Here is a 71,492-nt window from a genome sequence, read left to right as displayed (position 1 = left end):
TTTTCAGCTCGTAAGACGCCTCTCGCGCGCAGGCTTTATTATTTTCAGCTCGTAAGACGCCTCTCGCGCGCAGGCTTTATTATTCTCATCTCGTAAGACGCCACTCGCGCGCAGGCTTCATTGCTCAGCTTGTTAGACGCCTCTCGCGCGCATGCTTTATTACCCAGCTTGTAAGACGCCTCTCGCGCGCAGGCTTTATTTCTCAGCTCGTAAGACGCCTCTCGCGCGCAAGCTTTATTATCCTTATAACTCGACACCACCATTATCTTAAGGATCACAACGCGTCACCATCATGGAGAAAATCTCCCAGACTCAAGACAATAAAGATAAGGCCGAATAAAAGGGAAAAAACCGCCCTAACACCTTATAAAGTCCAACGCTCCACCTAATCGCTTGCGCGCCCAGGAGCAACGCTGGACTTGGGGGGGCTTGTAGGGGTATGGTATTAAACCCGGTTTACAATCCTAAATTTATTATATTTGGTTTGTTTTATTATATGGGCTAATACATTTGTTATTGGGCTGAGGAGGTTTGTGGAGGTAGCCCTAATTGGGCTAGGCCCATTAGGGTATCATGATGGTGGCCATGAGACTCTATATAAGGAGGTCTTCACCTCCTTATCATGGGGTCATGCTCAGTAGGTGCCACCACCAGTTTTTGTGTCTGTGAACAAGAGATCTTCAAGATCATCTTAGCGGTCACCTCCACACCCCCAAAACGCCACTGCAGATCGCGAGCAGCCGGAGGAGAGGATCAGCAGACCAGGATGCGGTTCATTCATCTCGAAATCCGTGGAAGCTCCGTCATGGGTCAGGTCAGATTCCATTTCGTGCTTCGACAGCAGCTTTTACTAGGTTGTTATGACGGTGGAGGTAATAAAGACACAAAAAAGAAAAACTATAGAAAAAGACATTAGAATCAGTTGATATGTGCCCCCCTCTCATTAATGTCTAAACAAACCCTCCATTCTACACTCGTGTTTATTGTTTTAAGACATTAACATGGCTACATGGCACCCAAAACACCCATAACGCTAAACGGCAAGGCACAACCTAAGACCATGTGTAGTGGATGGATCCCCTACGGTGGCGTTATGTGTCATGTGGTGTCATATATATGGATTTTATGGTTAAAATGAGTGTAGTAGATGGAAACCCAACAATTATTACATTATTTTATTATAATTTATAAAAAAACAAATAAAAACCCACAAACTAAAACCAACTCTTCCCTCGACCCAACATTGTGTGAGAAGCGCCTCCTCCATGATGCTCATAGCACCCGGGGACGGTGTTCCTAATGCTATAGGACGGCATGAGACTGAAAAACACCCCCCAACTACATGTGGTTTAATATAAACTCTTTAAAATCGAATTAAAATCAATGAGGTAAGACGTGATTACAAAGTAAAGTTTCCGATCTAATGTGAAGCCATGGCATTTCCGTAATTCCACCAACCCACAATGCCTTAATTCAAACCAAAAGAAAACTTGTACCTGCAATCTCTTTTCATTTTCAACTTTCTCTCTCTAGAAACAAACAAACAAACACCATCTCTCTCTCTCTCTCTCTCTAAACACGCATACTAGGTAGAGATGGTGGGCCAGCAATCGTTGATCTACAGTTTCGTGGCGAGAGGCAGCGTTATCCTCTCGGAGTACACCGAGTTCACCGGCAACTTCACCTCCATCGCCGCTCAGTGCCTCCAGAAGCTTCCTGCTTCCAACAACAAGTTCACCTACAACTGCGATGGCCACACCTTTAACTATCTCGTTGAAGGAGGCTTCAGTAAGTCCGATCTCCTTCTGCTTTTCTACTTTTGATTGATCGGATCGTGTTTTACGTCAGTTGATGCTTTATTATTATTATTATTATTATTATTATTATTATTATTTGAAATGTTGATAGATTTGATTGATTTAAACTATTTATCTCAGATTAGCTGATGGTGCGTGACTAGTTTGACTTAGCATTATTTGTCGTTTCTGTTTGTTTGTTAGCGATTTGTGCTATTGCATCGTGGATTTAGGTTTTATTTGATGAACTTGATGCTTTTGACTCTTTATGTATTTGTTTGATGTAGAGATGAGCATTTTTAACGAATACCGGTAATCGTGTACTATCATGTTTTAGGTTTTTGTATTTTCAATGCTACCGGTACAGTATTTGGTATATGGTTTCACTTGTTTTCGGTATTTGTACTTTTTCGGTAGGGTACCGATTCGGTAATGTTATGGTATCAATCTCACCCTTAGTTTGGTGTTGATGTGGTGCGAATGATCTCAGCGATTCAGTTATTATCTTATATTTGATAATTGATATTAGTTGAATACCTAATAGTTTTTTTAGCAAACTCAGAAGATATATTTTCATTTATATGTTTTATGCAATGTTAAATTGTGGATATGTGTTCGTTATGTACCGAAAAAATCAGTACTGTATTCGGTGTATTGTTTCACTCATTTTCGGTACCGGTATTGTACTGATCTCATCACTAGTTTTGTATTGATGTGGTGCGAATGACCTCAGCGATTCGGTTCTCTTATATTTGATATTAGTTGAATGCCCAATAGTTGTTTAGCAAACTCAGAAGATTGATCTTCATCTTAATGATTAATGTGATTGCAACGTAGATTTAGTTTTTTATTGATGAACTTGATGCCTTTGGTTCTCTATGTGTTTGTTTGGTGTTGATGTGGTGCAATGACCTCAGCAAATTAGTTTATCTTATATTTGATATTAGTTGATCACCTAATGGTTGTTTAGCAAACTCAGAAGATAGATCTATTTTATTTGAAGTTGAATTGTGGATATATGCTAGTTATGATGTAATGTGTGAACTTGAAGCAGTTTTAAATGCCAGGCTAGTCTTTGAGGTAGACGACTACTGATAGGGGTGCAAATGAGCCTGAGCTCGGCTTGTTTCGACTTATGAAAGCTCGGCTCGGGTTCAGCTCATTTATTTTTTATTAATTAAGTTATATATGATTTCAATTGTTATTTTTATATAGTTAATTAATAGGCTCGTTTAGGCTTGCGAGCTAGCTCAGGCTCGGGTTTGTTTATTAAATAAGGCTACTCTAAGGCTCTGACTCGTTTAAAATTGGCTTAATTCGAGCTTTAACGAGCTGATCTTGAGTAGCTCATGGGCTGGCTGTGCTCATTTGCATCTCTACTACAGTGGTTTATCATTTCTGTATATTCTCTAATTTCTAATATATGTGCATAGTTTATGTTAAGTTTGGATCTGAAATAGTTATAAATCCAACTTCCTAACTTTCTATGGTTTTTATCTTAGTGCATCATATCACTAAGTTTCTCACATTATGGCAGCTTGCAATCAATAAAATGTTAGGGTTTTTAGATTTACATTTTCGGCTTTTACACCATTTAGTGAATTAACTCTTGCAAAATCTTTTTCATTTTCGATCTTTTTGCCATTGCCTGGTTTATAGGGTCTGGTTGTGACATGTGTTTACTTGGTAGCTACTGTTTGAAGCATACTGTTACACCTGTTACATTTATGCTACAGATGTTATTGTTTAGAATTTTAGTTTATACTCCATATAATATCCTACTTGGTAGAGTTTTTGGAACATTTGATGTGTAACATGACTAACTCTATCTTTAACTTGTTAATTGAAGCATACTGTGTTGTGGCGGTTGAATCTGTTGGTAGACAAGTTCCAATAGCTTTTCTTGAGCGAGTCAAGGAAGACTTCACTAAGAAATATGGTGGTGGGAAAGCTGCAACGGCTACAGCCAATAGTCTGAGCAAAGAATTTGGGTAATATTATTGTTCATTGTAGTTTCTGTTTTAAAAACATTTATAGTCTATATAAATCTTGACTAACGTTTACTTGCACACGTTATACCAGTCCCAAGCTAAAGGAGCAGATGCAGTACTGTGTCGACCATCCAGAAGAGATCAGCAAGCTTGCGAAGGTCAAAGCCCAAGTTTCAGAAGTCAAGGGTGTGATGATGGAAAATATTGAAAAGGTAATTTTTTTTGTGGTTCTGGAATCTGTAGGGTTATTATTATTACTATTACTGTTATTATTTTTACTTTTTTGTAATTTTGGGATTGGTAGGTTCTTGACCGTGGAGAGAAGATAGAGCTTCTGGTGGATAAAACCGAGAATCTTCGTTCTCAGGTCGGTGCATCCGTTTACTGTTTCTCTTTTTGCATCATACTTTAAAACTGATTATTACACTAGTAAATTTTGGTGTTTATTTGTGGGTTAACGAGCTGCGGGTTTTGTTTGTTTAGGACTTAATTAAACAGAAAAATATATTTATATAGTAGTTCAAAAGATTCTGGGCCATACCGCTATATACAGTCTTGGAAAATGACAAGCCAAACCAGCTTGATTGGGTGGGTTGGCCAGTCTTCCGGTTTAAACCAAAGTTCTTTTTTTTTTCTTCAAATCATTGCTTTGTAATAATGGTTTCACAATGATAAAGATGATTGAGGATTAAGACACATATATACATAATTACTTATTCGAAAAATGAAAAATAATTTAATGAATATAAAAGGCTAAACGGCTGGTTCCGAGTTCTAAACCGCCCAAATATGCCAAAACAGAGCCCCAGAAATTTCAAACTGCCTGACTTCCTTCGGTTTGGGCGATTTAAGTTGGTTTCAACGATATATAAACACACCTAATAAGAAGCAATACCAATACATTAAGACGTATGAACTTTATATTCTATACATATAAGTGAAAAACTTGACCCGTTTACTTATGTATGGGTTGATTTGAATTAACGGGTTAAAAAACTATGTTGCAGGCACAAGATTTTAGGACACAAGGTACACAAATGAGGAGGAAAATGTGGTTGCAAAACATGAAGATAAAACTGATAGTTCTTGGAATTATCATCGCTTTGATTCTCATTATCGTCCTATCGGCTTGTGGAGGCTTTAACTGTGGCAAGTGAGTAAGTGACCGACAACTTTGCTTCCAAGATTTAGGTTGGTATAAAAATCTCTATTCGTGTCGTCTCGTGTTTATTTGATTGCCAATGATTTTCTTTTGTGATTTCTTTTTTGGGGTGACACGGGTCTATGTTTTGTGACAAAGAAGATTTATATTGCGCTTATAGCGGTTGTATAGTTTGTACCTTAAGTATCATTCGACATTGACATATTATTAGGAAACAATTTAATTGTGGGTTTGTGGGCTTTATTTACTCTCAAGACTGTTGCTTGCAGTGTTCTTTGAGGTTATTTGATTTTGTTGTATGGGAATATTGATTTATGAATAGACCAAATGGAATCCGAATAGCCCTCAACCAACCATATGCAGTTGGGTGTTCATATGACCTCTTTTCACTCTTTTCCCACATTCCCAGCTATCCATGTACGAGTCGCGACCATTTGAGTAGTTTGTCCCTCATCGCCATATAGTAATTATATTTAGTCATATCAACGTTTTCTTAATTTCTTTTCATACATAGTGCGACATGATTTGTGATTTTCCCTTAAAAAGTTAAAACACCATTTCAACATGTTATACTACACTTATGAAAGAAATTTCTCTCACTTTTTGCAAACTATAAGACAATATGTAGTGGGGTGGCATCACTACTATATCCCCCACATAATCCACATTTCATCCGTCAAACCATTTCATAATCCTTAAACATAGGCTTCTCAACCAATCAATAATATAAAAAAGATTCAATAACTAAATTGTTATGCGTTTATATGAAAAGCTTAGTGAGAGCTTGAATGCCTGTATTTAGTGATGTGTGACAGCATAGTTACTGGCGGAGCCACATACTATCCATTGGGTTCGGCCAAATCTTGGCCTTTTTCGGTTTTATATATAACTTATTTTATTGACTTAACGAGCGAATACATTTTTTTTGGTGAGTGAACCCACTATCATTTGTAAAAGATATTCGAACCTATTTATTATGAAAAAAATTAGTTTAAAGCTTTTTTAGTAATGAATATTTTTTTTATAAAATATAAAAAAGCTTTAAAAAACTATAAAAGTTAGTAACAAACATTATAAATGGAACAATATACTTGGAACTCAAAAATTAACTCAAGTATATCTTAAAAAATAATCAATAATCACTAAACAATATCTCTTTTTCCTAGAAACTTATAGGACCAAAGTGATCCATGTAGATTATATTAAAATAACCAAAATTATTCATAGAAAGGATAAATAAGCTCAACCCGCTTAACATTTTTAAACATAATGCCTAAATTAAAAAAACAAAAATAATGGCCATTGCCTCGGTGACTGATCAATATGTTTCTATCGGCCAGATGACCATCGCCTCATCGGTGCCTTATAGTTTCGAGGTAATGTTGGTTCCGAAAATCCTATTACAAAGGGCATTATTCGTGATTATCAATTGGTAAAGTTATCTTAAAAATTGTCCTAAAGAATAGCCGAATAACGTCTCCGCCAATTTAAAAAGAGTTCATTAATCTTTTTGCAATTTTTTGAAGAACTTGGTGATGGCGTATTTTCTATATTAGTTAACGAGTCTAGTGATGTTTCTAAAAAGAAAGAAATGGCTTTAATGTCGGCATATGTGTATAAATCAAGACTTGTTAAAGAACGGTGTATTGGTTTAGTTCATGTCATGGATACGTTGGGTTTATCTTTTAAACATGTTAATGAATGATTTGATCGATATAATTTGTGTTTGATTAATGACAAACTTGAGTCAATATAATTTTAGTTTGACTATAATTTATGATAATGATATTCCATTTTATATGTCTGGCCGAATGACTAACCCATTCCATCCGGGCTCAAAAACTTTTAACACCAGAAAAAAAAAATCAAACATAAAAAATTCCAACTCCGCCACCGAAAATTGTTTTCACTTCCTAATTGAACTAATACTCCTAGTTTAATAGGATACGTACTTGATTCAAGGATTAAATCCCGAAAGTAAATCTAGTAAGCAAAAATGGTAAACCATCACAATCACAAACAAAAGTTAAAAATATATATATAAAAAAAGATAGAAATAAACTCCAAGGAATTAAAAGCCATTGAATGAGCCAATTCTCGATTTCTCCGGCAATCACCACAACCACTATCCTCAATATCCCAAATCCATTTATATAATTCACCAAATTCTCCAATCAATCTTTAATAATAACAATAATCATTATCCAAACAAAATGGAAGATGACCCAAACACTCTCAATTTCTTCAATTACCTGAGCTCCGACTTAACCGGATTAATATTATCCCACCTCCCACTCCGATCACTCATCCGCTGCTCCGCCGTCTGCAAACTCTGGAACCAAATCACCACCACCACTCAAACCACCACCACCACCCCATGGTTCTTCCTCTACGGCCGTAACAACATCTTCCTCAAAAAAAACCAAGCTTTCGCCTTCGACCCACGTTCCAACGACTGGATCAAACTCCCGCCATATCTCTTTCCCGCCTCGGTTTCTCAGGAGTCGTCCTTTGTTGGCTCCGGCGGGTTCTTGTTTAACACCGCCGCGAATAATTTCAGCTTTTCGCCGATTTTGAAACCCTCGTGGCGCGAAACCACGCCGTTGAGGTTTTCAAGGTTGAATCCGCTTGTGGGTGTGATTAATAATAATAATTCGAAAGTGGGTTTGGGTTTGCCGGAGATTATTGTGGTTGGTGGTGTGAGATTCATTGGTGGGTTGGTGGATATTGAGGATAATTTGGCGGTGGAGATTTATAGCCCGGATTTGGATATTTGGGATCTCTGTCCGCCGTTGCCGGTCGATTTCCGGTCAGGTAATATTAGAGCATATTATTATAAATAATTATATATTTTCTTTCGGAGATAGTGTGCATGGATCGGTTTGGTTTGGTTTTAGGCTAAAGCTGAACCGAAAACCAAAATGTTGGTTTTGAATTTTTTAAAACTGTTTGGATTCGTTCGTTTTGGTTTGGTTTGTTCCGGTGAATTGAATCCACTTAACGGTTTTGGGCTAAAACCGAACCAAAGAACGAAATGTCAGTTATTGATTTTGAAAAGTGTCCGGTTTCGGTTTTTATGGTTTTGCCATTTGGGCTTTAAAGTTTTGGCCCGAAAAAATATGTTGGCCAAAAATAATGAACATTTGCCTTTCTTTTTTCTTGTTAGTTGATAATTAATTGATTATTATACATATAGGCTAACATATTTGAGTTAAACCGTATATTAAACTATTATAAAAAAATAAAATGAAATAAAAATCTCTCTGTCTGGTTTTTTCGGTTTTAGTTAAACGCAAAACCGAATTCGAACTGAAAGTTTGCTTTTTCAATAATATAAAACCAAACTGTTGATTTTTGCTTCAATTCGGTTATTTCAGTTTGGTTTTCCGGTTTCGTATCGGTTCTTTCAGTTACTTGCACGCCCCTATTTCCTTGGATTTATCTCTATTTTATACCTATACACACAGTTGATTAATAATATATAACATCTTATAGTTTTCATTACTCTACAGATAACTCATCGCAATCATTATCATCCGCTTTACACAAATCCAAATTCTACGTTTTTGGAATCTATTCATGTTTCATATCATCGTTCGATTTGAACAATCGAGCTTGGAGCGAGGTTCAAACGCTCCGGCCACCGGGGATTATTATTGCGTTCTTAATATCCTGCCAGAACCAGCTAATGTTGGCCGGAATATGCAATGGTGTTTGTGGACCGTCGTTTAATATCTGGAGAATCGATGACACAACGTTAGAGTTTAGCGAAGTTGCGATAATGCCTAGTGAATTGTTAAATTGGTTGTTTGATAGTGATGAAGATGATAGGTTTGCAAGCTTGAAATGTGTCGGATTTGGAGATTTCGTGTTTGTGTTTAATGAAGAGCATCGCCGGAATTATCCTGCTTGTAGTTGTGAAGTTAAGTTGGATTCCGGCGTGTGTAGGTGGAGGAGGGTGCCAGAGTTGCCGGAGCCGGTGAATAGGTTTCATAAAGTTATTGGTTTTTGTTCAACTGTTTCGTTTAATAGGAAGGTAGATGCTGAGAGTGCATAAATTGTAATGTGTTTTATAAGTACTTTGTAAATACAATCGTTTTCTATAACTTGTAATTTTTAGTGAAAAAAACGTTTTTCATGTCATGTAATATGTTAGTTTTCTTAAAATCAAAATACTATAGCAATACTCTATTTAAATTAAACAGAATAAAATTAACTATTAGGTATTAGAAATTTCAGATTTCGGACTTTGAACACTCAGATATTGGACTTTAAACACTCTATTAGAAATTTCAGATATCGGACTTAAAACTAAAATACTATAGACCCGCATCTTAGTTATTTTTTTATATATCAGGGTGTAGGGGGCATACTCGATAATGTGGCACTGCTAATATTAGTTGTAAGCTTGAGTTGTGATCGCGTGTTAGTCACATAAGGATGCTAGTACTTCATACTTGAATTGCATGCGTATACTAGATAATCGTTCAAGTTTTTTATATTCCTTTAAACAGCACATATCAATTATCGTTGTGAGCTATTCGGAGGCATAGTAGTATACGAACGTAAAATTGTGGTTGGTGAATATATAATGTTAATTCGGGGTCTATAAACGTGTCGTCAGATAGAATGTTATATATTATTACATGCATTGAGCTCATACACGATCAAGATATGTGTATGAGCATTTTAATAAAGTTGTTTGTTTATTTAATCACGAGCAACCGCTGATATGTGTTTTAGCATGTATCTCAGGTGATCGCTAGGAGACGCTTCGTGAAAACTCTATAAGGTTCTTATAAGAATACTTGATGAAGATGATAATTTGTATCCTAAGCATCTGTTTCTTTTGAAACGTGAATGCATATGCAACCGATGTTATAATGATATAAAAGTTTTAATTTCCGCTACTTAGTCTGTATCAGTTGATGATCACGTTTAGCCTTGTTTTGGGCGAGGTGCGAATGTGCGATACAATGTCTAATAAGCTAAAGTTGTTACTTATTAATCCACCTTTTTTTTAGTTCTTATACCATATTTAAGATTTTAATTTTGAATTTGATGATCAAACAAAATGTTTTCTTTATTATTGGAAGTAAGATCTTGTACAATGATCAACAAAACACCTAAAACAAGTGTTTTTAAAAAACTGAAAGATAAACATTTGTCTTACAAAACATGTTCTGAACATAAGATTTAAACATTAAACAGTCTTCATCCTTAAAATCAGTTAATCTTCAAATGTTTCAATTGTTCCCCTTACTGCAGTCAGAGCTCCAAGACCACAACTGTTACAAAACATCAAGAAACAAAAACATAATTAAACTCAGCACATGAGTGGACAGTGGTTGACTTTTTAAACTGAATTCAATCATTGAATAGTAATTAAGTATAAAAAACTAATATCATTTTTAATAATAATTGTATGATTAAGAAACTTACAATCTGAATCTGTTGTGATCCAGCTTCCTGATCTCAGAGTTACAATGCTCGAATTGACATCCGGATTCGGATGAATTTCAAACTTAACACGTTGGTCGTTGTTCTTATGCGTAGAAGCAACCGATAATGCAGAAGAAAACGTCGAACAACTTTCTACTTCCCATCTGAAACTAATCTTAGGAGAATCATTACTCATTTGATCATCATCTCGTATGGATTTCAGTGTCGCTTTGTTTCTAAATTGTGAAACCTGATATTTAAATATGTGATACAGTTAAAACAATAGTTACATGTATTTCTATTGTTCTGCAGTTCTCTACTTAAAACTGGTTCTGCATTGAACACGTTTTTTAAATATAAAAGTAAAAGTTGGACCAAGTAAACACGAACCTTTCGAGCAATGTACTTCCCACCCTTTTCAGATTTTGCCGCGGCAGCCCATCGCAACAACTCTTTCATTCTAGAAATGGTATTTGTTATGTCTCCTTTTTTATTTATCGTATCAACGTTCGTGTTTTTTGAGGATGAAGATGACGTGGTTGGTTCGTTAACGGGCAAAACTTTGTTTCCCACACGAACCGTTACATCATCTTTCTTTGGAGTAGCACCGAACTTAAGCCCTCGAGTGATGTCTTCTTTCGTCATCTTCATCGAGCTAATTACACAAGACGGAATTCGTTCAAGTACTACACCTTGAACATGGCTTTGAGAGTTGATTTAGGTGGTGGTGGTTCAAGTGCCACGTTGAAGAACCAATGTGTAGTATCTGTTCATGTGTGTTTGTGCTTTAATAAAGAAGTAAGAACATGGTGTCCTCAATGATTTTGATTAGAATATGATTAGAGATAAGTTCAAATTATGCTAAATTTGTTGTTTTGTTTTTAGACAGAATTACAAATTTTGTCCTTTAAAATAAGACGAATTACGGTTCGTGTCTTTTTCTAAGTTTCCTTGCAGGCGGTGTACTTTAAACTTTTTTTTTCTACACGTTATGTCCTTTACGCTAACTGGGTTAGAAAAACTCAGTTAAATGCGCTCACGTGAGGCGCATGTGAGGGCATTTTTGTCTTTTCACCTGTACCTGCAAACACCATCATCAATCACCATCATCAATCTCACCAACCAATTCTCCATCACAGGCTAAGAAAAATCCACCCTAAACACCCCCGCCGGACTCACCACCACCACCACCGGAATCAATAGCCATGAGTGGTGGCTGGAAAACCGACTGTAGCCGCTGCTGTACACCCCCTAAACACCCCCGCCGTAGATGCTGCCGTACTGGCGGCCGGAAAACCGACTGTGACCACCATCGTAGGATTCAGATCTTAACCCAACCCTCAATCACTAGTTTAACAACCTAGCTTCCGGTGGGGTCCAGATTTTGAACCAACTGTTCATCACCTCTAGTACATGGAATGGTTGTTGGTTTATTGAATTTATGTGTTTATAAGCAGCTAGGGTCTGATGGTTACTAGCAGTGGCCGGTGGAGAAGCGGATTTGGGGGTAGGTGAACAGTGACCGCACCGGCGACGACAGTGGTCTTGGTGGGTTTTTTCAATCTTCTTGTGTGGACTTTGTTACCTTCTCACCATTTACTCTTCCCTTTGTTTAATTTACCAGCATCTAACAACCCGGAGCCATACAATCTCGCCGGAAAAAAAGCCCCAAATTTCAAACCCTAGTTCCGATTAAGCGGAACCCTAGTGACAAATCTACAGAATTCACAACCTTTAACAGAAAAAAACAAAATCAAACAACAAAAACCATTGTGATTTGTTTGGAAATTTGTTGTCTTGAATCCAAAAGGGTTTATTTTCTTGAATCTAAACCATAGAAATTTGTTTGGAAATTAACGCCAAATAAAGAGAAGGGGAAGAAAGAGGAGTTGATTTATTATGTAGGGAGGTGGCGGCGGTGTAACTCTGCAGTTGATGATGGAGATTTGGTTGGTAATGGTGGTGGTAGAGAAGATGGAGGTGGTGATGGAAGAGAGAGAGGATGGAGTTTTATTTTAAAGTATTTTAAAGCTTGTATGCGAAATCCTCGGATGTGTGGCCGGAATTGGAAGGGGCGACGGTGGTGGAGCCGTGAAGTGAGAAAAAGGGGGCCGGCGATGGGGTGTGGCATGTGGTATCAATGCAGCAAGATCTATACAGAACAATATATGCAAGAACAAAAATGAAGAAGAAAGAAGAAGAAGAAGTTGCAGGTACAGGTGAAAAGACAAAAATGCCCTCACATGCGCCTCACGTGAGGGCATTTAACTGAGTTTTTCTAACCCAGTTAGCGTAAAGGACATAACGTGTAGAAAAAAAAAGTTTAAAGTACACCGCCTGCAAGGAAACTTAAAAAAGGACACGAACCGTAATTCGTCTTATTTTAAAGGACAAAATTTGTAATTCTGTCTTGTTTTTATTATATTATCCTTTATCAAAGACTGTTAATAATTTGGTATTTTCATTTTATAAGGGTATGGTATATATGGTATAAGGATATGTGAGAATATAATCATACCATCTTATTTACTTAACTTGATCCTAAAATAATATCATGTGTGAAGATAATTAAAATCTAGAGATAAAGACACAATTATAGTCCTTAACGGAATATTCTGGTGGTTAAGGTTTGTGTCTCATAATCAAAAAGTCGAGAGCTCAAATTCTACGGAATACAGATTATGATGTATTTATCCCAAGAAATCTAGCAATTGTCGTTCAAATACAAAAAGTTGTGATTGATTTATAGCCGAGTTATAATATTTTATGTAAAGATGTCATATAAGTTATAAATACATGATTTGTCCATCTTTTATTTAATGTTGTAATTTTTGTTTATGTTTTATGTAAATTATTGTAAATATTTACTATAACTTAAATAAAAAGCTAAGTCCCCTTGATAAAACACGATAGTTTCATCATGTTAGCTTTTATCCGTGTAGTGTTTACGTCATATGACTTTTTTCGTTTTAATCAGGCTCAATTAGACATAAGATTTGCACTATATCCATACATAAACCTAAAACTAGTAAAACGGGTATTCGAGAAAAACATCTCATCCTTGACTCAATCCATCAATACCATAAACACGTAACACTTTATGTTAATTAACTCTCAACTTTCATATTAAATAAGTAATTAATATAATAATAATAATAAGGAGCTAAGTGGGACATGTTGGTCAAATGGACAGCACAAAGGAGATCTAGCTGTGGCTGTCTGTGTGTGCGTGATGCCAAGGACCAAGATTCCTCACCATTATTATACCTTCGTTTAGTCATTCATACCTCTTATTAGATATTTCAACCTTTTTTCATAAAATCTTACAATTTTCACAAATATTTTCGTGTGTCATATTTTCTTCATATATGTATGCAATTTCTTTTATGTGATATGTAAATTCATAAAAAATTCAAATGTATTTATGTCCGTAGATATAAAAACTTAATGTGATGCTTTGGAGGAGAGATGATATGATGCGGGGGAGAAAGGGAATGATGTGAAATAGAGTCGGTTTATGGAAGATCGTCCTCAAACAGCCTTTTGCGAGTCAATGGAGAAGAGGAAAAGAGATAGGAGATAAAGCGTTTTGATTGGTTTTGAGGGTTCTGCTAGCTAGGAACAATTTTGTTCGCTATGGACAGTTGTCTACATGGTTGTGTTTTCTAAACCTATTATATTATGGGTTCTAATGTATATATACTGATATATAAAATAACCATACTTGTTTAATGTTAATAATAAACTTTTACATCGGGACAATTACAGACTAACGGCAGATAGACGGGCAACAAGCTACGCCGCTACCCCCTAGCGGGACATAACCATACTTGTTTAATGTTTATCTAATGCAGCGGGACAATTACAGACTAACGGCAGATAGACGGGACAATAAACTTTTACATCGGGACATAACCATACTTGTTTAATGTTTATCTTTTAATTTTGGGTTATTCTGAAAAAAATTATGTGAATCTTTAACTTACTTTTATAAAAATTTTAAGCTTTGGTTCACATATTTTAAATTGTAGTTACAAATACATATACTTGAATAACATGGAGAACGGTGTTTTTAAATAAGCAAGCGAGTGATGAATCTAAAGGAGATGGTTAAGAGGAACAACGAGGCAAGGATGTGGGAAATGTGTTTGTGATTGATTCCTTTACGAGACAACCATGTGGTCGCTTTTCTATTTGTTTCTTTTACTTTGTATAATATTAGTGGTATATTATATTATTGATTGATGTATAATAGTTTAGTTAAGTTTGAAGTAGTTCTTGTTTAAAGAAGGTAATTCTTGAAATGAAATGAAAACAACATGAAAATAAACATGTTTTGAGTTAGCTAACAAGTCAGTGTGAACATGACCCATTAATGACTTAGCTTGAACTGACCAATATATGTTTAAGTTCATACTTAGATTTAGTGATAAAAGTATTAAAATATAAGGTTATATCTTGATTTTTTTTCTCTCTCTTTCTCTCTAATTAAATACAAAAAAAGGACACTAATTACAAAAAAATATCATGTGACACTTGATTTATTGGATGATTTATACACTCTTACTAAGCCACTATGTAATGGATAGTATATAGGTAGACTCGAACACAACCCGATTTTAAGTGTGCTGACACGAACACAACACAAGAAAAAATATATATATATGAGTTGTGTTTGGCACCTATATTCAACCCATCAAAGTTATATAACCTAACATGATTGACAACTCTAGTTTTAATGGTGTACGAATTATGATAGATATCCATGTTTAAAATATTATTGTTTTATAACTTCAAAAAGTATAATTCACAAAATAATACAAATATGTTTGGTTAGATGAAATGTAATCAAACAAAATAAAGTGAGAGTAAGTATAACTATTTGAAAAATTAGTGTTGGTTTATGCTTTAGGTTTGTATAATTGTACATCATTCCTACATTTTCTGTTTGGATTCTATCTTTTAAGTATAAAAACATACAAAGGTCTTATAAGTGGTGTTTGTTTAATAACATCTAGGGATGAAAATGGGTATAGATTTTTAAACTCAACCCGTTTCGTGTATTTGGATAATCAACATATTATCGATTGCAACTCTGTATAACATGTCTAAAGGTCAAAATCAAGGTCCTAACTAAGAACCATAGAATAAAAACAAATTGTATCTGGTTTAACTAATTAAGATCTTATTACCACATCTTAAGCTTAATATAAAATCAAAATCAAAATCAAAATCAAAACCAAAACGAGATACGATTCTTGTTAGTATTCCGGGCATTACACCTCGTATAAATATCAAAACTGAACAGGCCGGGCTTTGTTTTGGTTTGAAACTTAAAGTTTAAGGCCAAAAAGGAAAATAAAAATGTGACACTCACCCCGGTCACTGCAGTATTTTCGCTTAATATGGTAAGTTTCGTGATTTTGTGATTTTGTTGGAAATTTTTTTTTAGATATTTCCCTGAGATATTGGGTTCGTCACTTCGGTTACCACTGTGACTAATTAAGCCCAACTTTCGCCACTACTCTTGTCAACTGAATGGTTAAAGGGCAGAATGTTAAACTATACTTGGAACTTGGAAGTGGTATGCATGTTTGGCAGTTTGGGCCTTTTGGGCATATAAGAAAAGATGTTTCCAGGACAAAAGACACTGAGGTGCAATATTAAAGATAAAATTGCAGATTCACATGGGTCCTTCAAATTTATTTATTTATTTGGAATTATTACTCTAGAAATACAAAATTTAATAAACTTACCAACATGTTACACATGGAAATATTCTTCTCTCTTCATATCTGGATTCAGATTTTTGAGTATGTGGTTTATTATGCACCACATCTTTACTTCACATCAATGTATTCATAACGTACCGGTAATTAGACCGGCTGTTTTATTGGCCGGTCGGTTGGATCGGTCAAATTCGTTTAGAAAACCGAATAATGTCATCAATAATTAGAAGTTTAAAGTATGCACCTACAAACTTAAATCAATATACGGAATTAATTACTTGGTATTGTTGTCATGGGCTTATTGGTGCTTCTCGTAATCCATTTTAGTGAGTTTATTTTTTGGGCTCTGGACCTGGCCCATGTCTTCGTTTGCCATTAGTGTGTCAGTTTGTTTTCTTAGTTATCTATTTTCAGTTATGTATTTGTACGAGTCTTTGTGTTGACCTAGTTTATAGGAGAACATGGAGATTGGTGGTAGAAGTTATGAGTTAGTGGAGTCAGTTAACTTTTGTATTGCTATTTAATAGCTTTGATGTTGAATGAATGAAGCACCAGAAATTGTGAGTCTATTGTATGATACCTCTTTACAAGTGGTATCAGAGCGCAAACACTGGGAGAGAGAGAGAGAGAGATCAAAGTGAAAGACAAGAGAACTCGCTTCCATGGTTGAAGAGAAGACAGGTTTTCAAGCCCCAACGGTTTCAAAATTTGATGGTGACTATGACCATTGGAGCATGGTGATGAAAACGATGTTGAGATCAAAAGAGTACTGGACGGTGATTGAACCAGGGTTTAGGGAACCCGAAGAAGGAGAACAAGTCAATGCTGCTCAGCGCACACAACTAGAGTCGATGAGATTGAAAGATTTGAAGGCCAAGAATTACTTGTTTCAATCAATTGACAAGCAAATTCTAAAGACAGTGACAAAAAAGGAGACTGCAAAACAGATTTGGGATGCCATGAAGAGCAAATATCAAGGGAACGCTAGGGTTAAACGGGCTCAACTGCAGAGACTACGTAAGGTGTTCGAAACACTTGAGATGAGGGAAGGAGAAGGTATCACCGAATACCTTGGTCGTGTGATGACCACAGCCAACGAAATGAAGAATTTTGGAGAAGATATGACGGACGTGAAGATAGTGGAGAAGGTATTGAGGTCGCTCACTGAAAGCTATAACTTCGTTGTTTGTTCAATAGAAGAATCAAGAGACATTGACGATCTTTCGGTAGACGAATTACAAAGCTCCCTCCTCGTCCATGAACAAAAACTGTCACGAAAAACTCCCGATGATCAAGTGCAGAAAACAGAACTTGATTCATTCGGTGGACGTGGACGTAGACGTGGACGAGGGAGGGGCTACTTCAACAGAGGACGGGGACATGGCCGTGGTAGATCAAGACCGGCGTATGATAAGGCATCGGTGGAGTGTTATCGTTGCCATCAATTAGGACACTTCGCCTACGAGTGTACCAAAGATGAGAAAGCAGCAAATTATGCCGAGTTTGACGAAGGAGAAAATTTATTATTAATGACACATGCTGTTGCACATGAAGAGCAGAGATCCGGAATTTGGTTTCTCGACTCGGCATGCTCCACTCATATGACTGGAGCCCGTGAATGGTTTGTGAGGTTGGATGAGAACTTCTCTCACACCGTGAAGTTAGGAAATGACTTACGTCTTAATGTGAAAGGAATTGGTGATGTAAAGTTGGAAGTTGATGGAATGACCCAAGTTATCACTAAGGTATACTATGTTCCAGAACTCACTGCAAGTCTTATCAGCCTTGGTCAACTACAAGAGAAGGATGTTACTGTGGTCATAAAACGAGGTGAATACAAACTCTACCATCCTCAAAAGGGTACGATTATCACTTCAAAAATGACGAAAAATAGAATGTTTCTTGTGAAAGCAACCATGAAGCTAGATGTGGAGAGATGTTACAAAACAGAAAAGGAGAATCTATAGCAACTTTGGCACAGGAGGTTGGGCCATGTGAATAACAAGAGTTTGAGGACGATGCAATTCAATCATATGGTAGACGGAATGCCCTCGATCGCCGAATCAAACAAAGTTTGTGAAGTATGTAGCCTGGGAAAACAGAAAAGAGAAGATATGCCAAAGAAAAGCTCATAGAGGGCCTCTCAAAGACTTGAACTTATTCACACTGATTTGTGTGGACCCATTCATCCAATCTCTCCAAGTGGGAAAAGGTATGTTATGGTTCTTATAGATGATTTTTCAAGAAAAGGTTGGGTGTACTTTCTTGAAAAGAAAAATGAAAGTTTGGAACATTTTAAGAAATTCAAGCTAATGGTTGAAAATGAAACTGAACAAAAGATAAAGTGTTTGAGGAGTGACCGTGGGGGAGAATTCACCTCGAAACAATTTCATGATTTTTGTGAGTCTCATGGGATAAAATGGCAACTCACATCTGCATACACACCCCAACAAAATGGGGTGGCGGAACGTCGTAACCGAACCTTAATGGATATGGTTAGGTGTTTATTAATTGAGAAGAGTATGCCTAGCTATTTTTGGACTGAGGCCACTAGTTGGGCATGCCACATCTTAAATAGATGTGCTACTACTTCTCTGATTAACATTGTTCCTAAAGAGAGGTGGTCTGGGAGAAAACCCAATGTTAATTATTTAAAAAATTTTGGGTGCATTGGTTATGTAAAAATTCCCTCTTAATTAAGAACCAAGTTGGATAATAAGAGCAAAAATTGTGTTTTCTTGGGAATTAGTAAAGAATCAAAAGCTTTTCGTATGTATGATCCAAGAGACAAGAAAATCATAGTGAGCAAGGATGTTCTTTTTGAAGAAAGTGAAATTTGGAATTGGGGGGTTGAGGTGACTGGTCAACATGACTTTATTGTCCCTGATGGTGATGGGTCAGATAATGAAGAAAGTGTGCATGAAGAGGTACAAAGTGATGGGACTGATCATACTTTACAAAATAGTCCTATCTCTCAAAATAATAATACAAGTGGCAACACAAATGAAGAGAGTGAAGAAGTTGGTTGTGATATAGCCCAACCAAATACTCCACAACCCTTTGATTATCAAAATAACACTACAATTCAAGGTGAAAGGGCAGAAACTTCAAGAAGAAATACCAAAGTGCCTGGGTGGATGAATGATTACGTGAGTGGGGAAGGAATGTTTGAAGATGAAGTGGACCTTGCCATGTTCAGTTCACTCGAAGACCCATCTGTGTTCGAAGAAGCTGTGAAAGAAAGACAATGGGTGGCTGCCATGGAAACTGAAATGAAATCTATAATGGAAAATGAAACGTGGGAGCTTGTGGATCCTCCCGAAGGAGTGAAGCCTATCAGGGTAAAGTGGGTGTATAAAACCAAGTTCAATGAGAAAGGTGAAGTGGATAAACACAAGGCTAGGTTGGTGGTGAAGGGATATTCTCAAAAGAAAGGCGTTGATTACGACGAAATCTATGCTCCGGTGGCTTGTTGGGATACCGTAAGAAGTATCTTAGCATTGGCAGCACAAAAAGGTTGGGTGATCTATCAGTTAGATGTTAAATGTGCCTTTCTAAATGGTGAATTGAAGGAAACCGTTTACGTACAACAGCCACAAGGTTTCGTGAAGAAAGGGGAAGAACACAAGGTGTGCAAACTGAAAGAGCTCTATATGGTTTGAAACAAGCACCCCGGGCTTGATTCAATCGCATAGAAAGTTATTTTTTGAAGGCCGGATTCACTAAAAGTCAGTATGACCACACACTTTTCATCAAGAAGATGGAAAAAGGGGTGGTAATTGTTAGTCTATACGTTGATGACATGATTTATACGGGAAATAATGAAGCGTTGTGTGAAGAATTCAAGAATTCCATGATGAATGAGTTTGAAATGACAAACTTGGGAAAGATGAAATATTTTCTCGGGGTTGAAGTACATCAGAATAAGAATGGGATTAGTGTATGTCAACAGAAGTATGCAAAAGACATACTGAACAGGTTCAATATGTGGAACATTAACGAAGTGAAAAATCCCATTGTTCCTGGAACAAATGTGACCAAAGAAGGAGTAGGAAGGAAGGTAGATGGGTCTGAGTACAAGAGTTTGGTAGGGAGTTTAATGTATCTCACCGTCACAAGGCCTGATTTGATGTACTCGGTGAGCTTTATATCCCAGTTTATGTGTGAACCTCATGAAGAACATCTCTTGCTAGCAAAAAGGATATTAAGGTATGTGAAGGAGACTTTCAATTTTGGTTTGTTTTATAAAGGTTCAAAGGGAGGAGGATTGCAGGTATTCACTGATAGTGACTATGCTAGAGATATTGAAGATAGAAAGAGTACATCGGGTTATGCATGCATGTTAAGTAATGCGGCAATATGTTGGAGTTCCAAGAAGCAAGACATTGTCACTCTTTCATCAACGGAGGCTGAGTATGTGGCTGCAACAATCTATGCTTGTCACTGTTTATGGTTGAAAGGTCTACTAGAAGAAATCAGTGGAGAACCAATGGGAACTATCGACATTCTGTGTGACAACAGCTCAACCATTAAACTTACAAAAAATCCTGTGATGCTTAGGAGAACTAAACACATTGACGTTCGTTATCATTATTTGAGAAATCTGGTGAATGAAGGTAAAATTCAATTGAAGTTTTGTTCCACTGTGAATCAAGTGGCAGACTTGATGACCAAACCTGTTAAGCTGGAAGTGTTTGAAAAGATGCGCAGGCTGCTGGGAGTTCAAGAAATTGAAGATTAAACTGAAGTGGGAGCCCAACTTCAGTTTAGGGAAGGATATGTTATGGGCTTATTGGTGCTTCTCGTAATCCATTTCAGTGAGTTTATTTTTTGGGCTCTAGACCTGGCCCATGTCTTCGTTTGAGTCCATTAGTTTGTCAGTTTGTTTTCTTAGTTATCTATTTTCAGTTATGTATTTGTACGAGTCTTTGTGTTGACCTAGTTTATAGGAGAACATGGAGATTGGTGGTAGAAGTTATGAGTTAGTGGAGTCAGTTAACTTTTGTATTGCTATTTAATAGCTTTGATGTTGAATGAATGAAGTACCAGAAATTGTGAGTCTATTGTATGATACCTCTTTACATTTGTGATGTGGATTTGCACCGCGAACAAAATATGAAGCATCAATACACAGTGTATGGAGCCTCAAGAGTGAAGTAATAATGAATCAGTATGATTTTCGAATGAAGATAAAAAGGAAATGAAAAGAAACAACTTGAAACCTTGACCTTGTATGGTTCGCTTGTTCAACTAGTAACTGGCCAATTCAAATGGACTTCACTGAACTGGTTATGTAGCCGTTAGGCGGTTGGTTTAGTTCTGAAAACAGTGCATCACACACAGAAAAAAAAACAGGATATATAATGTCATGTGTTGTACAAATCACTTATTTTTTGAACATGATTAATACACTATTATGGTAAAAAGTACAGTAGTATATAATTAATTTCACTTTCAAAAATAGTTAATTAGATAGTCTGGTGGTTAAAGGACAAATCTTTGAACATAACAACTTTAAATTTTAAACTAAACAAGTTCTCAAATGTTGCATCTAAGTCAACAATTACATCGTCATCTTTTGCCATTTGCTCATCTTCTTGTTAGTCAGCTCCACCACCAAAAGACCTGCAAAATGGTAACAATCTTATAATAATCAGTTTGAGAGCTGCATATATAAAATTTGCATATCTGTGAATTTGAGAAAACGTAAACAACTTTGGTTAAAATCCCAAGCACCACTAAATAAGCACATAGTTTATTAAAATGCTATGCCACGAAGATAGAAGTGTGGATATGTAGAGCAAAATGATGCCATAAATATTATGTAATGAGGATTGTGATTACCAATGAGATTATGAATGGTACATATGTATAACCATTGTCACCGGTACAATATCAATAATTGAACCAAAAGTTCATTGATCCGTGGCTACCCTTTGCAGCTGACATCTTCATATGAACCTGAAAGAAATCACATAACATTTAAACAGATTAAGTGGAAGGTAACACTTTTAACCCAGATTCACATAGTTAATTCTTTCTAATACAGATCCATACCCTAACCATGAAAGAAATTCAACACAAACATATACAAATAATAAAGAAAACCGCCAATATTACCTGTACTACCAAGCCGAAAGCTGCATCAAATGTGGTTCTCAATTCGAAAATCAATCTAAGACCCTTGTATTGTTCGTCTGATATCAATGAGTTTTGTATTTGGAGCACATAGAACGGAGAATGACGCCGGCAAGGGAAGATGAGTACCAAATTTGATGGCCGGCGAGACAAATTGTATAAGGTTTGTTTGCTCTGGATAATATGTCTTGGGAGTAGGCAAATCGAGAACACGTGTGTGGCTATTAACTTATCTTGAACAAAGCTTAGAATAAGTGTGTGGCTGTAAGTTGATTATTTCATGAACAGTAAATACTGTGAATGATCGGGAAAATGATTTTTAATATATATATATAATAAACAGAATCACGGCCAGATGTTACATTGGTTCAAATAATTTATACATTTGACTGCCAATAATCAACATATATGGAAAAAGAACCTAACATTTGCAAACCACATGATAAACCATTAGGTCATATGTAATGGGCTACAATTTAGACGATAAATGACGAGAAGGCGCGAACACCCCCCCTCCCCCCGGCGATTTTTGGACGAAAAAGGCCGGGGGCGGGGTTCTTTTATCGCCTGGATGGTTTGAATAATAATAATATTATTATATTATAATAACCGTTGCAAATGGTCAATGTAAAAAAATTTAATTAATTAAAACAATATATATATATATATAAACATACACCTTCTTCTCCATTTCATGCACAATTCATATCCAAATTCTTCAAAAAATCTAGCAAAATGAATCCTACAAACAACCCGAACCAACCGAAACCCGTGAAACTCACCGCTATCATGACAGAAATGATCAAAAAACACGAAAAGTTTGTCAAGGAACTCAACGATACCATGAGAGAAACCAACAAACAACACGAAAAGTTTGCCGCTATGATGGGGTTGCGGGAAATGGGTAAAGAATACGAATCCCTCAAAGCGGCCGGGTCACACGAAGAGGACGCATTGTTGCAACGACGACGAGTCGAATAAATGCGCGAATATTATAGATATTAGTATTTTTTTTTTTTAGTTATGTTTTTTTAGTTATGTATTTTTTTGTATTTCTTTTTTAATTATAATGCATTTTTATTTAATTATTTAAATAAATTGGTTTTTATTTGATTAGTTTAATTATAAAAAGAAAATAATAAAAAAAAGGATATTGTAAGCCCAATTTGTAGCCCCTATACCATTACAACCCAAAAACAAATTCGTTCATATTTGCAGCCCCTTCACTACGCATAGCTTTTTGCCATTCTGGCCGCTGGCTGCATTGAAACAATGTTGGACTGATCCATGCAAGTTGTTGGATCTGACGTGTGTGTTGGTCATTTGGTCTCAACTACAAGTGGCAACCATTTAATGGGCCGGGCCTCTTCAAATTATGGTAATTTATCTCTACGGTCAAACTACTTACAGAGTTACAGTTAAAAATAACTGCAAACCAAACTGGTTAAATGGGTACAACACGTTAAGAAAGATCTAAGTATCTAACCCATTTTCTTTACTATAATAGTACCATTTTTAGAAAAATTTACACTTGATGAATTTATTGTGGTTATTGAACCAATGTAACACTTGATGAACCACAACTTTTTAATAATACGCTAAACGAGTGTGGCTACCTTTTCTTTTAAATTTGTTTTAAATATGTTAATTTGATGAATTTATTTCTTAGGTTTAATTCTGGTATCATAACGAATAACGAACGTAGTCAATACCAACACAATTCGTGTTGACTCACCGCTACAACGTCCAGATTTTACCAAATGAAGTCTTCACCGTAGCCTGGTTGTTACAACAAACAGGATTTAAACATGTAATCAAATCTTTATTACCCAAAAAATGTTAACGAACGAAAGTCAAAATATAAAATAATCAATAGAAAGTTTCAACAAGTGAAAACAATGAAGATGATGATTTAAAGATTCTGAAGAAGAAAGCAAGCAAGATGTCAAGATGATCTCTGACGTTGAAGAAGACAAGGACCGATCGATATGAAGGCTAGTCGTATATTCGCATATATAACTCTTCTTCCTTTTATGAGACACAGATCAATAAACCCAACTGAATATTTATGAGCCCAGCCCACAAACTTCAGTTATAATGACTCCAACTTCAATCATAAATGAGTGATAAACCCAATCAGCCACAATCGAACCCGTATCCAATATTCTCAATGTAACATGATTCCATGAAACATCTAATAAACAAACAGGTGGATTTCAATCAAACATTTCACCAAAATGCTTCATTAAGCCTTATAGTTACAAGCAGTTGCGTGATCCTTTGATTATAAACCAACCGTATATCAAATACGAAAGATGAATACACAGTCTCCAATTCATCGCCATTGTCTCCTGTTCGTCTTCATTATCCTGGTCTACAGATTAATCCACAAACTACCAGGTAAATTTTCATGTTTCTAATTGCAATTTTCTTCATGCTCCATTGGCACTTTCTTTGTGATGTTAAAGTATATGTTCAATTAGGTCTTTGGAACTTTCTATTTAATCGATTAGGTGCTTAACAATCAACATATGTTTAACTTATAGTTTGATTCAATATGCCTTCTAAGTGTTTTGTTGAAATGTCTCAATGAAGTTGTTTTGTCAATCACCGCCAATATAATATATGACATGGTTAAATTAGGAAATAAGTTTAATATATTTGTTTCAAAAAATTGAAAAATGTTTATTTGTTTAGAAAAACTGAATAATGTTGAAAGTAGGTTATAAATTGTTCACACTATATGGTGTCACTTATGAAGCTTCTAATAACCAATTGAACTTATGGGGCGTGAGTATATCACATTATTTTTTATTTGATGATAATACTTTTCATGATTGTGATGGTGTAGATACTAAGTGGGATCAATATGAGTGGTCAAAGCAGGCAATACATGTTAGCCTAAGGAAACAAACAAAATGGTATGTTTGAGATCTTGTGTTATTGCAAACTTATTGTAGTTTTCTTCTTTGTGTATTAAAGAATTTTCCACATCCGGATATTGTAGAAAATAGGATTATATTTTCATTTGGGATGGAGATCTTGGTAAACATGGCTAACCATGAAGGACATGGATGCACTCGCATTGCCCTCAATGAAAGGACTCTCAGCTCTATGGCATGAACATATGTTGCTGCTCCTCCTTGGCACAATTTAGAAATTGGTAAAAACATATTTTTCTTGATATTGCATTATTATAATTTCAAAAGTCTTGCATTGTGTGATTATCTATGACTTTATGATTTAAATGTGTATACGAACTTAATATTTTTCTTATTCCTTTTGTGATTAGAAAAATAGTTCTGCGTCATCAAAACTCTATTCTTAAACGTTGTATTTTCTATAATATATTGAGGATCGTGTGCACCTCAAGTTTTCAACTATATATGTTTCTTAACATCTCTAATTCTTTATGAATGATGTTATGGAAAATGAATGTTTTAAATTTTTCTAAATCTATAAGTTTATTAAGTTATGTAAGTTTGTGACAGGTGGTTGACATTGGTGAAAGGTAGCAAAGTTGAGTATGAACATGATAAAGCAAGTGGCTTAATCGAGGTAAACTTCTCATTAATAGGCATTTAATTCCTTAAGTATATGTTATATCTTAATTATACCGCTTTCATTTATTTTCATTTTAGAATCTAAATTTGTCGTTGCATTGTTGATGGATAAAATTTTGAAATTAGGTTGACCGGATTCTCTGCTCATCAGGTTTACCCACACAACTATGGTTTTATTTCAAAAATTAAGGAGACCTTGGGTATGCTTGGCAAAAGGTATAGACTGTATCATTTTTTATTTTTCATCCTCCTAAGAGTTTCAAAGCCAGGTTAAGTAATGCTTTAAAAAGACATATCATTAATTGAACTGTTGTAATTTATCTTTTCTTTAGTATTCTTTAATATGTAAACCTTCTTTTAAATTAAAGGTATCCAAATATCAGCCAAACTGAAGCTATGCTTAACAAAAAACTGCTCTAATTTACTTACAAACTTTTACCTTATCTCCCTTGATTTTTACCTTTTTCTAATTTTGTTCCAACTTTAATTATTTTTACAATGATGCAGTATCATAAGGTTCGTCCGGTGGGTTCAGTGTGAAGGTACCGTTAATTAGGCTTAGCAGTTTAAAAGGTACCATTAATTAGGCTTAGCAATTTAAACACGCAAAACTGATGCCATTTAATTAAAAACACCCTTTGGAGAACCTCCAGGCCGTTTGATCTATTCAATTAAAAAAAAAATCAATCCACCCATTAATCTAATCAAAGATATATGGGATTAAGTATGTGCTCAGCCCAAATACTTAAAAATTGTATATATATATATATATATATATATATATATATATATATATATATATATATATATATATATTAACTTTTAATATCGGATTACATGATCCTTTTATTTGATGATGTGTTTTGGTCAATACATATTAATTATGTTTAGTTCAGCTTTTTTGTATTTAACCCGTGTAATACACGGGTTATAACCTAGTAAACAAATAAAACAAACAGAAAAAAAATGATATAAAAAAAATGTTTTAATACTGAATTGAAATTATGCATGTATTTCAACACTGGTCCACAACACAACTGTTGCAGTTTTGATGAACCTACGTTTTTGGAATCCACAAAATGAACGAAGCAACTAACAATCAAAACACAACCCGGCCACAAGCAATTATTTATGAACATCGCATGCATAGTGGACATATATAACAAATTATTACTGTATTGTAATTATCAAAAATAGTCATCTGGCTGGGTAACCTGCTATGCTAACACGGACAACTGAAAAATCAACAAAATATGTAATTGACATTATCCCTGATGATGACGACTTTAGAACAATATGCATATGCACTCCTGAACTTATTGCTCACAACGTGCACAAGTTATAAGCATGCTAACTGATGAGAGTAGGTCCCAAAACGACCACGTGAACGGTTTTGCTTTTGAAAAAGGTTTTGAGACGGATGCGATAAATCAAACGCCCGAACATAAATATGAATATGAATACAAATATAAGATATAAATGAACGATCTCGTTGTCGGTTAAAAGATTTGATGTATTAAACAAAGAACCGACCCACCCAATGTGAGCTCCCCTTGGACGGATGATTTACACAATGGAAAAACACACATACAATAATACATAGAAGCCTTATCCCCATTGAACTTTGATATGAGCTTAATTATTTATAAATATTATAAATATTTCTTACACTTTAAATACTTTTAAGCCAATTTTTATTGAATATTATTCTATTTGGCTCATATCTGGATTTTTAAGGTTTCATTATTTTGAAGTATAAAGAATTTATATAATAGTAGTCCCCTTAAAATATTAACATAAATCAGCTCATATTTTTCAGGACAAATCTTGTAATGGTGGAGCGCAACATTAGAACTCGTGAGTAGACGTGCACAAAAAAACCGGTTCCGGAACCTAACCGGTGGAACCGAACCGGAACCGGTTCCAGTTCCAACCCGGTTGGAACAATACCCGGTTTGGGTATTTTTGTACCCGAAAATCGTACCCGGTTCTAATATTTATATGTCAGTACCGGTTCCAAACCGGTTCCTACCCGGTTCTTAATTGGAACCGGTTTGGTTCGTACCCGGAATAACCGGTTCCGACGGGTTTTTTTGAAGGGTCAAACAAAAGTCAAACTAGCCGTTGGAACCGGTTCCAACGGTAATATAGCCGTTGGAACCGGTTTTTTTAGACACCAATTAGCCGTTGGAACCGGTTCCAACGGTAATATAGCCGTTGGAACCGGTTTTTAAGACAATAGATCCGTTGGAACCGGTTCCAACGGTAATATAGTCGTTGGAACCGGTTTTTGGGCCAAACCTATATATAAGTTGTTTCCATTACTTGTTTCACCACCAAACTGAAAAACAAACTACAATACTACTCCTTTAGCAAACCCGTTCCTTTACCCGACCATCCAACTAAATATTATTATGGCACCCATCAAAAAAACTAACAACAAGGCTAAGAAGAGTGTTTTTGTTGCCCCCGTTCCTGTTACGGAGGACCCAAGGGTTGTTACGGTAGTCAACCATAACCGCAACCAAGACGTATGGAAGAATTGGGATTTGATTGTGGATGACGAAGGTTATCAAAAGGCTCGTTGCAAACTATGTGGTTCAATATTAAAGCACGATTCCAACTCTACTTTGAGAAAGCACATCGAGAAGCCATATTGCAAGGCGTTTTGATGAACCTACGTTTTTGGAATCCACAAAATGAACGAAGCAACTAACAATCAAAACACAACCCGGCCACAAGCAATTATTTATGAACATCGCATGCATAGTGGACATATATAACAAATTATTACTGTATTGTAATTATCAAAAATAGTCATCTGGCTGGGTAACCTGCTATGCTAACACGGACAACTGAAAAATCAACAAAATATGTAATTGACATTATCCCTGATGATGACGACTTTAGAACAATATGCATATGCACTCCTGAACTTATTGCTCACAACGTGCACAAGTTATAAGCATGCTAACTGATGAGAGTAGGTCCCAAAACGACCACGTGAACGGTTTTGCTTTTGAAAAAGGTTTTGAGACGGATGCGATAAATCAAACGCCCGAACATAAATATGAATATGAATACAAATATAAGATATAAATGAACGATCTCGTTGTCGGTTAAAAGATTTGATGTATTAAACAAAGAACCGACCCACCCAATGTGAGCTCCCCTTGGACGGATGATTTACACAATGGAAAAACACACATACAATAATACATAGAAGCCTTATCCCCATTGAACTTTGATATGAGCTTAATTATTTATAAATATTATAAATATTTCTTACACTTTAAATACTTTTAAGCCAATTTTTATTGAATATTATTCTATTTGGCTCATATCTGGATTTTTAAGGTTTCATTATTTTGAAGTATAAAGAATTTATATAATAGTAGTCCCCTTAAAATATTAACATAAATCAGCTCATATTTTTCAGGACAAATCTTGTAATGGTGGAGCGCAACATTAGAACTCGTGAGTAGACGTGCACAAAAAAACCGGTTCCGGAACCTAACCGGTGGAACCGAACCGGAACCGGTTCCAGTTCCAACCCGGTTGGAACAATACCCGGTTTGGGTATTTTTGTACCCGAAAATCGTACCCGGTTCTAATATTTATATGTCAGTACCGGTTCCAAACCGGTTCCTACCCGGTTCTTAATTGGAACCGGTTTGGTTCGTACCCGGAATAACCGGTTCCGACGGGTTTTTTTGAAGGGTCAAACAAAAGTCAAACTAGCCGTTGGAACCGGTTCCAACGGTAATATAGCCGTTGGAACCGGTTTTTTTAGACACCAATTAGCCGTTGGAACCGGTTCCAACGGTAATATAGCCGTTGGAACCGGTTTTTAAGACAATAGATCCGTTGGAACCGGTTCCAACGGTAATATAGTCGTTGGAACCGGTTTTTGGGCCAAACCTATATATAAGTTGTTTCCATTACTTGTTTCACCACCAAACTGAAAAACAAACTACAATACTACTCCTTTAGCAAACCCGTTCCTTTACCCGACCATCCAACTAAATATTATTATGGCACCCATCAAAAAAACTAACAACAAGGCTAAGAAGAGTGTTTTTGTTGCCCCCGTTCCTGTTACGGAGGACCCAAGGGTTGTTACGGTAGTCAACCATAACCGCAACCAAGACGTATGGAAGAATTGGGATTTGATTGTGGATGACGAAGGTTATCAAAAGGCTCGTTGCAAACTATGTGGTTCAATATTAAAGCACGATTCCAACTCTACTTTGAGAAAGCACATCGAGAAGCCATATTGCAAGGCGTTGAAAGGGATTGGCGCGACCGATCAAATTGACTTGGGTAAAGATGGTACACTATTTCGTTACAACACGACTCAAGTTCAAGATAGAATGGCAAAGTTCGTTATTCAACGAGGTTTGCCGTTTAACCACGAGTCGTGAGAATGGCATCAACAAGAAAAACTAATATGTGGTGAATGACTAAAATTAAATGGGCCCACCACATAAGTTAAATGGCCATTATTTGGATAGTCAAAACAATTATGTGATACATCATGAACTGAGTTGTGACGGTGGCTAATTTAGGCTTTAGAATTGTTGGGGCCCATAAGAATAAACAAAAGCCTAATAGGTCATATGGTAGAAGTCGGCAAAATGGAAGTGAATAAAAAGAAGAAAGAAAAGAAAGAAAAGAAAGCAAAAGGAGGGTGCCGTGGAATTGTGAATGGAAGGGGGCGCCTCCTTTTGGAGGCTACTACTGTTCGGAGGAAATCAAGAACAAAAGAAAACAAGGTGTTTGGGAGGTTAACAAGGTCACGACAATTCCAAAAAGCAAGCACGCTAGCACGTCAATTAATTAAAGCAAGCATGCTAGTAGCCCAATCATATTTATTTCTATTACGATGAACTGCACTTTATTTTTTTTATCTTTGTTTCATCGATTATTATTATGAGAGGCTAAACTTTTATAATGTCTGGGTTTGGATGAATACTTTTTAGACTCGTTTTATTTTCAGTTTTGGATTATATATTAATTGGTTGATGCTTTGGTAAAGTTTTTTATTTTATTTGGTTGTGATGCATATGCGTATTTGGTATTAATTTATTATCAATTTATTGTTCCATATGCGTCTTTGTGAATGTCTTTCATGTATGGATGCATATTAGGTTGGTTACTGTGTGTTTACAACTAGTTTATGGTTTATTGTTAACGTATTCCTTAGGAGCAGTAATTGAGAGTTTAGAGATACATTATATTATGTCACTTGAGAGACCGAGAGGTAATTAAGTGTCGTTTGTTTTGGTCTTTTGCGGGTTTGGATAGTGATTGCACGGGAGTGAGTTACCCTAGATTCCTTTAGATTCTTACAGATCCGAGTTATAACCGAATTAAATAAAACACCCCTTTACGTCTTAGGGTGTTTTGTGATTAGAGAGACCGGGAGGTGATTTAGTCTTTGGGTACATTAGCATAGTTAGGTAAGGTGAGACCGGGAGGTGATCCGAACCATTAAACCGTTGAGCTTACTTGATATTTAAGGTTCTTAGGTATTGTTGGTGAGACCAGGAGGAGATCTAGCATACTTTAGTTATTCCTTAGTGTCATATTTTTAGAATACGCTACCAATCATATATCCAATTCTGAAAGTTTACAAGTTTACTAGTAGGATTCCTTGCCTAGGTAGTTGTTTCCCCCTATTTGAGTTTCAGTCCGATTTTTTTCATGTCTAGTTAAAGTGTAAGTTTTAGTTTAAGTATTATTTAATTTATAGTTAATAATTAAAAAAGACAAAAATCAATAAAATCAATTTATTTAAGTTATTAGTTAGAGTCTAGTTTATGTGTCGCTAGTGTCCTTTGGGTTCGACATCCGGACTTCGTTAGGCTTTACTACAGTCGATAGGTACACTTGCCTGTCTAGTGGTCTAGCATTAGGAGAATATAGATTTATAAATTTAAAAATATAGTGTCTAGGCTAGGTTATATTTTTAATAGATCGTTTTGCACATCAAACTTAAACGCGCGTCCCGAAGCTCTTGTTTCGTGTCCGGTTTTCTCGTCGACTTAAATTATTCACTTGACCATTAATATGAAACGGTTTCGTAATTTGATATCATAAGTCACAACTTTTTAGCCTAACATAAGTGTAATTTACCCATTTTTCATCTGAAAATTTATATATGTAATGTAAATTTATCAGATTTTGCCCAAAAAATGAGGGCCCCCCCCCCCCATAATATTTTTAAATACATTGCGTTCCAATCCAACTTCATCACTTAGGTCAATTGCGGCGTGCTAACTAGTTATGTTAACGGTACATACTTTTACTTTTATTAAATAAATTAAATATGTTATGAAAATATTTCCACAGTGCACTAGATGATATATGTTATCATGTAACAAATTAAAAGGAAAAGACTATAATACCCCCACCCTACCCTATATATACATATACAACATTCAACACCTCTCAGCTCGATCGATGGCTAAAATGGAAAACCAAGATGGACAAACGCCGAGCAAAGAAGCCAGGCTAGCGATCATGGAGCTGGCGAACATGATAAGTGTCCCTATGTCGCTTAATGCGGTTGTTCGCCTCAACGTGGCTGACTCTATTTGGCAAAATGGCTTAAACACCCCACTCACCGCCTCCGAGATTCTCACTCGTATTAATCTTCCTTCCGCTGCCGGTGATACTGAAAACCTTCAGCGTATTCTACGCATGCTCACCAGTTATCGGGTTTTTAACGAACACATCGATGCTTCAGAACGAAGGTATTATATTATTTATGTTATTGTTTAAATTATATGTATAAAAATGTACAAAAATATAAAAAAAAATACTACAATACGTCTATTAACAGCGGTCAAAATAAATGTTTTATTACGGTGTAAATATCAACCGTTGAATAAAATGTAGCACACTGTTTTAAACATTAATTAAAAGCGGTCAAAATAAATGTTGTAAAAATAAATGTGTTTACAACAGAACCGTTGATTAAATGTAACACACTGTTTTAAACATTAATTAAAAACGGTCAAAATTAATTGTTGCAAAAATAAATGTTTACAACGGTGGTGTGTAAAGATCAACCGTTGATTAAAATGTAGCACACTGGTTTAAACATTAATTAAAAGCGGTTAAAATAATTGTTGTAAAAATAAATGTTTTACAACGATGATGTAAAGATCAACCGTTGATTAAAATGTAGCACATTGTTTTAAACATTAATTAAAAGCGGTCAAAATAATTGTTGTAAAAATAAATGTATTACACCACCGTTGTAAAGATCAAGGGTTTATTAAAATGTAGCACAGTGTTTTAAACATTAATTAAAAGCGGTCAAAATAAATGTTTTTAATTAAAGATCGACTGTCGAATAAAATGTAACACAGTTTTAAACATTAATTAAAAGTGGTCAAAATAAATGTTTTACAACTGTGTAAAGATCAACCATTGAATAAAATGTAACACACTGTTTTAAACAGTGGCAGACTTTGAACACATAGGCTTTGGATAATATGAATGGCTGGACTCGATATATATAATTTTTTTCAAAAAAATTACACTAATGAGTGAAAAAGTTGAGCTGCCTCTAGTTTTAAATGAAGAGTTTTCCAAACCCGTATATTTCCGTGATGACTGACATGATATGAATGATTGTGTTATGAAGATACTCGTTGACAGAAATTGGAAAGACACTAGTGACGGATAAAAACGGTTTGTCCTACGGTTCATACGTTCTACAACACCACCAGGACGAGTTAATGAAGGCGTGGCCAGCGGTGCACGAGGCGGTGGTGGATTCATCGACCAAGCCTTTCGTGAAGGCCAACGGGGGCGAGACCGCATACGGCATCTACGGGAAAAAACCCGAGATGAACGGTCTAATGCAAAGGGCGATGTCAGGGGTATCAATTCCGTTTATGAAGGCGGTTCTAGATAGTTACGACGGGTTTAACGGTGTCGAACGGCTGGTGGATGTTGGTGGCAGTGCAGGGGATTGCCTTAGGATGATTCTAGAGAAGCATTCACATATCAAAGAAGGTGTTAATTTTGAGTTGCCTGAGGTGGTTGCAAAGGCTCCACAAGTTAATGGTTAGTAGTAACAACATATCATTTGATAGTCACGTTACAATTACATACATAAAAGTTAATTCAAAGTTAAAACAACACCAGAAACAAAATGTGTAAACATAACTAAGACACGTGTAATGGTTTTTTTGATGATGAGTCGTGTGTAGGTGTGACACATGTTGGTGGTGATATGTTCGATTCCATTCCCAAGGGTGATGCAATTTTCATGAAGGTAAATGCTTTAATATATAAAAGGTTGATTATTAATTGGTGGGGGGGGGGGTGTGGTTGCAAAAAAGCTGAGCAGCTTGTGACTATTCGGGATCAACGCATTAAAAAGATTGATCGCTTAGTTAGCATAAGCCTGAGCTCAAGCCTAAAAATAAGCTCGTTTATTAAACATGCCTGAGCTCGAGCCAACTCGCGAGCCTAAATAAGTTTGTCATTCATATAATTTTTAAAATATATATATTTGATAATTATATATATATATATATATATATATTTGATAATTTTTAAACGGGAACTGTTTTATATTATTTGTTTCTAATATTTATTTATTTTTTGAGTTTTTATTTTTTTTATTGTATGAAAGTAATAATGTACTTATGGTTTGATGATAAATTGTTTCACAAATAAATGAGATGTTATAACCCGGTTTAAAAGGTATATGGGTTTGATGAAACCCAAGACCCGTTTAGTTTTTTTACTATAAAATTGGTTTTTTATTATATATAATATATCTCTCTTTTTTTAAATAAATCATATATTAATTTTTAGTATATCCATACTTTATAGGATTTTTATATCAATATTTGGTGAGATTAGTTTTTATTTAATGAGATGTTATAACCCGTTTAAGAAAAATCTGGGTTTGATGAGATCCATACCCATGAATTCGGGTCAAATGCATGAGAAACCTCTATTTAAAAATCAAAAGCAAATCTGGTGACTCCGAAAAAAGGGGGAGCGACCACATCGCGACACGTAGGTTTTTTATGTTTTCGTTTATATATATTATAGATATATTTTGTTATGAAAAATAAATAAAAATAACTAAATAATGCATATTATATTATACATAAAGTTATAATTGAAAAAATATGTAAAAATAATTATAAATATATAAAAAACAATTAATTAATAGTAAACGAGTCGAGCTCGGACTTGAAAATCTACTCACGAGCCAAGCTCGAGCTTCGAAAATAGAGCTTGAAATGAGCCGAGCTCGAGCTCCGTGTAAGTTAAACGAGCAGAGCTCAAGCTTAGTCGAACTCGGGCTTTGTTCGGCTCGACTCGTTTGCACTCCTAATTATTGCTATGTTGGTTAATAGATTAAGATCTGGTAGATATTTCTCCATCAGAATGTGCTTTTTATTAAAACTCAACTACTTTAAATAAAACAATTTAAGATTTTAAAAAGTTGATTACTACTATATATGTAAATGGATTAAACTCTGTTATATTTCTCCATCAGAATGTGCTTTATATAAAAATCACTAAGTTCCAACCTAACCATGAAGCGTCTAGTTATCTAACAATGCCATTTTAATGTAATGTGATTTCAAATTATTAATATATAAAGTAGTTTGCGATGAACACGCAAAAAAAAGTTTATGTACTAGCTAAAATGGTTGCATTGGCTTTTAATGACTTAAATGGTTATGGTTTTGAGATTTCAATGGTTTATTGAGTTGCTGCTTTTTATGGTTGTAGTGGGTGCTAACGACATGGACCGATGACGAAGTAAAGCGAATTATGGTCAATTGTTTTAATGCAATTCCAGTTGGAGGTAAGTTGATTGCCTGTGAGCCGGTACTGCCCCACCACACTGATGATACTCACCGTACCCGAGCCTTGCTCGAAGATGACATATTTGTGATGACCATTTACCGTGCCAAGGGCAAACATCGGACTGAAGACGAGTATCGTGAACTCGGCAAGTCGGTTGGGTTTACAAGTTTCAGAGCTATTTATATTGACCACTTCTACACTCTCCTAGAGTTTATAAAATGATGAGCCTTTTCATTTTAATTTTTTTGTTGAACATGATTATCATATTTATCTTGCTAATGAATATGAGCAAACTATATTATTACTTATAATAATTTAGGGCCTAATAATGAATGTTATTTATGCTTGTTAAATGTACTTGGTCCTATGTTGTTTTAACAATTGTGGATAACGATTTCTTCAATAAGCATTTCTTATCTCCCAATATACTTTGGCTACACCAGGAATTCTTTGCCTAATTTATATGCAGAAAATTACATGTAATTTATCTTAAGACAAGTTGGAAATAAATAATCTTACTTTTTGTATATTGGTCGATAATAATCTCGCCTTTAAAAATCACTACTGAAGGTCCAGTCTTTCAACTATTTTTGTCTCAGTGGACCTCGTTAAACAACAGTTAACGTCGTTAAGTTTTTTTCCGAGTTCCAAACCGATGTTTTAGGGCTTTTGATCGGAAGAAGGATACGAGTCGACTGGTGTTAAACTTATCTCGAAAAGATGATGCAAATGACTTGATTTTTATTAATTGAAAAATGAAAATTCAAACACCCAAATTTAAAAAGATTTTAACTCCATTAAAGCAAAAGGTTTCATTTAAAATATAATGAGTTAGTTAAATGAAAGGGTAAATGAGCCCAATGCCCATAGGCCATGGCGACATACCTGCCTATCTCTTGAGCCCAATACCGAGCCCAATGACTTGAAGAAATGATTCACTGAAATAATGAGTCACCATTGATATCGACACATCTGACAAATGTTCGGGAGTTCCTCTATGCAATCATTTAACTTCTTCTTGTTGCCGCATATCTCGTTTGTACACATCTTCTCTTTGTTTTCGGGGCCTATAGTGAGTTACAGACAGAGTTCGTCTCAATCGTCATTTATTCTCATGACTCTTTGTATACTTTGTAACACCAACTATACAAAGGTAGGGCATTTCCCATTGGAATTCGGTTCAGATGTAGGATACCTATCCAGAAGTTTTCGCAACTCAATCATAGATGATGGAATCATCAAAGATTTGACATTTTCAAACTTTGTCTGTAACTCACTAGAGGCCCCAAAAACAAAGAGAAGAGGTGTACAAACGAGATATGCAGCAACAAGAAAAAGGAAAAAAGATTGCATAGAGAAACTCCCGAACATTTGTCAGATGTGTCGATATCAATGGTGACTCATTATTTCGATAAATCATTTCTTCGGACAGAAGAAGATTATGGAAACACTTACTCTAAAAATCCAATTTGCATTTCATCCGGGAAAAGCCATCTTTTTCTCAACAATGCCTTTGTCATTTGATCCAATAGTGTTCCGTTAGATAGGAACAGATTTGATAAATAATGATAACTCTCGGATAGAGTATTAGAATGGAAAGATCCATTAGATAACGAACGATTGGTTCTAAGCCATCTCTGGCGATTAATCAACAATTCGAAGTGTTTTTCTTGCGTCTTCTTGATAAACCAGTGTTTATATAGAGATGTGGGAGGATTTTATTCGGATAGTAAGAAGCCCCTTTGACATCTCTTCATCTGCAAATAATTCTCGATGTGAAAACACGGAGACAAAGGGCTGAGCTTTGAATGGGAAAAAGAGTGGATTTGCAGGGTCCCAAATGAAGTGGCTTATTCGAAAAAGGCTTTGTTCTTTGGAAGATCTATCTCGTGTCTGGTACTCCACGGTTCCACTCTGCAAGAACTCCGATTCATTCTCTTGAAGCTCATTCTGCAAGAACTCTGAATCATTCTATTGAAGCTCATCCTCTTCATACGCTTGCCCCGAAATGACCTGGACCAATAGGGAAATCCCAATTCATTGGACCTTTCTATACAATCAAATAGAAAGCCCCAAGGGCGCCATATTCTAGGAACCCAAACTATGTGATTAAATGAATCCTCCTCTATATGTTGCCGGTCGAGGGCTCCTTCTCCTTCCTCCTCTTCAAACTCCGATTCGTCTTTTTCATAGAGAAATCTCTGATCAAGGATAGAACAAGATCCTTTTTGCATCATATCTAAGGGATTCTTTGGTTCGGGTCGAAGAAGCAATGTCACTCGATCCTTATCAAACTGAGTGCATGTCCGTAAGGATCCCACCAGAGCGCCTTCCACTTCTTATAGGCCACGAACTAGACCAGAATCATTCTCAACGAGTCCATAAGGAGTGATCCCATATTTTTCATCGGGTCCGGGTAGAGACCAAAGATCTTGAGTGACCAATCCGGCAAAACAACTCAAAAGATAAAGAAGTATCATTAATTTCTTCATGCTCGTTCCAAGTTCGAAGTACCAATGTACATATAAGAATCCACTTTGTTACATGATTTCTTTTTCATATAGATAGATATAGGATCTCTGGATCAATTACTTAAAAGTAAATTTTGTGCTACAATCATTCCTATCTGATATAAAAGGATCCCATGATCCTGGACCGATCTTACCTGGGATCGCAAATCCCAAATTTGTGTCACACCCCAAACCACGGCCTAGGCGTATGACACATATGTTGGTACCACAATTATAATTAAAATCAGAGTTACGTTTAAATAGCAGAAGACTTATAAACTTGTGGATTAAAATGTAATATTTACATATTCAAAAGACGGGATTTAAAAGTTTCCCGTTTAATGTTTTAAGATTACTTGTTTTACAAAAACCACCATTATCATTATATTATGTTTAACAAAAAGATCCGAGCCATCGAATATCTTGAACACTTCGTTTTCTTCAAGTGCTAACCTTGATCACCTGCAAAGTGTAAGAAAATACGTCAGCAACGAATGCTGGTGAATATGCTGACGCTAAAAATATTTTCTTTGTTTAATCACCCCTCGAGACTACGTAGGTCTTGGCCCAACGTGGCTTAAGAATAATCAAGTTAAAACAATACGATTTATAAACTCAAGTCTCTATACTCGGTTCTCCCAGCGAAACACCGCAACGTTCGACTAGTTGAGTGCTTATACGTATACACAAGGTCATACTCCCCGCAAGCGAGCGTAATTGTGACCAGGTGTGATGTGCCCACCACATATGAAAGGATTCAGACAAACGTACACGATAGCCTGAGGCTAGTATTTATACCTTTGTTTATAAATGTTTTAGAGACACTTAGTCTCATGTAAAGTTTTTCATATAACACGTTGACTCGTTTGAAAACAAGGTTGTAAAAGTTGGGGCGTATTCACCTTTTGATTTGGATCGGCTTCAAACACCGTCTGAGGGTCTTTCCTGTTGCTTTCTCGCACCTATAGTACGAGTATAACCAATTGTTAGTCGGATATACAATCCGGCTTAAGACTTTTAGTCTTATTTTATAAACTTTACCTCGATGAACCTTTAGTTCAAAATCTCTTTTTACTTTAAAACCTTTAGTTAGAAAGTAAAATTATAAACATTTAGTTTATTTATAAAACCCTACGTTTCTTCTTCTTTAAGAAACGTATTCTTTTCTTTTTTAATTATTTAAGAATAGCCATTTATCCCTTAAATAATATTCATAACAAAGAATATATATATACTTACACACACACACACATATATATATATTTATCAATATTCATAATCTTATCTTTTATTTTTTCTTTGTTATATCTTCTTTTATTTTATCGGGGTATCGAGTATAACCTCGACTTAATGTTTAAGCCTTTTATAATATTTTATTATTATTTTCATTGGCGTTACGCCTACCTTTATTGGCTTATGGAAACCCTAATCACTTGAGCAGCACTCCAACGCCGCTTCACCTTCTTTTCTTTCTCGATCAACCCTTATTCTCGTTACTCTTTCCTTGGCATGCCAAAAGACAAACACCAATCCTTCACCACATGTCGGCACGCCTTACGAGACTAACCATCATGATGTCGAGAAGTAACAAACACCTTCTTGGTTGATACGTCGGTGGATAGTGGCACGAACTTCGAGGAAACGAACACGGAAAACGGGGAATCGGGGCACGCTTTTCGAGGTGGATTGATAATATGAATATGAGATACTAGTGAGATGTTAGAGAGAGATTGGATGACTGGATTTGGGATGAGAAAATGTGAATCCCGGACTTGCTGTTTATAGGAAAAACCTGGAAGCCCATCGCGATACGCGATGGCCTTCTGGTCACCCGTCGCGTATCGCGACATAGCCCAGGCCAGTCACCATATAGGTCTGCCACGTGGCAGACGGTGTGCCACGTGTTGACACGTGGCGGACGGTGTGCCACGTGCCCGACACGTGGCAGACGGTGTGCCACGTGTGGACACGTGGCAGAACTTGTGCTAGAGGTGTCAGGCCACGTCATCACAATACGCGATGACGTAGGTTCCACGAAAAGCGCGTATCGCCGTTGACCCTTTTCTAGAAGGTTTGACTAAGCCCTTCGCGATAAGCGATGGGCTTGTCCCTTGTCACGTTGCGTATCGTGATGGGACAGAAAGTCATAATTTTTATTTTAATCCCTAAGGTTTGGAATTTGACAGATTTGGTCCCTAGACTTTGGAAAGTTGACATTTTGAACTCGAAATTTTCGTGATGTTACAATTTGTCTCTGAAAAGCGAATCTTAATTGTATTAGAATCTATAATTGATTTCTTCTGTGCAATACGAATCGATAGGACCTCATTGGTAAGTGCTACAAGTAAGTGATTAATATGATTATATGAACTTTAGAATAGGATTGATTTACGTTAAATCCTAATAATACAAACTAAGATCATATTAAGAGACACAAATCCCATGTTGTGATGTTTATGGAATACAGATTATCTGGACAATACCCATATATAAATAATTAAAAATATTGTTTTTTTTTTGGGATAAATGCTAACTAGTCATGCAAAAATAGAAAATGAATTTTAAAACGTTGTCTAGTCAGAAAATAAACAAATAAGATATTGAAATTCCAGACAGTAATTTACAACGTAACGACATTTGAATGTTCTCTTAATAATCTGATGACGACTTAGATTTTTTGCTAATCAACCTTTAAGGGATACACTTAAATCCCTCAACTCAAGTAGTATGGATATCTTAGTTAAAATTTGGATGGTTGAGATAGCAACGTGGTATCAACAAGAACACCGCCTGTCCGCCTTGTCCACGTGGCACAACCAAAATCAATGCCAAATCAGAGTGTCAGAGAGTGGGTGCCATTGTGTGTGATGGATGAAAGGGATGATAGAAGTTATGTGATTTGTTTCGTACAAGTCAGCTAAGAAAAATAAAATCGTGGAATGGAAGAGATGGGAAATATGGACATTTTCGTCATTACAAGATGGTTTAGAGACGAAATTAAAGGAAACATTGACATTTAACTGATGTGGAAAAACGAGTCATTGAAAGTTGGAAATTTGGAATGGAGTTGAGAGATGAGTCCTCCCATGGTCACACCTTTATGCAATGGGTATATACGGCAATCGCTCACCAACCACCATTTAGTGTAACTTAACTCAACACTAAATGGTCACTATATCTTTCGTTTCATCTTTCATACTATGTTATATAAATCATTTACCATTCAACCTTTTTAATTTTTACAATAAATTTAATATTTACTAATTTTAAAACAAATTTCTGATAAAAAAAGGTAAAAATAAAGATGAGATTAAATTAAACTTTACATTAAGAATAATAAAAAAGCAATGTAGTAATAAACATGATTAGATATTACATGATGAAAATTTAACACTTTTTTATCATCTTGGAGTTATTGTTTCATTGTAATTTGAAATATTAATTCAAGAACGTGTCAAAGCCGTTTACAAGACCAAAAATATTACTTTTAATATAACTTGATTTTTGTTAAATTTATATTGAAATGCTGACAAAGAAAAAAAAGTGTATTTAGTATTTTTTTTTAAAAGCCAACAAACAAAATTGTTAAAGAAAAGAAGACCAAATTTTAAAAGAAATTTCTACCCAAGACCACCGCATACGCATCACAGTGTGCCTGTTCTTGGCCACAAGACAATGACATGGCCATAACACTTTGTCTTATATAATGTGTTGTACTCTAAAACAAACCGCTTAAAATGACCCCTTTGGTTATGGCCTGTTTAACAAAAGGTTTTCAAATGTTGATTTTTAACCATGGACTTGAACTGCCTAATTACTTTTAGGCCTCCCAACTTCAAAAGGTGACATTAAGGGCATAAAGTATTTAAGAAGCTTTAGCAACAGAGATGGGATGTTAGGGAATAAGCAGCATAAAAGCAGCTAACATGGCCTTACTCACAAAGTAACGTTAGAGGTTCAAAGTGGTGTAAAATAAACTTTTGGGCCGATAGATTAATTCCATTCACGGCATCAATCCAAATGGGAAAGACACCCTAGTGTAGAATTGCATTAGTGAAGTTTGGAAATCCTTGTAGAACCGCCTTAGCATCTCTAAACATAAGCATTTCCAATTACATGAACAATAATGATGGACAAGGTGAGTACACTTTCTTATATTTAGATAATCGGACTAAGTCGAGCCCTCTCATAGTATTGGTTTCCTTCCATATTAAACTTAGTGGCTCTCAAAGGTTTCAAAGTCTTTGAGATGTTAAACGTTAATGAAAACGACCTTCAAACCCATTAGATAAACCAACCCAAGAACAAGAGCTTCACTATTTACATCAATGTTCAATCATAATTAGAGGTTGTGATAATAGTGAATAAAACACAAATAATCATGGGATGATGATAACTTTGGATTGTTCACGTTCAAGGTGTTTCAAAAATAAATTTTAAAGGAGGAGTACTTCAAAGTGATATGGACAAAATAAGTTCCGCTGAAAGTCAATTTCTTCGTTTTGAGGGTTGTAATGAACACAATATCGTCTAAATAAGCATTATGTAAAATAAGGATTCTAGCGGATGTAGCTTGCAAAACATGTAATTCTCCTAATTTAATAGAAAATATTGAATGTAGTTAACGAGGTAGCTGAAAAACCACATACGACAAAAGTAACAAAACCGAGCAAACTACAAATACGAAAATAATATTTTACTTTATAAAACAGAAGAAAACTTTTTACTTTCTAAAAAGTACCCCAATATATGTAATTTATTTATGAAAGATATCCATTAACATGTAAACAATGTGGAAAACAAAACCTTTTTTTAATTTTTATAAAAAAATTCGTACTCATCTTTTTTTCCTACTATACACATTATGACAACACCATTGAAACAAACATCCCCAATATTATTATTATTATTCCCCGATTTTCATCGCTCCAAATTGACTCAAAATTCATCCAATTCTTTATAAATTTCATCAAATTCTCAACCAAACACGCACACCTGAACCTCTGATGACGTTATTCAATAGTAATTTCAAACTTTTCATGTTTTTTCCATTTAATTTCGGATTAAATTGATTTGATGTTGATCTGGTTCAATTGATCTGTGTGTTTTGTTGATTTGGGTGTTAATTGATCATCAGTAGCTTCAATTTTGGTGATTATTAGTGGGAATTGTGGGTAGTGATTTTCTACGCTAGGGTTAGGGTTTTTTTTGTCTGATGAATTATTGTAAATTACTGTGATTTAAGATCTGTTGGGTTCTATTAAGAGTATAAAGTTTACATAATTATGAAATAATATGATGATTGTTTTATATAAGTTCTGTAGATGAAAATATAATTGAGCTGGGATTTAGGGTTTAATATTGTAGGTAGGTTAAAAATTAAAATTTTCCGTTTATTTTCAAAATGATAGGAAGTGATGTGTAAATGTGATGATTGAATCTGCCAAAGGTGTGTCATTTGATACATATATGTGTATATATGTGTGCGTATTTGTGTCGTATCGAAGTTATTGAACTCAAAATTATAAAACCATGCTATAGTTTTTATTTTTATGTAAATTTGGATATTATGCAAATGATGGTTGTTTTGTATAATGTGTTACAACTGCAGGTGTTAGCACATATTGATTTTGTGATTCAAGGTAGTATACGTTCGAGGGTTGTAGAAGTAATTATTTGAGTGACAACACTTTCCAAGATACAGTAAGGTCAACTAAACATTTAGAACGTGATAGTTTCGATCAATCCGTAAAGATTCTTTTAAGCATTGTCAGATTGCATTTTCTTGGTGAGTTTGGATACAAGTAAATGAATCATCTTTCAAACCCCAACTTTTCAATATGTTGGTATATAATTGTTCTAAAACTAAATTCATATAGCTTAAGTAAACATAGATTTGATAGATTTTTATATTTAAATCCGATAAACTTTTTGATAAGCACAAAGATTGAGATTTTCATTTTCTTTTCTGAACATGATGAATAAATTAGTGTCTACTCATCTGGATGTTTTAAGTTACATATTTACAGTGAAGTAGATGGCAAGTAGAAAAAGGAAAATTCCAAGTGATGCAGACATTAACGCGCTCCACAAAGAATGGGACAAAATTTCGTGCCCTATTTGCATGGACCATCCACACAATGCTGTTCTTATCCTCTGCAGTTCCCATTCAAAAGGCTGCAGATCTTATATTTGTGACACTAGTTACCGACACTCCAACTGCCTAGATCGGTTCAAAAAACTCGTTTCTGAAAACACCAATTCCACCACCGACCCGCCTAGTTTAATACCTGCAATTAACAACCCAATTGAAGAAAATTTTGAATTGGCTCGAGGGCTTCAAGATTCTGATATCAACAATAACAACAATAATGATGATAATGATAATAATGATAATCATAGATCAGGTTCAAGGTCAAATTCTTGCCTAAAATGCCCTTTGTGTCGGGGACAGGTGGCGGGGTATGAGGTAGTGGAGGAGGTGAGGCAGTATTTGAATGTGAAGTCTCGAAGTTGTTCTCAAGAGTCATGTTTGTTTTCCGGGAGTTATCGAGAATTGAGACGTCATGCTAGGCGGGCCCACCCGACAGCCCGCCCTTCTGATGTTGACCCGACTCGTGAACGAGCATGGAGGCGGCTCGAGCACCAACGAGAGTATGGTGATATTGTTTCTGCCATTCGGTCAGCCATGCCCGGGGCAGTTGTGTTTGGTGATTATGCTATTGAAAATGGAGATAATCGGGTGCCTGGTGAGAACATGGGTATTATGAGCGAAAGCGGGAATAATAACGGGCATTGGTGGACGGCTTTTTTCTTGTTTCAGATGATCGGGTCGATGGAACAGTCACCTGCTGACCGGAGAGGGGTCGGGAGAGCTAGGGTTCCGACAAGGCATCGGCGTCGACGCCTTTTGTGGGGGGAAACGTTATTGGGCTTGCAAGATGACGACGACGATGATGGTGATGATGATAGTGATGATGGTGACCCGTTTGAGTTGGATTTGGTTGATAATAATGATGAAGATCGGGTTCGTTCTGAGAATCCTAGGAGGCGTAGACGATGGCTGACTCGGTACAGATCAGACGAAGAGCAATCGTGAAAATCTGGTATCTTTTCTGTTGTTTAGCGGGTCGGGTAACGGGTCAACACGGGTACTTTTTGTGTGAGTTGAAATGAGTAGGGTCAGGTTGCCTGGAAAGAAATTTTAGCAAAAGTTTTCAACTTTCTTTGTGCATAATTAGTGTCGTGTATGATTATGAAGTGTGTACTGTTTAAAAAGTATCCAACTTTGTTAGTAACATTATTTTGGCGGTTCATGTACTAAGAATACAATTTGGCAACTTTGAGTCCTGACCCCTTTTACCTGGGTCAAGACAGGTACTTTCTGTACGAGTTGAAACTGGTCTGGTCAGGTTGGCCCGAGAGAACGTTTTCACTAAAATTTCCAACTTTCTTTGTGTATATATAGTGTCATATATGATTATGAAGTGTACATTATTCTGATAAAAGAATCCAACTTTTTTTAATACCATTATTTTGGTGGTTCAAGTATTAAGAATACCTTATGGCCAACTTTTACCTGTTTGACCTGTTACCCTTTTAAGATATTTAACCCGATTATCCATGTACTTTATATTGTTTATGATGCAGATCAAAGCAAACCGATGCATGATGTTTTTCAGCCGGTGGATGGAACATAATTGAATTTGAATTTGAATTTCAAATTATTGTTATTTGGTCAGATATTATTTGATTTAAAGGAGAGGTAAGTCTTGAACATCTTCTCCGAGGGCGGTTTCGTTTGGTTGTTGGTTCTATTTGTTGGGTTGGGGATGGTTGGGGAATTTACATTACTCTCTTTGTGGCTGTTTCTCTCATTTATGTGAAGTAACTTTAAGGAAACCTTTTCGCGAAGTTCATCTTTATTTCTTCATATATGTGCTTTTGGTACTTTGAGTTTTGTCGGTTTGATTGCCGTTTAAGTATACCACATAATCAAATATTGTTGGCATAGAAATCAAAAATAGAAATTAGAAATCAAGAATTTTGTGTGTAAAAGACTTAGGGGCTGTTTTTGAATGAAACCATTCTGATGTAAACATCTTATTCATTCAGATGATTCCTTCAGACTTCAGACTGTTTAGTTCCAAATAGAAAAACATCTTAATGGTTAAAATTAGGCCTGAATTATTCAGACTTATTGTTGTTGCTGAATGGGACATAGGCTCATTCAGATCTGACTCATTGACTCATTCAGATATGAATGAACCAAACAGCCCCTTAGCTGTTAACTATTGTACTATTGATAAACTATAGGATTTGTTTTGACTAATCTCCACAGTCGTCTCCATCCCGGTCCTTTACGATATTTGTGAGAACACATGACCTTGATGTATATGATTTTGGAACTTTACGATATTTGTGAGAACACATGACCTTGATGTATATGATTTTGGAAATGAGTTGAAACGCCTCTTACAATTTGTCACTTTTACAATCGCTACTAGCTAAATTCTTTACACACAAAGTTCTTGATTTCTAATTTGGATTTTAATGTGTGATTTTGATTCTTTTACAATGTAACTTGGATTTTGGTGTTGGATTCTGATGGTGGTACACGAAAAGGCGTTTTGGTACTCTTTGAACATTCCAATGAAATGTTTACAATTCGATCAAACACCCATCATTTGTAAGAAAGTTTTTCAATTACGTTCAAGGGCTTAAACCAAAACTGATTTTGGAAGGAACTAAATCGAATTCTAAATTCATGGAATTCCGCAAACCAAACCGTGTCCAAAGGTTAATCTGTAAAGATAGGGTTTGCTACAGTTATCTTTTAATTTGAATAACTTGTTCTTATACCAAGTTTAAAATATATATAAGTGAAAAAGTTAGTTTGCTAATCGGTAACTGAGAAGTGTTCAGAACTTATCATCACTTAATAATATACTAAAAGTTTGGGAGTTATGTTTGCAAGAGGTGTTTGTAACTTAAGAAGGATAAGTGTTGATGTGTAGAAAGTTGGAAACCGGGGCAAAAATGTTTGACATGTAGGCCTCTGTAAATAAATCACACGTTCAGTGCGTTTATTTTCGTCTATATGCTAACGGAACAAACGAACATCAATACATGTCTTGTTCATGAACATTTGTTTAAGTTCGATCATCTAAATTTGTTTATGTTCATTCTTTACGGTTGTTTAGGTTAATTGTAACCAATCCTGGTCTAAAAGACACTATACTTGTATATGCAATAACCAAGTATCTATAATATCAGTTGCTATCAGAGGAAAAATAAATAGGGTTTCAAGATTTACATTAGTATACCTATAGTAAATTTGACATTTCACATATGAAGAAGATGGGAGACACTTCATAAAATCGTGTGATATAAAAGTCGGGATAGTAGAGTAGTGTGATTCACCATAGCTTTAAATTACAAAGGGCGCAATTAAGTAGATTCTTATCCTCGACATCATACTTCAAGTTAACATCGGACATCTTGATAAGCAACTTCTCACAGCCGATAATCAAACTCGAAACTAAGAATCATCTGCTTTCTATTCATCCTTATGTCATGCCAAATGCAGTCAAAAACACCATTTTCGTCAAACTTCTTAAGTATATTTTGAACTAGTTCTAACCATGATTTTAACTTGTTTGATGATGACTTATAACTGAAGTTTTTTAACATTTTTTCCTTTTACCAAAATTAACCTGTAGCCCACATACTCATATTGTTGATTAGAATTATATAACTATAATCAAAACCTAATAACTTGTTTTAATCATAATTATCATATGAAATGTTTAAAATAACTCATGCAGTTGTCAAATCACGTCTAAAATTAACTCACTATGAATGTGCTTTTTTTTTCTAATTAAAAATGGGCTTAAATGAATTAGCAAATTGAGTTTATACATTAAGAATTTACACACACACACATACCCGGAACCGACCTGGACTCGGTGGAACCGGTTCCGCCAATACCCGGTCAAAACCCGACCCTACTCTACCCAAAACCTGAAAAAAAAACCGATGGAACCGGTCAAATACCCGACTATACCCGGAACCGGTTCCTACCCAGACCCGGTTTTGACTTTTGTTAACCATACCCGGTTCGGGTTCCTAAGAATACCCGGTTTGTGCACCTCTAGAAACAAGTACCACGTTGCTAATTGTCATTGTCGACGCATCGCGCGGGTACCTACTAGTGTATATATATATATGTATGTATGTATGTATGTATAACTTGTCTTTTAGTTCAAGCCTACTGTGGTGATTAGGGCCAGGAGTGGTTGCTCTCCTTGACTCCCTCAAAGTCGGCAGAGTCTCGCAATGGATTTCCTAGTTGTGAGTTTTCTTCTATGTGGGTGGGCTGAGTCATCACGTTTTGTTATTCGACAAAACAATTATTTATTTGTCAAGGTGATCCAGATGTTTGAACCTTTGTTGTTCAAAAATAATGTTCTTTTCTATTCAAAAGAACATAATTATAATAATTTATGTGAAACTGAATTAAAAAACTAATAAAGTAACATCATTTTACATTAGTTTAAAACTTATACTATATTTAGACCATGTGTAATGGTAATGCCCCAACCTTTAGATGTTTTGCTACAAATAACATCCCAGTTCATAATGTTACGTTTTGCAAAAGGTGATATAGAAGTAAAAAGCCATATAAATTAAAAGAAAAAAGATGATGATTGGCCAAAACAAGTCAAGGGCGGTGTGCCTGGCGTTTTGACCCATTTTTCACCTCCACGGGTGCATGTTTTTGATTGAGTTTGAAAAATCATTATTGGTTTTATGAGTGTTTTTAAAAAGTCAATAAGGTAAAATCGTTTTTATTAAAGCTTAAAAAAGTTAAAAATCAAGTTTTCCTGGTTTTTCAAAAGGGATTACTTCATAGAATAGTAACCAACTTTGAAAGTTGTTCCAATCAGGTCATTGACACAAACTTTTGTTCCAATCAGGTCACTGAACTTTCATTTTTGTTCAAATCCTAGATATTTTACCTGGATAGCAGGTAATCTATTTTTTTTTTAATTTTTCAATGTTTTTACTTTGCATAATAACTTTTAAAGGTCGTGAAAATTAGTAAAAATTCGAAATATAATTTTAAAGTTTCGAAAATTTGCAAAAAAAGTTCGGAAATTTAAGGTTCGGGTTAGAACGGGTCAAGGTCAGAACGGGTCAAAACGGGTTTCGGTTCAGTTTTTTTTAAACCAACGAATCAGCGTGTTTTCAACACATTACAACTCGTTTTAACATCACAAGCTCGTTTAAGCGATTTTTCAGTTTGTTTCAGCACCTAACAGCTCGTTTAAGAGACTTTTAAGTTCGTTTCAGCACGTAACAGCTCATTTAAGCTATTTTTCAGTTCGTTTCAGCACTTAACAGCTCGTTTAAGCGATGTTTCAGTTCGTTTCAGCACCAAACACCTCGTTTAAGCGATTTTTAAGTTCGTTTCAGCACCTAACAGCTCGTTTATGCGACTTTTAAGTTCGTTTCAGCACTTAACAGCTCGTTTAAGCGATTTTTAAGTTCGTTTAATCACTTAACAGCTCATTTAAGTGATTTTTCAGTTATTTCAGCACCTAACAGCTCGTTTAAGCGATTTTTAAGTTCGTTTAAGCGACTTTTAAGTTCGTTTCAGCACTTAACGGCTCGTTTAAGCGATTTTTCAGTTCGTTTAAGCACCTAATAGCTCGTTTAAGCGATTTTTAAGCTCGTTTCAGCACCTAACAGCTCGTTTAAGCGATTTTTAAGTTCGTTTCAGCACCTAACAGCTCGTTTAAGCGATTTTTAAGTTCGTTTAAGCGACTTTTAAGTTCGTTTCAGCACTTAACGGCTCGTTTAAGCGATTTTTCAGTTCGTTTCAGCACCTAATAGCTTGTTTAAGCGATTTTTAAGCTCGTTTCAGCATCTCACAGCTCGTTTAAGCGATTTTTAAGTTCGTTTCAGCACCTAACAGCTCGTTTAAGTGATTTTTAAGTTCGTTTCAACACCTCACAGCTCGTTTAAGCGATTTTTAAGTTCGTTTCAGCACTTAACAGCTCGTTTAAGAGATTTTTCTGTTCGTTTCAGCACCTAACAGCTCGTTTAAGTGATTTTTAAGTTCGTTTCAGCACCTAACAGCTCGTTTAAGCGATTTTTCAGTTCGTTTCAGCACCTAACAGCTCGTTTAAGCGATTTTTAAGTTCGTTTCAGCACCTAACAGCTCGTTTAAGCGATTTTTAAGTTCGTTTCAGCACCTAACAGCTCGTTTAAGTGATTTTTAAGTTCGTTTCAGCACCTCACAGCTCGTTTAAGCGATTTTTAAGTTCGTTTCAGCACTTAACAGCTCGTTTAAGCGATTTTTCAGTTCGTTTCAGCACGTAACAGCTCGTTTAAGCGATTTTTCAGTTCGTTTCAACACCTAATAGCTCGTTTAAGCGATTTTTAAGTTCGTATCATCACCTAACTGCTCGTTTAAGCGATTTTTAAGTTCGTATCAGCACCTAACTGCTCGTTTAAGCGATTTTTAAGTTCGTTTCAGCACTTAACAACTCGTTTAAGCGATTTTTAAGTTCGTTTCAGCATCTAACAGCTCGTTTAAGCGATTTTTAAGTTCGTTTCCGTACCTAACAGCTCGTTTAAACGATTTTTCAGTTCGTTTTAGCACCTAACAGCTCGTTTAAGCGATTTTTAAGTTCATTTCAGCACCTAACAGCTCGTTTAAGCGAATTGTTAGGTGCTGAAACAAACTGAAAAATCGCTTAAACGAGCTGTTAGGTGCTAAAACGAACTTAAAAATCGCTTAAACGAGCTGTTAGGTGCTGAAACGAACTTAAAAATCGCTTAAACGAGCTGTTAGGTGCTGAAACGAACTTAAAAATCGCTTAAACGAGCTATTAGGTGCTGAAACGAACTGAAAAATCGCTTAAACGAGCCGTTAAGTGCTTAAACGAACTTAAAAATCTCTTAAACGAGCTGTTAGGTGCTGAAACGAACTGAAAATTCGCTTAAACGAGCTTTTGCTGTTAAAACGAGTTGTAACGTGTTGAAAACACGCTGATTCATTGGTTCAAAAAGAAAACTGACCCGAAACCCGTTTTGACCCGTTCCGACCTTGACCCGTTCTAACCCGAACCTCAAATTTCCGAACTTTTTTTGCAAATTTTCGAAACTTTAAAATTATATTTCGAATTTTTACTAATTTTCGCAACTTTAAAGTTATTATACAAAGTAAAAACATTGCAAAATTAAAAAAAAAATAGATTACTATAGAACAAAAATGATTGAAACAAACGTTTGAAAATTGCAGGTGTGTATCAGGGTAACGAACGATGAGTTACCTTCTGAGAAGCCTAACAAAGAAAGAAGACGTCGATTCAATAATCAGAGACACCATCGACAAGCTTCTCGTCCTTCGCTTCGGCCGATCTTCCGATTCCGTCTGCCTACAACTCGACGACATCGTACAAACTTATTATTATTATTATTATTATCCAATCCTCTAGGGTTTTCAATTCATTTATCGATCACTGTTTGTTTACCTTCAATTTAATTCACAGTTTTCTAAATCTGAACAAGACGTGTCTAAATTCGCGAGTATAGCGTTAGTGGATGTTGATTCGGAGGATGTTCAAGTTTATGTTAAGTATTTTGATATCACGCTTATACCTTCCACAGTGTTCTTCTTCAATGCTCATCACATGAAGATGGATTCCGGGTAATTAGTTTTTGTTTTACTGATCATCACTTGTCTGAATTAGCACACACACACACACACACACATATATATATATAAGCATAAAGCTGTAGCTGACTGTTTGTATAACTAATCCCTTAGTTAGAACTTGCAGTTAGTGCAATATCGGATGTCGGTCAAGGACCGAGTAAGTCAGTAAACAAATTAAAAATATGACTAACAATTAACAGTTAGAATTTAGAACAGTAACATTAACCTGTTAGCAACACTAACAGCAATTGATACTCTTGAGAAAAATAGGTGTCCGATTTGGTATACTATTGGCCTTTGGGCCAACATTTTTACTTGTATTCGGCTTTAGGAAAGTTTAGGCTAGGGGTGCCCTAAAATACCGCTCTCGGACCCAACCCTACCCTACCCGCATGTACAGACCGGGCTTTGGGTTTCTCCCCGGAACCGGACCCGCTGGAATTGGTTCCACTGGCACCAATACCCGGTCAAAACCCGACCCAACCCTACCCGAAAAAAACCCGGAAAACCCGATCAAATACCCAACTATACCCGGAATTGGTTTCTATCCGACCCGGTTTTGACTTTTTTTTACCATACCCGGAACCGGTTCCTGAAAATACCCGGTCTTTGCACCTTTAGTTTAGGCAGTAAGATTAAAAACCGAGAAAATCGGTGAAATCACGATATCATAAAGACCAATTATCGATCAATATCGCCGATATTATCGGTACCGATATTTTGACTGTTTTTCTTATGGGGGCCGATATCCCACCAATATTGACTGCATAGATGAATAACGAGTTGCAAATTGTAATGCCAATTCAATCAGATATTGTGAAGTAATTGATTTGCATGTTTTATTAGTTGATAGAATGTCTGCCAGATGTTTTTATTTCTTTTATGAATGCATGTTTTATTTCACATGACTGCAGGAGCGCAGATCACACAAAGTGGGTAGGTGCATTTCACAGAAAACAAGATTTCATTGATGTTGTAGAGGTACGCTTCCTTTCACCACAAATCTTTTAACTTTAAGATGCCATTAAGAACATTTCCTGGACATTGTGGAAAAGTTCTTGTTTATATGAACTCTATGATCCAAATGAGTACATTATGACGACTCATTTATAATGTGAAGACATGGGCATCTAGGAATGGGCGGGGCCAGGTTGACGCACGAAGAATTTCTTTTGAGTCTAATAACAATTATTAGTTCATATGACTAAAAGAAACTATTATTGATATATGTGATTTGTATTTGTGTTGCAGGAAATATTTAGAGGGGCCATGAAAGGCAAGCTGATAGTAAATTGCCCACTTCCTCCGGAGCGAATACCCAAGTTCCAGTTATTATATAAAGGCGTGTGAAGGTAATACGCGTTTTACGATTGTTATTTTTGATTAATTAAGAAATTACGAAATTGTGCATACCAAATAGTTTATCTAGCTTGGGTTTCACTTTTATCCCACATATCTTTTACACGGACTTTTACCCCTTTCTTGGTTATGTTACTTGAATTATGAAATAAAAAGTTATAGTAGCATCAATGCACTTTTATTATAAACTCATGCATATTCTGCCATAAGTTATGTGTATGTCCGTGTGGGCTTAGCTTGGTATGGACCAACAGAATCAAATAATTGAATCAGGACTAGACTAAATCAGATCAGAACCAGTTACCGTTCGGCCAGATCTGGTTTCTTTAAAAGCCTAAAGTTATTGGACCACACCTTTTGTTAATGTTTTTAATAAATTACTTATCTTCCAAACTAAAAATTATAATCTATAAATTTAATAGAAAAGTTCGGGTGGTTTTTACGGGGGTAATTCGATCATAAAAGCTGACTCTTTTTTACTGTTCGGTTAAGTGTTCTTCGGTTTTCGATACATGCTTCTAAACGGGTAACTCGGTTTTTGTGAAAAACATAAAACCAAACTGTTTGTTTGTTTTTCGAATTAAAACAACCCCAAATACGTATATGGTTTATTGTCCAGTTTCGTTTTCGGTCCCATTTGTTTTTAACTTTTTATATTTTCTTGGTTTTTGGACTAGTAACCAAATGGACCTCATCTACTCTCCTACATATGTCACATATTTCATATGCTTTGCATATGGATGTTCCCTAATATCATGAATCCTTTTTACGGTGCAGGTTAAAGGATGATCTTGCCCTTTCTAAGCTCCATCATGACCTCATCTGTCAAGTACACAATTATAAAACTTTCAAGTGCTTCAAAGTCTAAAAGAATATGTGACATGAGCCATCATTTATGTACTACAATATAGTTTCTCAATAATAACACCAGACAGAAATTTATATCATCAAGCATTACTTCCAAATCTCAATGTCACATGCTGATTTTATTTTCTTAAATCAATCTTCTCTTTCGAACACTGCTGCAGCACCCATACCAGAACCTGCACCATTGTTAATAGTCAACATCATTATTTGATTCATATAAGGGGTCAACATTTTCTAAGTTTGTAAATAAATGTATTAAATATGATAAGAAGCTATGTTAGTAGAGTAAGAGTGACCTATGCACATAGAAACAACTCCAAATCGAGCATCTTTGCCCCGACGTTTCATCTCATGAAGTAAAGTTGCAACACAACGAGCTCCTGAGATTTGAAAGACGCCAACGGGTTAATAAAAACCGAGCACTTTTTAAGTAAAAGGATACAAAAGGTGTATTTTAGGATTAAAGTAAGTTACCTGTAGCTCCTAAAGGATGCCCAATAGCAATAGCTCCACCATTAACATTAACCTTTTGAGGATCAAGCTGTAGCTTCTTGCGACAATATACAAATTGGGATGCGAATGCCTGTTAACAACATTGAAGGGTAAATAGGTAAGTTCAACTGAAGTTTACCGAAAATGAAATATAGCATTCTTATAGTTCTTGTAGAACGGTAGTAAATGAGACGTATTTACCTCGTTTATTTCAAATAGATCAATGTTGTTAAGTTCTAGACCCGCTGACTTCACAGCAGCTGGAATTGCAACAGCAGGACCTACGCCCATAATAGCGGGGTCCACACCAACAGCTTCAAAACTCCTATATAATGTGACATTATGTTTGTTCATGAGTAACTGTAAGTTGCATGTAGAAAGTTAACCAAACTACCTTTTGAAGTCAGTGGTAGACATACCTGAACACACCAAGAATTGGAAGACCTTTTTTTAAAGCCACACTTCTTTTCATGAGGAGAACCGCACCTGCTCCGTCACTAATCTGACTTGCAGTCCCTGTTTGAAAATAAATAAAAAGTTACTGGTTTTAAGTTGTATGTGCAATATTAAGTTATATAATGTATAATATTAAACGTATTTATACCTGCTGTTGTTGTACCGTCTTTTTTGAATGACGGTTTTAGCTTTGCTAGATCAGCCAAGTTTGTGTTTGGCCTAATACCATCATCTACTGATATTATTACCGGCTTTTCCTCTCCTGTTTTCTGGTCAATTATCTACAAAAAGTGGCTTTGTTAGGTCAAAATTGACTAATATCATTCTCAACATCAATGTGAATTCTATTAATCTTATTAATAGTAACCACTTCAACCAGAAGATGTTAATGTTAATTACTTTAATTTGCACCAAAATGCATATTAATTTTTAATATAATATGGCTTGACTTTAAGAGTCAAAATCTGTACCTTGGTGTAAACAGGGACAATCTCGTCTTTAAACTTCCCAGACGAAGTTGCTATAGCAGCACGTCTATGAGACTCGACCTATTATAAGGAAAACAATTTATTTAAATCATGCTGATTAATAAAATACATTTTGACCGAATTAGTTGACTTTGGAAAGGCAAACTTACTGCAGCTTGGTCTTGTTCTTGCCTAGTAACACCGAACCGTTGTGCCACGTTTTCAGATGTGATTCCCATAGGAAGAAGACAATCTCTGGCTTGTGCAAATTTGCCCACCTTTTAATATAATAGACATAGTATAACTGTCACAGTTATGCTTTATGAATTTTGACTTTTGGAAGAGTTTGACAATGGAATAGAGACTAACTTTTGGGTTGACTTTTGAAATTGGTCCAATTTGGTCAGTACTCATTGACTCTACTCCAGCACCAATACCTATCTCATAAAATCCTGCTTTTATGTATGCTGCCACATCAGCAACTGCCTGGAGTCCGGACGAACATTGTCTATTCACTGTTCTAATGGGCACAGTATCTGGAAGAAAAAAATACACCCAATATTTATTATTTTTAAAGGAAAAAAAAACATTATTAAAGGTATAAATATAAAATAAAGTTAATAAAATAAGTACCTGGAAATCCAGCATAAATTGCAGCCATTCTGCATTCAATTCCCCTTTGTGAACCTGGTGCTAGAACTGTGCCAACAATAATATCCCCTATTTCACTGGGGTTCACATTTGTCTTCTCTACCACTGCCTGATCAACAAAAAACACGAGTTAAAACTCGAGTGTGTCCGTTCCCAATCCCCATTAACCACTTGGGCATCAACCCAACACCTAAATCATTGTAGACGTTTTATAATCAACTTTATTTCGTCTCCTAGGTAGATTTGACATATGCATATCACTTGATAAGCAAGCGAGTTTGAAAAATTGCTCATAAGTTGGTTCCAACTTAGACATAGATTTTGCAATGAGTCAAGCTTAAACTCGAACTCGACATGCGTTGACTTTTTAAGGTTAAACATTCATTGGAAGTTAAGATTTGTTATGGTCAACCAATAGTCTAAAAGCATTCACATCCCCTTCTCTAAAATTGATTTATCTTTAAATTATATAGTTTAATAGAAAAACAAAGTCAAACCTCTATAATTATTGCTAGTGTATGAAAAAGAAAAAAAAATGATAAAATATGTTTTTGTGAGCATGACAAATATAGAGATAGAGAACGGGATATGAGGGTTTTTTTTTAAATAAACAAATTTTAGAGAAAATGTGTTTTTCGTTAAATTGTATAGATAAAGATATACCTTTAGAACTGTTGAGAGTAAATCATCAGGAAGAGTATCCTTAAAACCTCCACGCTTAGATTTGCATTGGGCTGTACGGTATGCACTGTTTAAAATAATGTAGATAAATTTTTTTAGTTTTTATATAATTATGCACAGATAAATTTTTAACAAGTTCCAAGGAGCGAAATTTACGCCACAATAACAACATCATCTCCAGAAGCCCGGTGATTATCCCCAGCTAAGCAAATTGAAGCCTAATTGAAGAATGGGTCAAATAAATAAAAACATGATAATTATATATACGAATATTAACAACTTAATTATTCTTGTTTAGACACATTAACTAACTTTCATGATATTTTCATTTTTTTTTCTTTTTAAACATTATAAGAATTATAAGAAGTGACTGATGTTTACAGTTTTACACCAAAGAGGCATAGAGTTAATGGATTGAATTGTTCAACACGACTCAGATTCTTATTTGTGTTAGAAACCAATCTGAAGAGGTAGGTCCCAGCAGAGCCCAGTTGGACCCGCAAGACTCACCTTGAAGAGGGACGTCTGCGCAAAGACCAACTGGTTCCGCAGGACCCACCATGCTCAGAGAGATGAAGACCTTACGCGCATACGCCAGCTGTTTCCGCAAGAAAAGCCTCCCAATGGTGAAGTACCCCGCCTGTTCCCGCAGCTGCGGATACAAGCCATCAGCGGAGGCTACCCGCACTAATAGTAAGGCTACACGCACAAGGCACTAACTCTCAATAATTCAGTAATGTCACCTGAAGAAGGAATGAGCAAGGCGGGAATACTCCCGCCCAAATGAGCCAGTCCGTACGCTTCTGGAGGATCTTTTGTACTATACCTGCCAAGGTATGGACAAAATAGACAAGATCTGACCAAAGCAGCCCATCACAGGGTGACAGCTCACTGACAACAGTACGACGAGGAGCACGCTCTAGTACAAAATGTCACTATCAGCCGCTGCCTACTCACCAACCCTCATCGTGGCACGTACATAGCCTGCAGTTGGTGGAAAAGGAATAGTACACAGCCGGCCATGTCACTATCAGCCGCTGCCTACTCACCAACCACCAGCACGGCATGTGCGTAGCCCACAGTTGGTAGAAAAGGAATATTATACAGCTGGCTGTACCTGCTTGGAAACCTACCTTCGGCTATAAATACTCCAACACCTTGGAACGGTATCATATATGTTATCATATACTCTCATATACTATCTGATATCATCACATATCTTATCTGCTCTAGCTATTTCTCTTAATATACATTTATATTCAGAGCAATCTAGTCTGATTCTCACGCCGGAGGGTGGTCACAAGGAGGTACCCCCTTCTCAGTGACGAGCTCACGGTGTCTGTTTTGCAGGTCATCAGAAGAATAACCATCTTTGCCGGACCTAACCCTCGTGGGAAACATCTACTTGACCCTAAGATTATCCGTAATCTGCCGGGGTCACTTAGTGTTTCTTCACAATCTAAACTAGCACACGCTTAAAACCTATAACCCGAACATGACATTTTATAGCCCATTTATCTAAATGTGACAAACAGGTTGAAGGTGGCAGGTAGTAATCAAGTTGTAATATGTTAATTGGGTTATATGGGTCAACAAAGTGACATGTTTAGTTAAACCGGTTAAACATGACAACCTGAACACGGCTCATTTAATTGAATACTCCCGAGGTACACGACCCGTTTTTAAACAAGTTAGATATTACAACCCAAATACTAATTATTTTTGTATTGTGTCATGCTTCAGGTTGTGCCATAATTTGCCACTACTTCATACATACATTCATAAAGTAAAACAAATTGTAAAGTAATTACAATAACCACAAAAGCCACTTATGGCTTATCACCCTCAATTAATAGAAACCTAAAAGTTTAAAACTTGTCAATTTGGAACACCAAACCAATTTAATTTATTTTTCACATTAAATGGTATTTTAGATATCTTATCAAATTAATAATCTTTACAATTTTGGTGCTATATCTTCCAAAAGAAACCTAAAAATTTAAAACTTGTCAACTTGGAACACCAAACAAATTTAAGTTTTGTTCACATAATTAGACATCTTATCATATTAATCTCTACAAGTTTGGTGCTATCTCTTGCTTTCATGTTCATCCTTTACTTTTCTTGTGAAAACTCATTATATGTTTGGACTACCAAACCAATTTAAATTATGCTCTTATTAAATGATATTCTAGATATTTTATCAAATTAATCTTTACAATTTTGGTGCTATCTCTTTCTATCCCATTCATCTTTCTTTTTCTTGTGAAAACTCATTAAAGTGATGAATTAAGACCATCAATGGTTGGTGGTGGGGTTAAATAAGTGTGGTTCATGATTGACCTAAAAAAAGATTAATTATATTAAAATATATAATTTATTTTAATTTTTTCATTGTACAAGCCAATAGCCCATTTAAAAAATTCATTGATCGTTAAAATAAATAAATACATAATTAACGATTTAATACACTTGGACAAATTATCAATGAATGATAGTTATAAATTGATTTAGAAAAAGTTAGCCAACAAAATAAATAAAACTTAGTTAACTATAGTAGATGAATTTTAGTAATTTAATAGAAAATGGTTTCCTCTTATCTATAAATTTGAGTTTACATATTTGTCTAGTTATATCTATATGTTACATATTTACATAAAAATGTTTAAATTTTATATATAACAAATTTTGTAGAACAACAACTCACACATCCATCTAATCTATGCTCATAATTCTACTTCACGGTCCAATACCATATAACACACCAGTATAATTATATTTATACGGTAGGAAACAAATTTATAGCCCCGTACTCATGACATATATGAAGATATTTTGTGTATAGTCAGAAATGAACCACGGTTTAAAACGTACAATCAAGCATATACCAAAAGTTAATGTTGGAATTTAGTGTTAAAAGAATTGAAATATACACAAAAATAAATTAAATATACAAAATTGGGTTAAATTTTTTTACAGTTTTGAATGGAAGCTAACTAATAAAGTTTGAAATTTGTTCAAGCATTTTATAAACTTAGAATAAAACTTGTGACTTGCATAAAACCAGAAGAAAAAAAAAATAAAAAACAAAAACCACAAACATCATAAACAGAAGAAGGTTTAAACTTACAGAAAGATTAGATTGATGGCCGTGATTCAAGTTTGAAGGTTGAAGATGATTAAGTAAGATCTTCTGTCTGTTAATGGCTTTCTCCATTCTTTTCTCTTTGTGATGCTATATTTTATAAAAGTTTGTTTCTGCACTGATATCAAGCACAACTCACATGTATATATATATTAATATAAATATAATTGAGGGGTGTGTGTGGAAATCAAGTCAGAAATTTCGTTATATTTTGGTGGAGGGTTGACTGGAAAAAGAAAATTTCCACGTTTTTCTGTTGTGTGAAAGTACATAAAAGCCCTTTAATTTTGGTTAATTGATGTTTTATGGTCCTTATGTTATTTATGGGAGAGCAAAAGAAACCCTTTGTAAGATTTTTAAATTTTAAGTGGATTATTGTTATTCAAGTTTCAACAACCAACTGTTAACATTAGTCCCTTATTTAGTTATTTATCTATTTATAATATACTGATTAACAAGTTTTTGTTACAACTCACGCCAATTTAAATAAGTTTATTACAAACCTACTCGTGCTACAAAAAAAAACTTGTGAATCTCGTGTCAGGAGTTAGCGGCAAGGTATAGACTTTCTTAGCTTGGACCATTATGAATATCAGATGATGGTGTACTACCGTTGTCTTCCTGAGTCAAGGGTTATATATTAAGAACACTGAAAATTGTGATACAATCCGTTAGAAGGTTTTACAGGCTGACACCGTAGACACTCTAATAGTCAAGTCAGTATACGAAATTACGAGGATAAAACCCTTGTGTTTGTATTTGTCTTTGTATATCATCATTAGCAATAATCATGGTGTTTAGTCGGAAAATAAAATGAAAAGGTATGGACTTGGGTCAAGTTGACCGGAAAGGTCCATTTTATTAATTGTGATTTGGACCCTAGTTAGCCACCGGCCACGCCATCGCCCACTTCAAATAAATTACATAATTTGTGTGTGGGTCGGTAGGACCAGAACATGTGAAAGGCTGAAAGCTTGGTACCAAACAGGCAAATATATTATTATTATTATTATTATTATTATTATTATTATTATTCATAGAAAATGAAGAGAATAATATATTTTTAGTATATTTATATTATTATACTACATGTGAAAACTTTGTACCAAATCAATAATAAAAAATGATTATTTCATCCGTTTCATTAAAAGTGTCTATATTTTTTTTTTAGTCTCATTATAAATGTCCATTTTCAAAATTTATTAGTTAATTTTCAAGTTTACTCTTAAACACACACACAACTAGCATAAATAAACAATGTTGATTTACCCAATTTTCAAGGTCATTAATATCATTTGATAAGCAAAAAAAAAGGAATAATTCAATATACTTTAAATTTTGTGTTTTTTATGACACTATATATGTGATGGTATTTTACATTGTAGTTGTGAAATAAATGAATAAATGAATTCACTTCACGTTTAATTTTTTATTTTGACAAGAGTAGATATGATAAAAAAAATAATGTTACAAAAGAATAAAAAAAATGCAAAGGTTAGCATATTTTAAAGTTTTTTTGTCAGAAATCATGCTTTGAGCTTTGACTTTCATTAATCAAACATGATCGTCATATAAAGTATAAACTAATCTTTAACCAAATAAAGATCCAAAGACGAAGATTACACCACCAAAAAAACCAATACACAAATATAGATCATCGCTAATCTATATCATAAACTCTCAACAAAACTTACAAACTAATACAAACCCTAACACTAATTTGAATCTAAATCAAGAGAGAAGATAAGAGACGAACGGTGTAACTTAATGTCTCCAACAACTGAACTGGCTTCCTTCTCCTCCTTTTATTGAGATAAAACGGGTTAGTGGCATAAGAAACGAATCAGGCTCGGTTCTAGCTCCACACTTAAGCAGCAAAAGCTCACCAACCCGTCAGCTCTTTAACGAGCTAAAAGCTATTATGGTCCAAGCTCACAATATGATCCAACAAGACTCAAAACCAAATAACGCAAATAAACGAACAAGACACAATAGATCACTAATCATATCAACACGTTTAAATAATTAGTATTGTATAGATGAAAAAGCATGTCATATTTTAAACAAAACATTAATTAACACGCTTCAACTTTAATTGTTATGATACTTTTAACAGTTTTTGTAACGAGCATAAAGTGAATACAATCAATTTTTGGTCGTATGATGAACAAAACATAGTGTATTTTTAACTGATGGCTCAGTTGGTGAGGACGTAACTCATAGTGCTCGGTTAATAAGTTGAAACGAAAACTTTCCCTGTCCACGTAAATTCATATTAATGTTACCTTATTTTGTTTATTACAAGATTAATTAGCATATTAGATTTCTTTTTGTATGATTTAAATTACAAGATTAGTAGCTCGCAACTCTAAATATATTTTACAAACAAGAGAGAGGAGTACTCTTATTTGTTCACAATTTCTACTTTTTTTCTTAAGATGTTCAACACCAAAAGCTAGTGTTATCTCGATTGTGAGCATTCTATGACATTACAACTACTGTTTCACTGTTACCGTTTACATTTTTTTTTGTATTGTATTTGGTTTATTTCTTTGATTCTGTATTGTATTTCAGATTCTTGTATTGTATTGTATAAGTAATAAAACTATTTGTTAATTTTCTGTTTATTTACTCAATTCACGAATTCGGTTCCTACAATCTTAAAACAATATTTTTAAAACCGTTTCGTGAAAACTTTGCTTAAATTTTCAGAAACTATTCTGTTTTGATCCAAACCAGTTTTGTTTCAAAATAGTATATGTTTTAAAAACAGTTTTTTTTTTCTTTTCTGTTTTGGTCTCAGAATCAAGAATTGGATCTTCAAAGTTGGACTTAGACAGATTCGTTCTTGGTTTAACATTTTGAAATCAGAAAATGCTTCTTTTTGGGCTGTTTTTGGCTATCTAGCACGAGATAGCTTATTGTGAAAACTTTGTTTAAATTTTCAGAAACTATTCTATTTTGATCCAAACCAGTTTGTTTCAAAATAATATATGTTTTTAAAAACAGTTTTTCTTTTCTGTTTTGGTCTTAGAATCAAGAATTGGATCTTCAAAGTTGAACTTAGATAGATTCGTTCTTTGTTTAGCATTCTGAAATCAGAAAAGGCTCCTTTTTTGGGCTGGTTTTGTTATCTCGCACGGGATAGATTTATCAGGCAAATTTCAGAATTTTCTGAATTTTTTTTCTAAGTTACTAACTTGGTCTGTTTTCTGTGTGCAAGAATGACAGGACCAACCCCAAACACTTCTAATGCTACCCCTGCTGTCCATTTGACCACCCCAGCCAATGTGGGAGCGACCACAATGGCTAACCATGCTGAAAAACCCGAAAAGTTCACGGGTGTTCACTTTAAGAGGTGGCAGCAGAAAATGTTTTTCTACTTGACAACCTTGAACTTAGCACAGTTCTTGGAGAAAACAACCCCCATACATGAATTAACCCCTCCTTATTCTCCACAATCAAATGGCATGGCGGAACGAAAGAACCGTACATTGAAAGAGATGATGAATGCCATGTTGGTTAGTTCTGGGGTGAGCCATGACATGTGGGGGGTGCCATTTTAACCGCAAATTATCTTTTAAATAAGATACCTCTCAAGAATAGGGACGAGACTCCTTATAAGTTATGGAAGGGAAGAGAACCTTCGTACAAATACATGAAAGTGTGGGGGTGCCTAGCTAAAGTCACCGTACCACCTCCTAAAGCTCTTAGGATTGGTCCCAAAACTGTTGATTGCATTTTCATAGGATATGCTCACAATAGTAGTGCATATCGGTTTTTGGTACATGAATCCAAAAATCCAAATGTACACGTAAACACTTTCATGGAGGCGAGGCCCAATACTGTCTCGTATTTTGAGCACGTGTTTCCTAAGTTAGGACACACACATGAGGCCTCATCATCACGAGCGAATGATGTAGGTGCAAGCTCGTCAACACAAAATGACGACTTGGTTCATAAAGGAACACATGAACGGCCCGAGACTGAGGATGGTGATTTAAGACGAAGCAAAAGACAGAAGGTTGCAAAATCCTTTGGTCCTGACTTTGTAAGCTTTATGGTTGAAGGTGAACCTAACACCTACCATGAAGCGGTGACCTCACCTGAAAGACCTCAATGGAAAGAAGCAATCAAGAATGAAATTAATTCGATCTTACAAAATCATACTTGGGAATTGGTAGATCTTCCAGTTGGTTGCAAACCACTTGGATATCGTTGGATATTCGAAAAGAAGATGAAAGCCGATGGAAGTATTGATAAATACAAGGCGAGGCTAGTGATCAAAGGTTTTAGACAAAAGGAAGGTCTAGACTATTTTGATACTTACTCACCTGTAACACGTATAACCTCTATAAGATTGGTGCTTGCAATCTCGTTTTTACGAAGTTTGGAAGTGCACCAAATGGATGTAAAAACGGATTTTCTAAATGGTGATTTGGAAGAAGAGATATACATGGAGCAACCTGAGGGTTTCTCCGCCCCTGGTCAAAAGGGCAAAGTATGCAAACTCATCAAGTCTTTATATGGCTTGAAGCAAGCTCTAAAACAATGGCACCAAAAGTTTGACCACGTCATGATTAGCAATGGTTTCAAAATTAATGAGTGTGATAAATGTGTTTATGTTAAAAACACAAATGGAGGTTATGTTATTTTATGCCTTTATGTGGATGACATGCTTTTCATTGGGAGTAATGATAAAATGGTTCAATCTACAAAAGACATGTTAAAGACACGATTTGACATGAAAGACATGGGTTTAATTGATACTATTCTTGGAATAAAAATCATTAAAACTAAAGAAGGTCTTACTTTGAGTCAAGCACACTATGTCGACAAGATTCTTGAAAAATTCAACAAGGAAGACAAGCGAGTGGCTCGTTCTCCTGTTAACACTACTCTACATCTATGTAAAAATAGAGCTGAGCCGGTTGCTCAATTAGAGTATTCAAGAATCACTGGAAGTCTAATGTATCTCATGACATGTACGAGACCCGATTTAGCATACGCGGTGAGTAGGCTAAGTAGATATACTAGCAATTCAAGTGTTCAACATTGGAAAGCTATTATAAGGGTGCTTAGGTACATAAGATACACAAGAGACTATGGTTTGCATTATACCAACCATCCAGCTGTGATCGAAGGGTATACTGATGCGAACTGGATTTCGGATATGAAAGATTCCAAATCAACAAGTGGGTACGTGTTCCTACTTGGTGGGGCAGCAATATATTGGAAATCATCCAAACAAACTGTAATTGCTAGATCCACAATGGAATCTGAATTCATTGCCTTAGACAAATCTGGGGAAGAGGCAGAATGGTTACGTCAATTCGTGGAAGACATTCCACAATGGCCAAAGCCGTTGTCGGCAATTTGCATACACTGTGACAGTGAGTCCGCAATTGGTAGATCTCAACGTTCAATGTATAATGGCAAATCAAGGCATATGAGACGTAGAATAACATGATACGACAACTACTGTCAACGGGTGTTATCACGATTGACCATGTGAGGTCAGAAGATAACATTGCAGACCCGTTAACAAAAGGCTTAAACACGGATAAGTTTTATAAGTTGTCGAGAGGAATGGGACTAAAGCCCGCGATAAAGGAAGTATGAGGGAAACCTAACTTAGCAGACTGGAGATCCCAAGAGCTAAGTTCAATAGGCAAACTTAATCATATGACCAGAGGCAGTCCCTGTGATAGAGTACCCCAAAACCAAAGGGAGTCTTGAACTTCCTAGTCCTTTCTCCTAGGGGAGTACCCTAAAACCAGTGACATTTGGGAGAGGTTAAGCATATTAAGGTTAAGTGAAATAACCATGATGCTTTTAATGATTCATGGGAATCACCTATGTTAGAGAGAAGTGTGGTCGCTTCGAATGGAATTGTGGGGAGACGCAATTTCCTAGAGCTCTCGCAGAACCAGGACCGTGATCCATGACCATAACGGACACAAGAATGAGGGGTTGACCAAACCAGGGAGAGTATTGTGTGAAGGCATATTGTCGTCTACACAAATGGGGGTCTGTTCAAAGTCATCGCGACTACAAACCGCTAGGAGGCTAAGTATGCTTCACAACGGAAGGTTCAAAGGGTAACACCTACCTATCCAGCAATACTCAACTGCTGAAACTTACTTCGAAGAATCGATTTCCATTCATGTGGGGGATTGTTGGAAAATTTGTTACGTGTGCATTAGTAGGTTGTTATGACACAACAAATGCACACTAATAGACATTGATGAATGAGATATCGATGTGTGATTGTGTGTATTTGAAAGAAAATACTATAGTGGTGTATCCCACATTGGTGGGATGAAAAACTTGTGTCTTGTTTTTCCTCTATAAATAGAGAGGTAAATTAAGTTGCAACACGCACCAAACCTTACACACAACACAAGCATTGTTGCAAGGTTTTTCCAACTTCTTCTTCTTCTACATTTCTGGTTTCTTTTATTCGAACCCTTTTTCAGGTTTACGGTTAAATCCGGCAGTACTACTGCTCCGGCTGTTGTACCCTGGGAAACAAAGAGTTCTCTTGGGAGACTCGAAATATTGTTTTAAGGGCCCCGTGTTCAACACGATCCTCAGCCAAACCGTTTACATTTTTTTTTGTATTGTATTTGGTTTATTTCTTTGATTCTGTATTGTATTTCAGATTCTTATATTGTATTGTATAAGTAATAAAACTATTTGTTAATTTTCTGTTTATTTACTCAATTCACGAATTCGGTTCCTACATCCCTTAGCTTTAATACTAATCTAGTATAAACCTCGATTGCGTTGTTTCGATTATGTTTTGTTTAATATATCTAATGGAATTTTTTTTGAAATGGTGTATATTTACAAAAAAAAAAAAGGAAAACGGGGAAAGTAAAAAAAAAAGGTAAATGGTGTATCCTTTCCTACCACCAGAGGATTAGGAACAATGCGGATTAGGATTCTCCATTGGCAGGCGAGGTTCAATCATTGGGGCCTATTCCTTCCACGCCAATGGAGGATTAAGAGCAGCAACTTACAAACCCCGTTTGTGGTGATGGTGGTGGATGATGGCGGTGGGCAGGGGTGGTGGTGGATGATGGCGGTGGGCAGTGGTGGTTGATGATGGCGGTGGGTAGTAGTGGTGGTTGATGATGGCGGTGGTGGTTGATGATAGCGGTGGGCGGTGGGTGGTGGTGGTTATGATGGCGGTGGGTGGTGAATGATGGCGGTGGGTGGATAAATTTACTTTTTCTAATATATATTCTTTTTATGCAAAAACATATAAGCTTCATCAAAAAACCATCGAATTAAAATACTATTGTAACAAAATCTATCTTTTTTGACAACACGTCTTTTTATGCAAAAATAGACGAAATTCATTTGAAATGCGTCCGAGGAGATGCATTTCAAAAAACGCGAAAATCATCTTTTTCGAAACCTCACGTGACGGACAACTTTCATTTCAAACCTATGGTTTTTCAGAAAACTATTTTGACTTGAAAACTATCGGCCAAGTCAAACTTCTATGAAACTTTATCTGTGAAATGACACGTGTCAGTGTGTGATAGAATACCAAAAACTCACGTCACGAATCCCAATCTCACGTGGGAGATAGATTTGGGAGGACTATTTTGGGAATCCAAAACTTTTTGGACTATTTTCAAAATCTCTCTCTTAAAAAGGACTATGTACAAAATTTTCCCTCCCCAAGTTGGCTAAGTTTAGGCGTCGGCTAAGTTTTATAACGGAACACAAACGGGGTTTGTAAGTTGCTGCTCTTAATCCTCCATTGGCGTGGAAGAAATAGGCCCCAATGATTGATCCTCGCCTGCCAATGGAGGATCCTAATCCGCATTGTTCCTAATCCTCTGGTGGCAGGAAAGGATACACCGTTTACCTTTTTTTTTTGACTTTCCCCGTTTTCCTTTTTTTTTTTTGTAAATATACACCATTTCGAAAAAAATTCATATCTAATGGGTCCGGTCTTCGGCCTTGATATGCTTACATGTTCGATCTTGAACCAGATCCCAAATCGCTCGGTTTTCGGCCCGGGTATTCTTGCATCTTTGGTCTTGGTTCAGCTTTAAATCCGGTTCGATTTTCGAATAACAAACACCCCTTATACGCTCCTCTCACGTGACATTGTTTAGATGGTTTCATGACACACTCACGTATCCAATATTGCTTGTGTCATAATCAACATTGCTTACTAATATAACATGTTTTGATTTTTAATCAAACATATACTATGAATTTACAAAACATTAAAACTTATCATTAACGGCTGCGACCGCCCACTTAATGGGCCTACCACTAATAATAATGTATGTTTGATATAATTAAATAATATATGCAAGATAAACAAAATCATTGACACTATGTTTATAAATAATAAAATAAAATGTGGGATCTGCATATCACTTTTTGGTTTTTTCTTTTGAAGAAAAGGTTGTCACGCATTATTAAACCGGCTAGGGTGTATATGAATAAGTTTGATTCGAATAACCACTTATGGTATTTAGACTCTAAAAGTTGAGTTCCTTTATCATTCTTCTTTGTGATTTTAGGAATGAACTTTATTATGGGTTAATTAAACATTCAAGACTTATTTTCTTAACCTTTTTGAATGATTAATCAAAATACTTTTGATTTCAAATTGATATTTTTGGACTTGGAAAAATTCAATCGGGAAGGAATGGGAATTCGATATGAAACAACCCGTCCCATACGAGTTGTAAGTTGTAAGGTGGTGTCTTAATCGGTGATCAAAAGGAGAAATAGAGGAAGATTAAGGCTCAAAGCAGGGTCGGCCCAACAAGCATAATATGTGAAGCTAGGGCGTGAGGCCTCCTATAAATTAAGGCTCCCATTTTTCAAGTTTTTTCTTTCGTTATATGTATTAAAACTGAAATTTTGGCAGCTAATTAACACCAAATGTGATTCCATTAGAGCAAAATCACAAATGGAAATAAGAAGGTAAATGTGAGATCAATTGGGAATGTTGATAAATCTACGGGTTGCGGGGTTAAGTTTTTCTCAACTTAGGTATTGTTTTCGTATTGTTAACTTATTTTGGAACTCAATTCTTCAACATTATTCGTCTCGAAATAGTTACAAGCACAGAAAGTTAACTTTGTTGTTTATTATTTTTAGATCCAAACTGACAAGACTGGTAAACTAATAATCTCTTTTTGAAAAGGCCCCAGTTTTGGTTTTTGCTTTAAGCCTTTAAAATGCTTGAACCGTCACTGACTTAAAAGTTTTGGTTTCTAACTAAATTTATAAGAAATCATGGTCAAAACACTCCTTTTCATCTAAGTTTCACGATTTAAAGATTTAGAAATGTTGTGTGGATTAGATGCTTTTAAAAAGCTACACCTACATGCATGAGGATTAAATGCACTAGAAGGTTTAGACAGAGGCTAATATGTGGCAAACTTGTAAACGGAACTTAAATAGATTCAAAACAAACCTGCTTGTCTTTTGATACGGGCTGCGTCATCTTTAGGATCGTCTTTAAGAATTCTTTAAAATTTCAGGGCTCAGGCGAGTAAAAGAAAGGGCCCCTAATTAAAATCATGTTATAATGATGTGATTTATAAAATTCTTGTACGTGCTCAAGAATTTAAGATATGTTTCATTAGCTTTTTGAATAAATGTGTTTGTTACTATACTCACTAGCCAAAGTTGATGTCTGTTTTTAAACATGTATCGCAAGTAAACGCTAAAGACAAAAGTCGAGAGCTTGAAGAGTTTAGAGTCTGCATATATTGGGAAATAATTAAGATCTTAAATATTTGTGTTTCAAGTTAACTCGAGGTTGTCTTTATTTTCTTAAACGTGTTGTAGTAAGACAAGTAAAATACAAATTGAAGCCTCCGCTTCCAGTATCAATAGGTCACATTAAACATGTGAAAGTAAGGCGTGACACGATATGAAACCTGGAATAATGTTAATTAATGGTAGGCTATAGATATTAAATGTGAATTTAAAGCATAGAAAAGAACATGCATATGGGGCTAACATATTTGCTTTTATAGAGCTAGGACCTATGTATAAATTTATGGCTTATTTTTTTTTCTGTATTATAACTTGATCTTTTGTAGGAAGGCAAGGATTTTGAGTTCCGAAAGATGGAATTTTGCCAATACCTTTTATAAGATTAGGAGTGATATGGTTGTTTAAAAAAAAAAAAACTAAAGATCGAATGAATTAATGAAATAGTGGTTAGTGGTATGATGTTTGTCCCTGAAAATGAGGTGGTGAGTTTAAATAGTCCCAAGTGCAAGATTAGAGTATTTTAGATGGCAAAAATTAATTCTATTAAAAGAATAAATATTAAAGATCAGATAAAAAATGAAATAATTGTATAAACTGTATGCATAAATTTATGGTTTATTTTTTTTCCGTTTATTGCAACTTGATGATGCATTAAAGATCACAATAAAATTTGAAATTATCCTACAAAGTTTAGATAGACGTTATAATTGTAAAAAGGAACACCACTACTCTACATTAATTAAGACCCATAAAACAACAAACATGATATAATTAATTTATATGCTTAATATATTAATATAAAATAATTATATTCTGATTTTCAAATACAATACGTTTTAATTCAATCAAAAATTTTTTAACTCGTTTGAAAACTACGTCCAATACTCGAGTTAATTTTTCCTAAGATATAGAGGGTTGCTCTATGCCTGATTTATCCAGAAAAATAAACATGTCAGTATAGAAAAAAGTAAAAAAAAACCCTTAAGGCCAGTTCTAAACCAAAGACAAATCCTGAACATTAACCATCCTGTATTTAAAACTCGAATAAACCACAATTTGATTAGGTCAAAACTCAAAACGTTCTATAGAAAATTATATAAAAGATGACACGTATATTTATTAAATTTACTATTAATAAATTAATGAATTAAAAAATACGAAATTACTTGTGAGTTGTGACAATGTTTGACCCACCTGTGACAGTCAAAACAATTTAGCCAAAAGATATTTTTTATTATTATTTTATTAAATAATATTAATTTTTTGAAATAGGAAAAATGAAAGGAATGAAATAGTTTATAGGAGAGAGAAATTTTTTTTGTGTTTCTAGGTGTTTCGTCATTTGAAATGACGGAACCCACACTGGTTGCAGAGCGTGTCATAAATTGTCTGGTGAGCTGAAGGTTTTTCTGGTGTTCCGCCATTTCAAATGGCGGAAGTCACTTATTTTCCATGTGTTCCGCCATTTCAAATAGCGGAACACCACTTTCCCCCCTTTATAGCCTGCCCCTATTCGATTATTGCACTTCCGTCATTTCAAATGGCGGAAGTGAATAGTAATATTTTGACACGTGTCTGATAAGGTGTTTGACCACACTGTTCACTTATGCCATTTCAAATGGCGAAAGTGAAGAGTACTTTATATTATCATTTTCTAACATAGCATTACTTTTCTTAAAAATTTTAATTTG

General features: G+C 35.4%; 7 protein-coding genes across 9 annotated transcripts; 6 read left to right on the top strand and 1 right to left on the bottom strand.

The window, feature by feature from the left end:
* The first annotated feature begins 1,519 nt into the window (after positions 1-1,519).
* LOC143562369 (vesicle-associated membrane protein 722-like) lies at positions 1,520-5,227 on the top strand. Its single transcript, XM_077050190.1, has 5 exons — positions 1,520-1,788; positions 3,646-3,787; positions 3,879-3,999; positions 4,092-4,154; positions 4,795-5,227. Exons 1-5 carry the CDS (start codon positions 1,596-1,598, stop codon positions 4,942-4,944), a joined length of 669 nt encoding a protein of 222 aa, XP_076906305.1. The 5' UTR covers positions 1,520-1,595; the 3' UTR covers positions 4,945-5,227.
* Positions 5,228-7,141: 1,914 nt separating this feature from the next.
* On the top strand, positions 7,142-9,068 carry LOC143562356 (F-box/kelch-repeat protein At3g24760-like). The gene is made up of 2 exons (XM_077050176.1): positions 7,142-7,763; positions 8,462-9,068. The coding sequence occupies exons 1-2, from the start codon at positions 7,163-7,165 to the stop codon at positions 9,004-9,006; spliced, it is 1,146 nt and encodes a 381-aa protein (XP_076906291.1). The 5' UTR covers positions 7,142-7,162; the 3' UTR covers positions 9,007-9,068.
* Positions 9,069-18,891: 9,823 nt separating this feature from the next.
* LOC143562373 (uncharacterized) lies at positions 18,892-19,782 on the top strand. Its single transcript, XM_077050195.1, has one exon. The coding sequence runs from the start codon at positions 18,892-18,894 to the stop codon at positions 19,780-19,782; it is 891 nt and encodes a 296-aa protein (XP_076906310.1).
* Positions 19,783-32,258: 12,476 nt separating this feature from the next.
* LOC143562355 (nicotinate N-methyltransferase 1-like) lies at positions 32,259-35,925 on the top strand. The gene is made up of 4 exons (XM_077050175.1): positions 32,259-32,579; positions 33,479-33,903; positions 34,050-34,114; positions 35,599-35,925. The coding sequence occupies exons 1-4, from the start codon at positions 32,287-32,289 to the stop codon at positions 35,896-35,898; spliced, it is 1,083 nt and encodes a 360-aa protein (XP_076906290.1). The 5' UTR covers positions 32,259-32,286; the 3' UTR covers positions 35,899-35,925.
* A 7,126-nt stretch (positions 35,926-43,051) lies between these two features.
* LOC143562368 (uncharacterized) lies at positions 43,052-46,192 on the top strand. 2 transcript variants are annotated; one of them, XM_077050188.1, is made up of 3 exons: positions 43,052-43,208; positions 43,798-43,974; positions 44,216-46,192. In XM_077050188.1, exon 3 carries the CDS (start codon positions 44,224-44,226, stop codon positions 45,283-45,285), a length of 1,062 nt encoding a protein of 353 aa, XP_076906303.1. In that variant the 5' UTR covers positions 43,052-43,208; positions 43,798-43,974; positions 44,216-44,223; the 3' UTR covers positions 45,286-46,192. The 2 variants fall into 2 exon arrangements, with proteins under 2 accessions (XP_076906303.1, XP_076906304.1); XM_077050189.1 differs by having other exon boundaries at positions 44,202-46,192.
* Positions 46,193-51,488: 5,296 nt separating this feature from the next.
* Positions 51,489-54,226, top strand: LOC143562367 (uncharacterized). 2 transcript variants are annotated; one of them, XM_077050186.1, is made up of 5 exons: positions 51,489-51,652; positions 51,749-51,906; positions 52,830-52,896; positions 53,167-53,267; positions 54,052-54,226. In XM_077050186.1, the coding sequence occupies exons 1-4, from the start codon at positions 51,521-51,523 to the stop codon at positions 53,263-53,265; spliced, it is 456 nt and encodes a 151-aa protein (XP_076906301.1). In that variant the 5' UTR covers positions 51,489-51,520; the 3' UTR covers positions 53,266-53,267; positions 54,052-54,226. The 2 variants fall into 2 exon arrangements, with proteins under 2 accessions (XP_076906301.1, XP_076906302.1); XM_077050187.1 differs by lacking the exon at positions 54,052-54,226 and having other exon boundaries at positions 53,167-53,269.
* LOC143562366 (3-ketoacyl CoA thiolase 1, peroxisomal-like) lies at positions 54,088-60,213 on the bottom strand. Its single transcript, XM_077050185.1, has 13 exons — positions 60,019-60,213; positions 57,045-57,106; positions 56,871-56,955; positions 56,190-56,316; positions 55,926-56,092; positions 55,727-55,834; positions 55,560-55,637; positions 55,238-55,370; positions 55,053-55,149; positions 54,835-54,958; positions 54,616-54,724; positions 54,438-54,521; positions 54,088-54,317 (listed from the first exon to the last, which is right to left on the bottom strand). Exons 1-13 carry the CDS (start codon positions 60,103-60,105, stop codon positions 54,274-54,276), a joined length of 1,305 nt encoding a protein of 434 aa, XP_076906300.1. The 5' UTR covers positions 60,106-60,213; the 3' UTR covers positions 54,088-54,273.
* Positions 60,214-71,492: the final 11,279 nt, after the last annotated feature.

The sequence above is a fragment of the Bidens hawaiensis genome, unplaced genomic scaffold, assembly GCF_021521415.1.
Source record: "Bidens hawaiensis isolate Kalapana, Puna unplaced genomic scaffold, B.hawaiensis_p1.1 tig00020944_1, whole genome shotgun sequence".
Lineage (NCBI taxonomy): Eukaryota > Viridiplantae > Streptophyta > Magnoliopsida > Asterales > Asteraceae > Bidens > Bidens hawaiensis.
This window is presented reverse-complemented; position numbering and strand designations above follow the sequence as displayed.

What these genes read in the sequence shown, in the direction of transcription:
- LOC143562373 (XM_077050195.1), top strand. Translation starts at nt 18,892, where the DNA reads ATGTATGATCCAAGAGACAAGAAAATCATAGTGAGCAAGGATGTTCTT.
- LOC143562366 (XM_077050185.1), bottom strand. Translation starts at nt 60,105, where the DNA reads ATGGAGAAAGCCATTAACAGACAGAAGATCTTACTTAATCATCTTCAA. An exon ending in AAGAACAAGACCAAGCTGCA is followed by an intron (nt 55,638 to 55,726) that starts GTAAGTTTGCCT and finishes TCCTTATAATAG; the next exon opens with GTCGAGTCTCATAGACGTGC. An exon ending in ATCTATTTGAAATAAACGAG is followed by an intron (nt 54,725 to 54,834) that starts GTAAATACGTCT and finishes TGTTGTTAACAG; the next exon opens with GCATTCGCATCCCAATTTGT.
- LOC143562368 (XM_077050188.1), top strand. Translation starts at nt 44,224, where the DNA reads ATGGCAAGTAGAAAAAGGAAAATTCCAAGTGATGCAGACATTAACGCG.
- LOC143562367 (XM_077050186.1), top strand. Translation starts at nt 51,521, where the DNA reads ATGAGTTACCTTCTGAGAAGCCTAACAAAGAAAGAAGACGTCGATTCA. An exon ending in CACATGAAGATGGATTCCGG is followed by an intron (nt 51,907 to 52,829) that starts GTAATTAGTTTT and finishes ACATGACTGCAG; the next exon opens with GAGCGCAGATCACACAAAGT. An exon ending in ATTTCATTGATGTTGTAGAG is followed by an intron (nt 52,897 to 53,166) that starts GTACGCTTCCTT and finishes TTTGTGTTGCAG; the next exon opens with GAAATATTTAGAGGGGCCAT.
- LOC143562369 (XM_077050190.1), top strand. Translation starts at nt 1,596, where the DNA reads ATGGTGGGCCAGCAATCGTTGATCTACAGTTTCGTGGCGAGAGGCAGC. An exon ending in TGATGGAAAATATTGAAAAG is followed by an intron (nt 4,000 to 4,091) that starts GTAATTTTTTTT and finishes TGGGATTGGTAG; the next exon opens with GTTCTTGACCGTGGAGAGAA. An exon ending in CCGAGAATCTTCGTTCTCAG is followed by an intron (nt 4,155 to 4,794) that starts GTCGGTGCATCC and finishes ACTATGTTGCAG; the next exon opens with GCACAAGATTTTAGGACACA.
- LOC143562355 (XM_077050175.1), top strand. Translation starts at nt 32,287, where the DNA reads ATGGCTAAAATGGAAAACCAAGATGGACAAACGCCGAGCAAAGAAGCC. An exon ending in ATCGATGCTTCAGAACGAAG is followed by an intron (nt 32,580 to 33,478) that starts GTATTATATTAT and finishes TGTGTTATGAAG; the next exon opens with ATACTCGTTGACAGAAATTG. An exon ending in AAAGGCTCCACAAGTTAATG is followed by an intron (nt 33,904 to 34,049) that starts GTTAGTAGTAAC and finishes AGTCGTGTGTAG; the next exon opens with GTGTGACACATGTTGGTGGT.
- LOC143562356 (XM_077050176.1), top strand. Translation starts at nt 7,163, where the DNA reads ATGGAAGATGACCCAAACACTCTCAATTTCTTCAATTACCTGAGCTCC. An exon ending in GCCGGTCGATTTCCGGTCAG is followed by an intron (nt 7,764 to 8,461) that starts GTAATATTAGAG and finishes ATTACTCTACAG; the next exon opens with ATAACTCATCGCAATCATTA.